This window comes from Papaver somniferum, chromosome 11 (assembly GCF_003573695.1).
Source record: "Papaver somniferum cultivar HN1 chromosome 11, ASM357369v1, whole genome shotgun sequence".
In the NCBI taxonomy this organism is placed as follows: Eukaryota; Viridiplantae; Streptophyta; class Magnoliopsida; order Ranunculales; family Papaveraceae; genus Papaver; species Papaver somniferum.
This window is the reverse complement of record NC_039368.1, coordinates 49,038,630-49,110,718: the sequence shown is the minus strand read 5'-3', so window position 1 is coordinate 49,110,718 and position 72,089 is coordinate 49,038,630. Positions and strand designations below refer to the sequence as shown.

At 37.5% G+C, this 72,089-nt stretch overlaps 3 protein-coding genes and 2 pseudogenes across 4 annotated transcripts; 2 read left to right on the top strand and 3 right to left on the bottom strand.

The window, feature by feature from the left end:
• Nucleotides 1-30,634: 30,634 nt before the first annotated feature.
• On the bottom strand, nucleotides 30,635-35,708 carry LOC113320161 (U5 small nuclear ribonucleoprotein 40 kDa protein-like). Its single transcript, XM_026568097.1, has 7 exons — nucleotides 35,515-35,708; nucleotides 34,230-34,629; nucleotides 33,967-34,123; nucleotides 33,643-33,687; nucleotides 32,514-32,676; nucleotides 31,689-32,059; nucleotides 30,635-31,301 (listed from the first exon to the last, which is right to left on the bottom strand). Exons 1-7 carry the CDS (start codon nucleotides 35,689-35,691, stop codon nucleotides 30,983-30,985), a joined length of 1,632 nt encoding a protein of 543 aa, XP_026423882.1. The 5' UTR covers nucleotides 35,692-35,708; the 3' UTR covers nucleotides 30,635-30,982.
• Nucleotides 35,709-38,247: 2,539 nt separating this feature from the next.
• Nucleotides 38,248-42,320, bottom strand: LOC113321855 (probable serine/threonine-protein kinase DDB_G0276461). 2 transcript variants are annotated; one of them, XM_026569792.1, is made up of 8 exons: nucleotides 42,084-42,320; nucleotides 41,005-41,478; nucleotides 40,701-40,866; nucleotides 40,564-40,614; nucleotides 40,206-40,388; nucleotides 39,975-40,071; nucleotides 39,159-39,862; nucleotides 38,248-39,031 (listed from the first exon to the last, which is right to left on the bottom strand). In XM_026569792.1, exons 2-8 carry the CDS (start codon nucleotides 41,466-41,468, stop codon nucleotides 38,645-38,647), a joined length of 2,052 nt encoding a protein of 683 aa, XP_026425577.1. In that variant the 5' UTR covers nucleotides 41,469-41,478; nucleotides 42,084-42,320; the 3' UTR covers nucleotides 38,248-38,644. The 2 variants fall into 2 exon arrangements, with proteins under 2 accessions (XP_026425577.1, XP_026425576.1); XM_026569791.1 differs by having other exon boundaries at nucleotides 41,005-41,485; nucleotides 42,084-42,319.
• Nucleotides 42,321-43,612: 1,292 nt separating this feature from the next.
• LOC113324399 lies at nucleotides 43,613-47,413 on the top strand (annotated as a pseudogene).
• Nucleotides 47,414-47,612: 199 nt separating this feature from the next.
• On the top strand, nucleotides 47,613-50,502 carry LOC113322170 (annotated as a pseudogene).
• A 49-nt stretch (nucleotides 50,503-50,551) lies between these two features.
• LOC113322171 (ribose-phosphate pyrophosphokinase 1-like) lies at nucleotides 50,552-55,447 on the bottom strand. The gene is made up of 8 exons (XM_026570205.1): nucleotides 55,059-55,447; nucleotides 53,206-53,379; nucleotides 52,742-52,990; nucleotides 52,246-52,389; nucleotides 51,927-52,094; nucleotides 51,382-51,451; nucleotides 51,174-51,255; nucleotides 50,552-51,043 (listed from the first exon to the last, which is right to left on the bottom strand). Exons 1-8 carry the CDS (start codon nucleotides 55,182-55,184, stop codon nucleotides 50,863-50,865), a joined length of 1,194 nt encoding a protein of 397 aa, XP_026425990.1. The 5' UTR covers nucleotides 55,185-55,447; the 3' UTR covers nucleotides 50,552-50,862.
• Between the last annotated feature and the right edge of the window lie 16,642 nt (nucleotides 55,448-72,089).

Below are 72,089 nucleotides of genomic sequence, written 5' to 3'. Positions count from 1 at the left end.
ATCTTATATCAGAAGAGAAGATTCTCAAGCATAAACAAACTAGGTGCAATCAAAGTTCAACAGCCGTTAGTCAATCAAATCAATCGAAAACTAATAATAAAGTGTAATTATCTAGTTTCCCACAAACGGTACTAATAGAGATTCTCAATCCCAAAGAAGTCTTTAAACTGAGCGGCCATAAGAGATTTCGCCTAATTAGGTTACTTTCCTCTCCGAATAGGCGGCTCCACCAGTAACAACACAACTAGGTAGTTTTGTTGGCTCTGAGGATTAGTTTGCTAGAAATGCAAACTTCAATATTTATAGACAAGGAAATTTGGACACCAAGGAATTTCCAAAACCGAATATTCTCAAAGATATACAATAAACACAAAATCGGTTTTCATAATTCCTGGAAATGCACTGTCCAAATATTGACCGAAACCCCAATAGAAAAATCTATAATCAGTAAATGCACATTACTAATTATCATTTTCTAAAGATATGCATTTAATTGTTGGAGATTAAATAGCATATAAAAACTAAGAAACCTTAATTAAAAGATTCTCAATTTATTTCGATACCAGGATTATCCTTTAGATATTAAGGAATATCTTTGAACAATTAATGATAAGAGTTACTGCACATGTTCAAAGTATGTTGACATATTTACTTTGCAAGTCCTTTTTCATACTTACAATCTTGGAAACGATTTGCCACACTTCCAAACAAGTTTAGAATTGGTTCGTATGAATTCCATGAACTATGTGATTGATTATCCTATCAAATCACCAATTATGGGTTTCACGATCCTACCAAAACAAGTTCGGTTCTACATCCATGTGAGTATACCAAAATTCGGTTGACTTGGTACTAGGATCGGTTTCCCACAACTTATAGTAACTACCTGTATTCGGTTGCACATGTCCATAAGATCGGTTCCCCCAAAACTACAAACTTGTTACACATGTTCATAGGATCGGTTCCCCCATCTACTAAAAACGTGTTGCACCTCTTACAAGGATCGATTCCCTCTTGCATATTTGTTGCACCTCTTACTAGGATCGGTTCCCTAATGACTAGATAAAAGTTGCTATATACAAGGCATCCATCATACCATCTTGAGTGATTACTTAAGATCGGTTTCACTAATAAAAGTCATACCAATACATAAGTCAGGCCTTGTGAATAATTTTACCAAGATACATAAACAAGTTTATGAGCGGTGATACTAAACACACATATTGGTAATTCAAAATAGATTTGCAATGAATAACAATGCCAATAAGCCTAGTGATTTCCCTTTCGATTCACAAAACAAGTTTATGAACTTACTTCCTTTAAACGAATGTAAAGCATTGTTTCCTAGGATGAAATCTTCACTCATACCCATACATAATCACAATAGCATTCATATGATCATGTAGATGTCTTATACACAAAGTTTAATGGTTAAGCAATAAACTTCGTACTGTATTCCTTAATACTATGTCTAACTAGAGTTTCATACACAGCTTCACAGTTATGTTTTCAATATGCACGACTTGAAAGATACGAAACGAAACAGTTCAAGTCAAATATTACTAACCTCAAGAGGAAGGATGATGTTGTCGTTGTAGCTCTATACTTCTTCACATTCTTCAAGTCTTCATGTAATACTTGTAAGTCTCATATCCTAACCTATACGGAGTTGACTCTAGTACATAATCAAGCGACTCTTAACATGATTTTTGATTCACTAAAATATGACAACCAAACTTGACATACCAACACTTGGTGGGTTCAATCGAGCTATGCTCTAAAAATCTCCCCTATGTCAATTTTAGTGACAAAACTCTTACATCATATGGATAAACAAATTACAAAAATTCATTATACACATACGCTTGATTCCAAGTTCAACAACACAAAACCTGCATTAAATTCAATCCTTAAATGCCGCTGCTGACATTATAATAACAAATCTAATACTCCCCCTAAAGGTAAGATAGGTAGATTTTCAATCCGCATGTCTTTGTTATTTCCATGTAGTTCCTCATAACTACATATCATATGGTATGTGACCCCCCCTTAGTCTATGCTTTCACTCTTTTAGTTTGAGTAAACGTTTTAGCAGAAATGTCCTTTCCCTTAGTGATACCAACTCACAACAAGTCAATATCACTTGTTTACTCCATATATTTCTCCCCCTTTTTGTCATAGAATGACAAAGAAACGAAAAAAATAAAGGACAAGCCGAAAGGATCTTGCAAATCTCACAAAGAGAATTTGCAAACCTATAAGAGTTGAGCACGAGGGTTTTACACACCATTTTAGATAACCAATATCAAAACCGAAACTACAAGCAATTTGGTTTTAACATGTTATCTAGGAAACAATTTCCCGAAGCAATTTTCCCTAATAGTTTAGCATATCAAAAATCGACTAAGAACCTTAGTTATTTTTCTAAACCGATTGTACACGTACAATCTTCGATAAGACCAAAATAAAGATCAGAATCAACTTTATTTTTCTCATCAGGCTCTAATTATTCTCAAAAATAACTTAGACCTCTTTTGACAAGACAAGACAAGTGAAAGGTATAACTAAGTATTTCTTTTCAAGTCTAACTAAGAAATACTCATCAGGCATTCGATTAGACTTGAATAACCGAATCCTACACATTTGATAAGTCTAACTAAGATCCGAAAAAAAACTTAGTTTCTCTTATCCGGAAATCATTTGTTCTAAACAAATGATCCCGAAACACTTTTGTTAAGCCATAAACAATCCACACAAAATAAATAAATCAACTTGCATAATCATTTATCTTAACCGGAAGCAATTGAAACAAACATAGACATTATAGCACTGCAATTGCACCAAAATTTTGTAAGCCTAAACAATTGATACCAAACAATAACGAAAGATAACAATAGTTTTTGTTAACCACAAACAATTGAATCACACACACATCCGTACACAAATAATGGAATCAACATCAATTGTACCGAAATTTCGTTAAGCAGAAGTAATAAGAATATGAAATAAAAGCATGCTTTTCTTAAACGGGAAAACAATTAACTAACAAGATTGTTACCTCAAATTACGCATCCTCTTCTCCTTTTCTTCATATCTTTCCGGGGAGAACTGATACCGAAATATCATTATGTTGTCATCCTTATGCAAGACAAAAGAATAACAACAACCAACCTTTACCAGAGAAAGATTGAAAACCGGTTTTAACTATGCAATGCAAAAGTTGAAACCTCGATACACATATGCTTTTATGTTAAACCAAAAGATTCAACATATTGTGACTTTTTCACATATTGTTTTTATAGGAACCCCTCATGATCCTTGGATAAAGCCTACCAACATTGGACAGAACTTAATCCCGCTAAATCAAAAAGTCACCCAAACCATAAGGGTTCACAAATTATGAGATCGAATATCAAGATAATAAAATCGAAATCAAACATCCCATAAACATACATAGCAATAAAATAAAGCGTTCAAGCACAGACTATGTAAACATAAACTATCACAAGAAATATTATAAAATAATAATTTTATTCATAATAATAAGATAGTTTTAATCAAAATAGACTTTACAATTATTGAAAGAAATCAAAACTGAAGTCTATTTTAATTGCTTGAAGACAGATCAATCTTCATTTGTCTGCTCATCAGAATCTTCTTCAGAGTCTTCTTATTGTTTTCCTTTTAGAAACTCATTATTGATCGTTAGGATTCCTTCAAGGGTTTCCGGATCATTTCTATAGGCAAACGCTAACTGTTTCTGGATACAGTCCAATTGTCTCCCAAGACGTAGAATATGGAACATGAGATCTCCATTGTTGTAGATTTGATCATATGAGATACTAGATCCCTTTTGAGTTCCACTCATTCGGTTGATAATTCCTCGTGAGACAGTCTTAGTATCTTTCTCATCTCTAAAGTTGTTCCCAATTGCACTTTCACACAGCTTGTGATGAGACAGGGATATCCAAGATTTATATGAAATCCTGTGGTATTGAGAGATTCAATGATTTTAATCATTTGATTGATAATTATTCCACAAATATCAATTTGTTTTTTGCCTTCAAGAAGGTAGTACATCAGTTCAGCAAATTCTCTATTCCATAGAGAAGAATCTCTCGTACAAGCAAAGAGAGTTGCTACGGGAAATTTACCGAAAATCCTTAAGTGTAAGGGTATGTCTTTGGTTAGCATATTTCCCTTTTTCCATTCAATAGTTTTACCAGTGATGAGTTTTGAAATGTTATCGTTCTCGATTTCAGAACCTGTAATCGTATGCCCTTTCACACTGTAATTTATGATTTCAGATATCATCTTTCTGTTGACATGAAGAAAAGTACTTCCAACAAAAGTGATACAAGTAAGCTTTTCATGATTAATATTATGAATAAAAGATTTTTACTATATCAGGTGAATATTTTTCAAATACGAACAAATTTCCCCAGATTCGGTCTTGAACAAACTTCACATAACTGATTTCTGAAACATCGAATCTCTTTTCTTCAGTGAAGCTTACTCCCTTCAAAGCTTGATATCTTTCAAAACATGTATTATCTACAAAATTTGTAAGATCATGCTTTCCTTTGATCAAGTGAGGATACTTGATTTTCTCAATATTTCCGGGAGGAATAAATGGATTCAAGACACACTTGTCTGTTTCAGTGTTTTCTTCTCTTGATTTCCTCTTTCTCATACTTGTGAAAATATGAAAAACCCTAGTTACGATTTTGAGAAATCTTCCCCAATATGTTTGAACACATAGGAAGAGATTATCTTTTATAGAAAGAATTGATATTGAGAATCGGAAATAACTAGTTTTAGGAATCTTATCAAAATCGGAAACCGAGACTTGTGGGTAAACAATTCCGATTTTATATCTAGGTCTTGCTTTTGGAAAATCGATTTTTCATGGACTGGATATTTACTTCGGATTGATTCCATGCTTTTGTCCAAAAGTATGTTTACTCTTTTATTACCATAATTTGATAATATCATTTGAAATTCACTCAAGAATTTTCTACTAGCGTATACAGAGATAACTTTGAACAAAATATGATATTTGTTAAAAATACCATGAGAATCATAAACCCTGTAGTATTTAAAAAGATCACTTACTTCATTAAAATAGTTGTGAGGTTTATGAAGCAATCCGTTGTTAATAGAATCATTAACTAAATACTCATTCCTTGTAGGATTACATATTTTCCAAAAACGCATCCTAGCTGGCGATACATTGACAGTCTTTGCTGTGAAAATGTACATATATATATTTTGGTAGTTTATCCAAAATATATTTAAGATTCCAGATTTTTCAAGAACACAATAGCCATAGTTCATATAATGAAAAATTCTGAGAGGAATCTTATGCTTTTTCAAGATACAACCTGTCTCATAGGCCATTGTATCATTGTTACTTAATATAATGATATACAATCCTACAACAGCCAAAGGATTATGTAAGTCACTCAAGACATACATATGCGTAATTTCTAACAGGTTTAGGAATAAGAGTATTACACACTTCATACGTGTTTTCCACCACGAGTTCTTGAAGTAGTCAAATACTGCCGTTACGTTAACTGAATCGACCATTAGATTCAATTTCCTATAGGTTGGATCGCACCAAACACAGATTGTTATATCTTTTCGTGTTTGCCTACTCTGATACCAATTGAAAAGACGAGGGTACCCAAATATACCTCAATCTAAAAGTTTTCCACCTATAAGTCCTTTCTCCGAAAGTGATTGTCTATAGACTGAGTCGAGACAATACAACTAATCGGTTCACACTTCGTGTGATCGTCTATGGCTACGAGATTGAGAGACAATACGACAACAAGATGACTTGTGTGATTGACTATGGATACACGATCGAGACAATACAACAACGAAGTATGTTTACCTGATAATAGGTTCGGACTTAACCAAACTCTAGGGATTGTCTATCAAGTAAAATAGGAATTAACGTTTGTGTAATTTACTTTAAATTATAATAACAACAATTATAATTGCGGAAAATAAAAATAAATGACACAACAAGATTTTGTTAACGAGGAAACCGCAAATGCAGAAAAACCCCGGGACCTAGTCCATAATTGAATACTCTCAGAATTAAGCCGCTATACAAAATCAAACCAACTTCGTATAGTTGATACCAAGCAACTAAACCTATAATTCACCTAGTTTCCTCAGTATCCCTGCGCCTCCAACTTGTTAATAAGTCACGCACTTGGAACAATTCCTTTGGTTCGTATTCCAAACAGTAAAGGAACAACAAATCTTTTCGGTAAAAACACTTTCAAACAACGTGATATGAGTTTGACAAAGGCACTTCCGTTTAACCAATAAACTTCTTTGTCGGGTCCTTAGATCAATCTCTCAACAACTACCGAAGTAATTGTTAGAATATGCAATCAATACTATTAATCACAAAGGAGTGTATTAATGCCGATCTACTCAACTAATCAATACAATCTATCAAAAAGATGAACCGATTATAGTTGGATCCCTTTCCAGCCGATTAAAGTATTGTGCACACCAAAGATTATGAACCCAAAAAGTATTCTTGTCTTCAATCTTATTTAATATTCAATCAGCACCTGCACACAATCAACTTGAATCTCTTGTGATCAATCACACACATAACGGAGTCTGTTAATGTTGGATTATCACAAGACGTCAACAGTCTAAAGATCCCCGTCGAAACTTCGATCTAGTTTGAGTAAATCTTATATCAGAAGAGAAGATTCTCAAGCATAACAAACTAGGTGCAATCAAAGTTCAACAACCGTTAGTCAATCAAATCAATCGAAAACTAATAATAAAGTGCAATTATCTAGTTTCCCACCAACGGTACTAATAGAGCTTCTCAATCCCAAAGAAGTCTTTAAACTGAGCGGCCGTAAGAGACTTCGCCTAATTAGGTTACTTTCCTCTCCGAATAGGCGGCTCCACCAATAACAACACAACTAGGTAGTTTGGACACCAAGGAATTTCCAAAACCAAATATTCTCAAAGACATCCAATAAACACAAAATCAGTTTTTCATAATTCCTGGAAATGCACTGTCAAAATATTGACCGAAATCCCAATAGAAAAATCTATAATCAGTAAATGCACATTACTAATTATTATTTTCTAAAGATATGAATTTAATTGTTGGAGATTAAATAGCATATAGAAACTAAGAAACCTTAATTAAAATATTCTCAATTTATTTCGATATTGGGATTATTCTTTAGCTATTAAGGAATATCTTTGAACAATTAATGATAAGAGTTACTGCACATGTTCAAAGTATGTCGACATATTTACTTTGCAAGTCCTTTTTCATACTTACGATCTTGGAAACGATTTTCCACACTTCCAAACAAGTTTATAATTGGTTCATCTGAATTCCAAGAACTATGTGATTGATTATCCTATCAAATCAACAATTATGGGTTTCAGGATCCTACAAAAACAAGTTCGGTTCTACCTCTATGTGAGTATACCAAAATTCGGTTGACTAGGTACTAGGATCGGTTCCCCACAACTTATGGTAACTACCTGTATTCGGTTGCACATGTCCATATGATCGGTTCCCCCAAAACTACAAACTTGTTGCACATGTTCATAGGATCGGTCCCCCCATCTACTAAAAACGTGTTGCACCTCTTACAAGGATCGATTCCCTCTTGCAAATTTGTTGCACCTCTTACTAGGATCGGTTCCCAAATGACTAGATAAAATTTGTTATTTACAAGGCATCCATCACACCATCTTGAGTGATTACTTAAGATCGGTTTCACTAATAAAAGTCATGCCAATACATAATTCAGGACTTATGAATAATTTTACCAAGATACATAAACAAGTTTATCACCGGTTATACTAAACATACATATTCGTAATTCGAAATAGATTTGCAATGAATAACAATACCAATAAGCCTAGCGATTTCCCTTTCGATTCACAAAACAAGTTTATGAACTTACTTCCTTTAAACGAATGTAAAGCATTGTTTCCTAGGATGAAATCTTCACTCATACCCATACATAATCACAATAGCATTCATATGATCATGTCGATGTCTTATATACAAAGTTTAATGGTTAAGCAATAAACCTCGTATTGTATTCCTTAATACTATGTCTAACTAGAGTTTCATACACAGCTTCACAGTTATGTTTTCAATATGCACGACTTGAAAGATACATTAGGGAATGAAACAGTTCAAGTCAAATATTACTAACATCAAGAGGAAGGATGATATTGTCGTTGTAGCTCCATACTTCTTCACATTCTTTAAGTATTCATGTAATACTTGTAAGTCTCATATCCTAACACTTTCAAGGTAACCTATACAAAGTTGACTCTAGTATATAATTAAGCGACTCTTTAAATGTGCTTTGATTCACTAAAATATGACAACCAAACTTGACATACCAACGCTTGGTGTGTTCAACCGAGCTATGCTCTAACATAGGGCCAGAAGTACCCCATTTTCTTGGCTCTGGCCGATAGGCTTCGACCCGAACTATGATTTCCTACACCCCCTATAATGTAGTTCGTTTAAGATCGAGTGCCCCTATTCTTTTCTCAAACATCTTAGCAGTGGTCCCAGATATGATATTCTGTACAGAATGCCCTCTCGTAGCTCGTACCCTGCTGCCTTTCTTTTGATCTTATTAGCCTCGGGTCGTCCTTTTGGTAATTCACCCGATTCCAGATATGATGGATGGGTTTTCTCCAGTCTCCTTATTCGTATCTATCGGCTGTAGCTACTACCACTTGGACTTCCCTATCCCCTTCTTGGCATCGACATTATTCCGATTTGTAGGGCTTCAACGCTTGGATCTGTGGTCATGGAGGCGATATAAGCCGCGGCATCCGCATGTCGGTTATATTTTCTGCATATGTGTCGGAACTTGATGTTGGGGATCTGATCAATGTAGAACTTTGCTAGCTCCCAGTATTTTTGAAGTATCGGGTCATGAATGGCATATTCCCCACTAATTTGTCGAACCACCAATTACGAATCGCTAGTTAGTCTTACCTCCCGAAGCCCTAGTTCTACAATTAGTCGCAAGGCGTGTATTACTGCCTCATATTCAGTGACGTTGTTTGTTGCTTTGAACTCGAGCCTAAATGAGTAGACTATCTTCGTTCCTTTCGACGCTGTGAAGAAAAATCCTAGTCTCGAACCGTTCTTTTTTGATGACCCATCAGTAAATACTTCCCACTGCGTCGGGCTGCAGGTCGCAAGAAGGTCGGGTGGATCGTCCCTATCTTCTTCCATGTCCGAGATATCCTCTACTTCTTCCTCCTCACCAAGGGGAAAATCAGCAAGGAAATTCTCTACCGCCCGTGCTTTTACGGTTGTTCTCATTTTATAAAAAATGTTAAACTGTTTAATCTGAGCGCTCCACTTGGATATTCGTCCCGATCTCGCTGCACTGTCAAGTACCGACTTGATAGAGGATTTAGTAAGTACCCTAATCTTTTGGGTTCGGAAGTATGTCCACAATTTCTATGTTACAAATACCAACGCGATAATATTAATTGTTCAATTCTGGTGTAGTTCTTCTCCGCTGGATTCAAGGTTTTACTGATGAAGTATACTTGTTTTTCTTCCGCTCCATCATTCTTGACCAGTACTGCACTAATAGCACAGGTTGTAGCCCCGAGATACAAGGTAAGCACTTCTTCGAGTTCAGGTCTTTGTAACACGGGTAAACTCGCCAGGTGTCGTTTAATCTGTTGGAAATCCCCCTCGTATTATGCGCTTCATTTAAACTTTTCTCCCTTTCTTAACGTTCCAAAGAAGTTCTTACACTTGTCTGACGACCGTGAGATGAATCGTCCTAATGATGCCAAACTCCCGGTTAACTTTTGCATGTCTTTTACTGTTACCGGGGACGACATCTCTAAGATGGCCTTGAATTTATCGGGATCTGCTTCTATTTCCTCATTTGTGATTATGTATCCTAAAAATTTGCCTGATGTTACCCAAAAGGTGCATTTGGCCGGGTTCACTCTCATTTTGTACTTTTTCATAATTTGAAAAATGTCACGAAGGTCGCTTATGTGGTAAGTTGCCACCTTATTTGTTACTAACATGTCATCTACATATACCTTAATGGTGTTGTGGATTTTTTCTTCGAACATGTCCTCCACCAACCTTTGATAGGTGGCACCTGCATTCTTTAGGCCGAACGACATTTTGGTGTAGCAGTACAGTTCCCTAGATTTAAAGAAGGATGTGTTTTCTTGATCCTCGGGATCCAGTGGGATCTGGTTGTATCCCGAATATTCGTCCATTAATGTTATCGCCTTATGTCCTACTATCGACTCTACTAGATAATCGATGTTGGGGAGAGGAAAGTTATCCTTTGGACAAGCCTTATTTAAGTCGCTGAAGTTGATGCATATTCTAACCCCTCCGTTCTTTTTAGACACTATCACCATGTTCGAGATCCACTGTGGATATTGTGATTTTCGAATGATTACCGATACCTGTAGCTTCTTCAGTTCTGTCTCTACTGCCGCTTGTAGCTCATGAGCGATCCTCCGCATTTTCTGTCGGACTGGGTTAAACTTTGGAACTATCCTTAGGTAGCGGCAGCACACTTCTGGATCTATCCCTTCCATGTCATGCATTTTCCAGGCGAATGCATCCATGTACTCTCGTAATAAAAATACTAATTGATTTGACTCCTCCTCTGATAACAACGACTCGATCTTTACTATCTTCGGTTCTTCCTTAGTTCCTAGGTTAATCTCCCGAGTATGCTTTAGAGCCGTGAAGTTCGGCTTTGGATCTTTGATCGGTTCCGCTACCTTTGATTGCTATAAGATCTTGTCCTCTACGGCTTCGTAGGACATGACTACTTGTGAAATTAATTTCTCCAACTCCAGTCCGGACTTGATTTCTTTAGCCTTGTTCTTTTCTCGGCGCAATCGAGATCTCTTGTCTTCATTTTGATGAATATCCACCTGTATACATTGTCTGACAGCTTGTGGGTCTCCCACTACTTCTACCACGCCCCAATAGGTAGGAAACATTAATCTTTGGTGGTAAGTTGAAGCCTTTGATGCCCGCGATCCAAGAGGTATCCCGATGATCGCTTCGTATGGTGATACGACATCGACTACACAGAAGTTGGTGAGTGTATCTAGGTACCCTTCTCCGTCCGAGACCCTGAGTGTAACCTCTCCCTTTGGTAATGTTATTGTCCCGTTAAAACCGTAAATCCTATAGGTCGGGGGGATTAGGATGTCATCAGATAGCTCCATTCTTTTGAATGTGTCGTAGAAGAGGACCTCAACAGAACTCCCGTTATCCACCAGTATCCTCTTCACGCCCCATTATTCGATTAGCAAAGTAATGACTAGTGGGACACCATGCATTTGACCATTCATCGGGACATCTTTGGCTGAGAATGTGATCAGTTGTATCATCCAGGCTTTCATGGGCAAGGTTCTAGCCACACTAAATATCTCCTTCCCGGCTCGATATCTCTTATGGATTCTTGGCGTGATTTCCGCCCCTAAGTCTATCCCTCGAGTCGCGGAATGAGAGATTGTGTTGCACACGAATTGGGTTCATTGATCAATTTTAACCTGGTGTACTGGTACGTCGGGTGCTGGTACTGTCTGCTTGACGAACTGCCTCAAATATCCATCTCGGATCAAATTTTGAACTATGTCTTTTACCTCTCAACAGTCATTGGTGGAGTGTCCTCGGAACTGATGATAATGACAGAACTCGGGATGGATCTTTGTCTCGTCAAATTGTATTCCTCTAGTCTTCGAGTATCTGATATAGTTCCCCTTTTCTACCTCTTTGAAAGTTTCCTCCAGTGGTGCATTTTAGGGCGTGTATGCTCTAGGTTCGTGTCGGGGCTTCTTTCCCTTTTTGACTCACTCCTTCTTCCCTGAAGGTTTGTGTTGTGGACCTGATCTCTTCTCGGGTTGCTTCGAAACCTCTTGGGGAGCTGCTTCTATTGCCGCGCTTGCTTCTTGTACTCCTCTGTGTTGTGCTCCTTCTTATATCTATTCTAAAGCTATGCAGTGTTCTTGCATATTACGCATTTCTTTCAATGTTTGTGGATTTTCAGTAAACATAACTATCCAAATAGGGTCAGATTTCCCGAGGAAATTTTCAAACCCGAATATTTGCCGATCCACTAGTACTTTCCCGATATCAATGCATAATTTCCTCCATATGTCTGTTAGAGACCTCCATGAACCTTCTTGTCAGAGTGAACAACTTGTTTACCCTAGGTCGGACAATGTTGTTGTGCATGTAGGTTTGGAGAAAAGTTTCTACCAAGACTCCATAGTTCCCGATAGATCCTATTGGTAGGGTATAGAACCAGTTCCTTGATTCCCCTTCTAGACTAGCAGGAAAGAACTTACACATGACTACGTCATTGCTCTTCCACTGTAGTAATGACATCATGTACATTTTGACACGTTCCACTGCATCCCCTGTGCCATCAAACCTTGATGGGAACATTGGAAGCGTACACTTCGGAGGAAACAGTGTTTTCTCTAGTTCTCGGGTGAAAGGAGTCTTTTCAGCTTCACTGATTACTTCCTCCAACTTGTCATCCTCGCCATCTCCTGCAAGATTTTTGACCATCTCTTTGAGTTGTTTGAGCTTAACTTCTGTTGCATTATCATACCTCCCACTTTGCTCGGGTACTTCTTCCTCGGTTGATGAATTCTCTGGAGGACCATACCCACCTCTTGTTTGGTTGGGGTTGGGTACGCATCCTCGGTATGGTGGTGGTGTTCGGGTATACCCTGATCGGGTTTGATTGCTTGATGTTCCTCGGCTCGAAGATCCTCGTGACCTGGGCCCTCTGTTTCGGAGCTGATAATTTTCGTGCTCGAGTGCCAAGTTCCTTCTCTGTATCTCCCCCATGAGTTCTTCTTGCCTTATCTGGTTTGCCAGAATTGCCATTAATGTCGGGTCTGTGCTCTCATGACTGAAATAACCATTTAAGTGGTTTCCTGGTACAACCGGTGCTGCGACTAGTGGTGAAGCCGGTGGCGCATCCGGTGGTGCAACAGGTGGCGTTGGTGGTGAAAGATTTCAGGATCCATTCCTCTTCCTTAGCCGGATTTTCCTGAGTCTTTCTTCCTCCCAGTTCAAAGCGTTTTGATATTCAGCATGCTTTCTGGATCTTCTGCGGTCCTCTTGCATCACCAACACTTCCTCGTCGTCCTCAGTATCCGATGTTGTCAGTCCATCTACCATATTCTCGGGTCTTCTCTGACTCGTCTCGACACGTTCTAAAAAGGTGTGGTCATCATTCTGGCCCTGGTTGATCTCCTCATTGACAGTTTCCATTCCTCCCGCAGGTACCAGGTCCTCCTGAATTGACACCGACGATCACTTTCTTATCGCGAGTCTGTCACTCCCTCTTGCATGCTCTACTGTTCGGTTCCTCAGAATCCTACCCGTCTCCGAAGTGCTGACCATCGGATCGGGTCTGTCCTTTCCTTCAAGAATCTTACCTACGTCACCACACATACAACACCTTATTTTTAACTATTTTCGAAAAGGTTTTACAAGCACAACAAAAAGATTTTGTCGTTTTGACAGTATGCAGATACAAGTACGATCCCTCTATTTTCGTCATGCTGAACTCAGCAAACTAATTTATTTGATTACTAGGATATTTTTGTGGAAAAATATTAATGTTAAGTCGCTTTCAGTACTTTCACGATGCATTAATCATTGTTTGTCCTACATTCCCCCTACCAGGTGTCATTACTTAGCCGTACGGGTGGTCGGAAAAGTAATTCTTTGGTCCAATGTTAGTGTGGCGACTTTCTTCACTAAAACTGATGGTATCACCGCTCGAAAATGATGTCTGAGGCATGAACACACATAATTTGCCCTTCTCTATGGTTTTTCCTCAGAATTCCTCAAGGATCGTTCTGCCTTGGGATTCTTTTGGTTTTCCATTTTGACTTTATAATTTTGAGAATTCGATAGAAAAAGAAGAATAAATTTGTACTAGAATGCTTCTGAAATCACTTCGAGAAACTGTTCCAGTGACCCGACTCAATGATTTTGACTCAACTGTTCCAACACAACACTTTTTTTTACAAACTTCAAAACTTTTAAACCGTAATGCAAACTCTTTTAACTGGATCTTTGTTAGCCAGTGAGATGAAGTTTCATATAGCTTCAACCAAACATCAGGGATGTTATTTTGGGATCTTTTGAATCTTTCTAACAACTCAACTAGCAAAAAAAACCTAGAAAAATAACACTTTTGACTAAGTTTTGTTAACCCGAAATCCTAAAAAGAAAAGAAACCATCATTTATCAAAAATAAGAAGACAAACCCTTAAGTTCTACGAATCCATCGTTAGAAACACTCGATTTATCTACCAACTTATACATCTAACCACAATAGTTTTTCTCTTAACTTCGACTAACATCATAGATGGTTTAGGAGCTTTTGAATCTCTCTTTTAGTGGCTTTTTTTCAAGGTATCTAAAGATGTTAATCGTCCCCTTAGTCGGCGCCATAATGTAAGTGTAGAAAACTCTACCACTACATCCAACAATCCACATGAAATCCTAACAAACATAAACAAATAAGAGATTCACAAGAACACAAGATATACATGGTTCGGCATGATTACCTACGTCCACAGGGGCGAAAGGATGATCTTATTACTTCACACAATAATACAAGATATGATTCTTTGCAGAATACTCTATGATTCTCTCTCCAATACTCTATGATTCTCTCTCACTCACTTGCATATTGCTTACCTTTCTCTCTTGACAAGGATCTGTATTTATAGGCTAACACGCTCATACAACGAAGTTACAATGTGAGCCACAGTTCATCTTGCTTGATGCTCCTATCGGTTGAATAATGTTCCTTCCGATATCTGTTACCCGACCTACATATAACCCCAAGAAATGTAGTTCTCGATATGCTTATTCCCGATGTTGGTGTTCTACTATTCTTCGACCCGACGTCGCCTTCTCTCTCGACCCGAACTGGTACCTTTGTTCCCTGGGCCCCACTTTGACCATATTCTTCTGTTCTACCCACGTGCTTTGTCAGTGTACTTATCACCCCGATTCCTGAAGGGTATCTCTCCATCATATCCGAGATCCTTCTTTACACGTGCTTGCCTCACATGTGTTTTGGTAGATATCTCTTTCCTTGTGTCGATGCCATACAAGATGATTTAGTGCTTTGTTATGTACCTTCTCTAGTGAATTGCGGCTTGGGATTACTCAACCTGTATCCATCGTTTATTTAACACTACATGAGCTATACGACATTGGTCGAAATGTTTCTAGAAACCTACATTTATAATAGTATTGTGCGGCCCAGAGTCAGCAAGATATTCACTATGGAAAGGAAGTTTAAAGAACATCTCAGGTCTTTAACTGACTGTTTGTGGGTGAAAACGGTTTCTGCTGCTTTTGATAAATTCGTGTGTGTGGATGAGAAACGAGTCTAGACCCTAAACAATGTACTGCATGGGAGTACTTTTGATTCGAGAGATCAATCTGTACAACCATGGCCTAAACCAAGAAATGGTCGTTTCAGGCTTGCTTCGGTCACAAAGTGAACGAGAAGGGTTGATCTTAGCAAGGGAAGCGAAGAAAGTGTTGAGACCAGAATAGTTGATTCTGAAGGTGTGGTTGTTTACAATTTGTATCAGAAAGTAGAACTGGCTAGCTGAATGAAAAAGCTACCAGGTGATTTATAGATATTGTGTTGCTCTCCTGACCAAAACTTGTTGTTTGGTGGAAATAGGTGAAACCTATTTATATAAGTCATAGTAAAATGTACCCTGGTCTCGTAGGAAGTGGAAACGATTGAGTGGTGGAAGAGTGGAGTAACGTGTAACGTTAGAATTTATGCTTCCATGATGAAGGAAACGTTTACACCATTACTTCTTGCCATTACTAACAGCCCTTCTTCATGATACTTTCTTGTAACTGGCGTATTGCACGCCGCACGCCGTACAACGCCAGACCAATACCCTGATGAGTATCCCCCAGTTTGTGACATGTTTGATGTGTCGAGTGTTTTCGTGGAAAACATGTAGCACTTTGCTACGTGTGTCAAGTTAGGATCAAGAGGCTTGCCGCAGGTAAATAGCATATGATGCTAGTAGACTCGGCTGGTCGCCTAAAAGTTGGCACAAGTCTTTCAGTTTGGTGGAAAAATTGGATGTCTGAGATTGCATCTCATGGGGAAGGGTATCCGTTGATTATGTATACCTTCCATTGGCGCCTGACAATGGCACAGTGGCGCCTTGGTGTATGCCAGTGGAAATGCGGCACGGCTTGGTATGGCTCGTGTACGCCAGTGGCACGGTGGAATGGCTGGCATAATTTGTGCATGCCAGCTGCATGATGGTGTAAGTGGCGCTGTAGCCGTGGCCACTGGTTTTAGGAGGCTGGTCTCCTAAAAGTTTCCACAAGTCTTTCAATTTGGTGGAAAACTTGGATGGATGAGATTGCATCTCATGGGGAAGGGTAGCCGTTGATTATGGCTACCTTCCGTTGGCGCTTGACAGTGGAATAGTGGCGCCTTTAGTGCATGCCAGTGGCATTGTGACATGGCTGGCATAGTTTGTGCATGCCAGTTGAGTTGCGGTATGGCTAGCATAGTTTGTGCATGCCAGTGGCACGATGGTGCAAGTGGCGCCTGACGTAGCCATGGACACCGAAATTTTGGGCACGTTGGTGTTGGACCCAAATGTAGTGTGTCAACATCAGCTTTAACGGCCACATTGATCCCCATGTTCTGTGGAATATTGTTTGGCTCGGTTGGCGCGGAAACTTTGCCTAAATTAGGGTTCGGCGTGTCGAAACCCTAATTAGCATATATGACATGTATCATGCGGTATGTGGCATGTTTGGCATGTGCGATTGACATGCTTTTGGCATGTCATTTGGCATGTGCGCCCGGCATGTGCGCCTGGCATGCGTGTTTGGCATGTGCGCCTGGCATGTTTGTTTTTGGCATGCCGTTTGCATGTTGGCGTGGTTTTGGGAAGCCTACTTGGTACCTCTTGACACAATTTCCACCTTTTTTTTAAAGATGTGGCAGGTTTAGAGCAACCTGATTGGTCAACGAAAGAAGGGAGCCGGCCAAGCATGGGCGTGGCCACCCTTTTGGTGCGCATGGCAGGTTTAGTGTGACCTGATTGCTCGATGGGAAATAGGTCCGGCAAGTATGGGCCCATCCACAACTTATGTGTGTGTGGCAAGTTTAAGGCAACCTGATTGGTCGAGGTAAATAGGTCCGGTTTATGATGGGGCGTGACCAATGGCAAATGGCGTCGATTTTCCTAAGGCATGGCCACACCTCTCTTTTTTGCTGCTCCTATCCCGTGGCTCCTTGTTTTCTGATTCTGGGCAAGATTTTGCATCTGTTAATCCATGGCGAATTAATTACCTAGTTTTCCTAGGCTTAATTTAGACAAGCAAGGTCTGATATACTGCGCAAGGCGCAAAACCCTAATTTTTGCGAATTAGACAGGATAATTGATTAAATTCTATGTGTTGACACAGAGTTCTTTTAAGTTCGTTACCAGAGAGCAGCATGCTTTCTGATTGAATACGTTATGCAAAGACCTTATCCTTGATACTTGGAAATTCGTGTTACTCTGCTGCGAGTGAACACAAATCGTCATGCCATATCAACATTTAAGGGTTCAGCTGGGGAACATAGCACGGAAAGCATTCAAAGAAACTTATTTAATTGAGTGTAGGCAAGGTGCCAAAATTTACAGAATGCCTGGGATTGTTGCTACATGCGCCAGTTTGGATAAATTTCATGTAAATATATTGAACGGCTCAATAAATATGCCAGTGAAGAGGTTGGCACTCATGACTCTGCTTCCTTAGAGAGTGACGTCACATCAGATGCAAGGTTTTACGATTTTAACCCTAAGATAAAAACCACCATCAACACTGACAGATATGGAGGAAGCTTTGCGCGAAAATTAGTCAAGTATCAGTAGAGCAACAAATCTTCGGGTTCAAGAATTAACTCAAGAAGAAGCACCCGATCTGGGTAGCGATGTATACTGAAAAGCCAAAGACTCCACAGGATATCCGGAAGATGCAGGAACATTACATCGCTTTGGAAGAGATGCAAGAAGGCGTTGAGGATTTCAACGTTTAGGAGATAAGTAAGGTTTCAGAGTTAGTCCAACCACCAGTAGCCTCTCGAAGGAAGTACCAGGACGAGCCGAGAAATGAGCAGAGCCACACCATAAAAAAGGATGTGTAGCGAAAGGAAAGAAACCTTTTGTTGGTGGTGGATTTTCGATGAAGGTTATAGTCGTAAAATCACTTTGGAAATTATGCATCTCTGATCAGTATCGGAATCATAAGAAATTTGTGTCTTTACCTTCCACAAGAGAAGTGAGTTGCAGTCTTGCAATCTCATGAAAGTAATAATATATGTCGGTGATATTAGGGTTTTGAAGCTGAATCTTTTAATGTTCCATATATTTCATCATTAAACTGAAAGACTCATCGTCTCTTTTGAATTCAAAATTCATCTATGGTGTCAGGCCCAGATTCAGAATAAATATGATGTTGATCACGTCATATCTGAATCAATTAAATGCTCCTAGAATATTGCATGCTAGTATAGAGCGACTAATTAATTCTAGTTACAGTATTCATCGGTTGAATTTCTATAAAAAAAAAGACTAATTAAACCCTAATGTTCACTTACCCGGGATCCACAGCTTTTCTCAGTTAAATTCCATGGAGCGGTAATGAATATTTACCTTTCGGGCATATGGGGTACCCCTGAGTAAGCCCCGAGTAAAAGGCACGGGTGTATTTAGTAATCATGCTCAAAGGAGCATCCAAAAACATGGAAGAACAAGGATATGGAAGTTTCATCAAAGAAAGAAAATGAAGAGAGAGAAAATATCAATAAAACAATAAAAAAATAGGAAACTATGGAGTGGGACCCACACGGCTAGCGCTGCGCTGGCTTTGGCCGGTCTCTCACTCCTTTTTTCTTAACTTTTTATATCATTATAATATCTCTCAAAATAGTCTTATTCATTTTTATTGGGTTTAAAAATAATTAATTTTTTTTACTATTAAATATTTATTATTACATTTACTAATATGCTAATAAAGTACAATACATGAAACAATTATACAGAGTTTGCTGGTAGTCTAACTACCAGCTGGGAACCAACGTCCTTTTGAATTGAAATACATATTCTATAAAACAAAAAGTTTCCAATGTCACAGGTTGCATTGTTGTTAGCCAGGCAGTTCTTCAATATCTTCAAGAAAGTGACAGTGTCCTCGCCAAGTTCACCTAAAGTAGTGAATGCGAGGATGCCCAAACCATATCCATGAGTCTCGCATGTGGCCAGGTACTTGTTGTGCTTGCGAAGGACAGCTTTAGAAATGGCTTGGCCTGGTGTGAAATAGCGGATATCACTCGTGAAATGCGAGACACCGGTGATATCTAGGCATGTATCCTTACCATTCTCCCAATTATACACTAGCAAGTCAGCAGGAAATAATTTAGTATTATCGTTGGAGTAGAGACCCAAAGGAGCTTCCTTCCTAGCCGCAACTCCTTCCCTGAAAAATATATCTATGTAGACGTCACGTACAAGATCGTGACGAAATTTAATCCCCACTTCGCTAGCGCAATGTAATGCATGGTCTCCGTATATGTCCATCTCCCTCTTACAACTAGTGCACTGACTACCTTCAGCAAATAGGGGGATTCCAAGGCGGTAACTAAGCACACACCTAAACTGTCGAGGGCCGAGTTTAGGGTTTCCTCTTTCAAGGATTTTCTCTTTCTATCAGAACTCCCTACTTCCATATATTCTCAAATATTGCTCCGTGGACTATACGGTTAGCAAAGCAAGTGGTCCCGCAACCATCATGTCTTTTTACCATGAGAAATATTAAAATATTATTATTTTAATATTTTGAATGACTGGTATTTCAACAAAAATTAAGAGTTTCAGTTAAACTCAGGTTCTTCATAAAAGGACCAAATAATGCTCGATGGACCATCAGAAAATACCGAAATTCTCAAGACTAACATAGTAGCACGAGCATGCCACCATGAACGGTCATGCATGGTCGTGCCATTGGCTTGCAGAACCCGGTCCCTACTATTTCAGTGATTAATGACCTAATTAATCATCTATGGTTCATATTTGGTTCAAACTCTCTCCAGCAACTGGGGAGATGGTCCATTTCATTCACCATCAGATGGTCCAACGACCACCAAGGGATGGTTCAACACCCCTTTGTCCATTCCCTCCTCTCTCCATAATTAGGTTTTACTACATATTGCTCAGTCAAGTGCTATTTTAATAATGATTAAACAACATTTAATCATCCTTTCACCAACCGCTCTGCAAAAGACTTCGGTGGATGATCAATAGAGCACCTAAACACTACATGGTCGCATCACCTCATGTAGCTGGTACCTGTCTCATCCATTCGTTGATTCTAGCTAATCATCCATTGATCAAAATTAGGGTTTTGAACCTAATGCTATGCAGAGCATAATTCTAGAGGTTCAAACACCAATAATTTTATGTTGATCGAGCAACCAACATTTTAATTAATAACTTAACATTCGGTCGGCTACCAATATTTTATTAGTATTTATAATTTAACTATTAATTCTTATGCGAAGCAATATTTCTCATGTTGATTCAACTATCAACATTCGAGAATTTCACACTGATCCAACTATCAATATTTAATTGGTTCATCAACCAACATTTGGTTCGTCAGTCGACCATTATTTTAATATTATATTCTCTCCTTGTCATTCGACTGACTTATGACACATGGATCGAGATGAAACTTTTATGATAATCCAACAATGATTATTTTTATACGACTTCCTTACAAGAGCTCAACGTACCAACATAATGGTTTATGATCGATCCAGCAATCTCATTAACATATGTTCATTAATCCAAGTCATTTAACTATCATACTACATCATCTAGCATAATGATATGTCACGGTCGTCATTGAACTAATTCAACGTCCATGGTTCACAGAGCATGTTGTTGTTCCAGCACTTCATGCTTCATCCATCATGACCTTGAACTAAGAACTATCAAGTTCATCGATTAAGACTCATAGCCTTAGGTCAAAGATTTACACGAGACATTAATTCATGTCGCACAGGGGATATCACCAGGGTTTTGGTCCGGGGGCCTACAGTTTGTGCAATATGCAATACATCCACGATGAGAAATGTGGTAAGTCGTGCTGGCAGTTGAAGAAGTAAATGGAATAATGGATGGTCAATCAACCAAGTCTTCCACGCAAGGTGTGAAAAAGCGGGGGTCTAACAACCACACCCAATATTTTGTTTAGAAATCTGAATAGAAAAACTCCAATATACTTTCTAGAGAATCAACTAAACAGTCAGACTCAATCTAGAGAAAAGTATATCAAAGAGTTTTATATCTCTATCTCTCAATTCAATCCGCAATCCGCAATCAGCAAATAAGAATTTGCGAGCCCGATTGAATATAAGAGAAGTGACTTGAACGGTACCAAAGAGCAATGTTCAAGGATCAATCAATTTCAATCAACAACCAAAGGTTGGATTTACCAATTGATCGATTCAACGCACAACCTGTGATATTTCAATTATATAATAAAATATAATGCGGAAAAGAAATAACACAGATACCAGAATTTTGTTAACGAGGAAAACCGCAAATGCAGAAAAACCCCGGGACCTAGTCCAGCTTTGAACACCACACTGTATCAAGCCAGTACATATACTAGCCTGCTACCAATGAACTTTGGACTGGACTGTAGTTGAACCCTAATCAATCTCACACTGATTCAAGGTACAATTGCGCTTCTTACATCTTTGATCCCAGTAGGATACTACGCACTTGATTCCCTTAGCTGATCTCACCCACAACCAGGAGTTTCTACGACCCAAAGTCTAAGACTTGGTAAACAAATCTGTCTCACACAGAAAAGCCTATTGGAATAGATAAATCTGTCTCCCACAGAAATACTTTACGAGTTTTGTTTCATCTTTTGATAAATCAAGGTACACATGAATCAATTGATAATCCGGACTTATATTCCCGAAGAACAGCCTAGTATTATCCATCATCTCACAATAATCTTAATCGTATGGTAGCGAAACAAGATATTGTGGAATTACAAACGATGAGACGAAGATGTTTGTGACTAGTTTTAATCTTATCTATCAGAAATAAATCTCAAGCAAATCTTAGCAAAGATAATACTCAATCACGATAGAAGAAGTAAGATCAGAACATGCAACTACAAAGAAAATAGTTGGGCCTGGCTTCACAATCCCAATGAAGTCTTCAAGTCGTTAACCTACAGGGTTTTGTGAAAAACCTAAGGTTAAAGGAGAATCGACTCTAGATTATACAACTAGTATCACACAGGAGGTGTAGGGATTAAGTTTCTCAGTTGATAGAGTCTCCTTTATATAGTTTTCAAATCAGGGTTTGCAATCTAAGTTACCTTAGTAACAAAGCATTCAATATTCACCGTTAGATGAAAACCTGAATAGATTCAAGCTAATATCTTTCAACCGTTAGATCAAACTTATCTTGTTATACACAAATGAAAGGTACCTTCATTTAGGTTTAAGTAACCGTACCTAAACGTGTGCACCATGTTGGCTAGGTTAGCTATATGAACACTCTCATATCAACCTTATTCATTTTAACCACAACTAGTTCAAATGACTCAAATGAAACTAGTTAAAGAGTTGTTCAATTGCTATATTCTCATAGAAGCGTACAAGAACACAATTGAAGAAAAATCGGTTTGATTCACTCGAATCAATTCATGAATATTATAGACACGGTTTGCAAAGAATGCATTCCTTAACATAAATATATTAGTTCATGTCACAACCGATTCTAGAACTTCAACCACTCAAGTATGCAAACAGTTACGCATACTTAAGTAGCCGGTCTGAGTTTGGGTTCGCCAGTATGCGAATTTGGGTACGCATACTTAGTACACTTCCAAAACCCAGCAGAAATCCCCGGACCTATACCTTACGCAAGTACGCGTACTGGTATGTGTACTCTGTACACGGAATTTCACAACTACAAGTACGCATACGGGTATGCACACTTTAGTTCCGGTCATGGATCACATACATGCAAGAAAGCACACTATGTTCATAATCCAATGATGGTTAAGTATTCTAAACTCTATTTCAATCATTGAAACGTTCTTAGAGGATGGCAATAACCTTTTTCACACAATATTAGCATCAAAGCAATTTCCATGTTATTGAAATAATCATAACGAAACATTTCAAGTCTACAACAAATGATTGTATCACACAAACCATGTAAGATGTTACTCGACGATTTTCACATGATCATCTTTTGACTTTCGTCAAGAATATAAGATGAACTTGGTTGAAGCGAAAGCTTACCAACATATTTTGAGAAATATATAAGAGAGATAAACTCAGCTCGAAATCTCAAATGTGTATAGTAGAAAACTACATCGTAATACGACTTATGTCTCAATATAGGAGATGAGTAGAAATAGACTTTCCAAGTGATAGATGAGTTTCAGTCACCACATACCTTTTGTTGATGAAGTTACACAAGATCTCCTTAGTAGTTCTTCGTCTTCAATTGATGAACATCGTGAAGTCTAATGCTCAACTGCACAATCTATCCTAGTCCGAGACATCACTATAAGTAGACTAGAAATCAAGACTTATAGTTCTAATCACTAACATTAATAAAGAAGCTTGAGATAGCAATGCTTGCGAGTTCGACCGAGCAGTGCTCTAACAAAGTGGAAGTGGTTTCTGCACGTTTTCCCACTTCCTCATTCTTCCACTTCCTTCAGCTTCCACCACTTACAGGAGGTCGATGTGCTGCAATAAATAGGTTTTCCAACCTGTGGTTTGATAACTTAACAACGATATTTGAGTAAGACTCATCACTGTCAATTATCAAACACTTCTAGAAACCCTTGTACTGAATTACAGTCCAAAATTCACCAAAAATCCAGACTAAAAGGAGAATTCAAAAAGAATGAAAGGCTACATATTCAACTATTGTCAGTATTTGAGAATCCTGAATTATTTCAAAATTCAATATTGTCAGGTGAAGCTTATCTTCCTTTTACTCTTTCTGAATTACACCCCAAAATTCACCCAAAAGAAGAAAAAAATGCGTAGAAAATTCAGCTTGATCAGAATTTAAATTTTTGAACCCAAAATCTGTGACAGATCAAGATCTAAACTTAATAACCTTAAGGATTTGATTCTTTCCCTTATTTTAGATTAAGATTTAGGGTTAATCTTAAATTTGATTTTGATTACAATAAACACAAAAGCAACTTAAAAGCACTTAGGCTTACTTCAAAAAGCAGTGTACAAAATTGGTAATCATCACATGCAGAATCCGAAGTTGCATAACCTAAATCTGTGAGAGATTAAAAACCTAAATTAATAACCATGATGATTTCACGGAGATTAAAAACAGTGATGATGGGAGAGTTGCGAAACCTGTTTACGGTGATCGTTTATTTGATTCTTCAAGGAGAACAGTAACAGACATGAAATTACTCATGTTCAAAAAGAAGGGTTGTAAAAAACAAAGCTAGCAGTTCTGAAATTTCGAGGCTGTTGTAGTTTGTCTTTGGTCGGGGTCGTTAGTTACATAAAGTGCAAGTTGGGTTATGGGAAAATGAGTTAAGTGGGAGATGTAAATGAGGTTTAATGAAGTATTAAAATTAATTTTATGAATCCATAATTAATGAGAGAGTTGTATTTTGTGAAAAAAAAATACTCTCTAGTTATATTCAAAAATTCTGTATGGACCGTCAAATTGAACAATGGGAAAACCGTATACTCACATTCACACACTAAAATGGGACCCCCTGATTTCTCTCGAGGGTGGGGCCACTCATTTGTGTGTGTATAAGGTTTTTACCTAGTTTAAGTGGCGGTTCATATAGAACCACTGAGTTATATTATCCATGTCAGATTTTGGTAGGGCCAGAATGAATGAGAATCAAATATTGTATTTCAAGAAAAACAACACCTCTCTCCTATCTCTCCTCTTTATCCTCTCTCTATCTCTCTCACTCCTTCTTCTTCTCCAACAAAACCATCAAAAACAACCCTTCTCTGCTCAGATCTAATCCAAATGGACTAGATCTGAGCATATTTCTTCATTATTCCTTGCTTTCTAGGTTAGTTAATAGATTAATTTAGTTTTTATTATGTTTTATACTTATCTACCGTTTTGGTGGTTTTATCTACTCTTTTGAGGTTTATCTTCGCTTTAATGCGATTTTGGGTTATTGGGTTGGGTTCTAAGATCAATAGTGATGCTCTCCAACGACGAAATCTCCATATTTGTTGTCTCTGGAGACGAATTATTCATCGGAATCTTCATCATCAACTTATCTGGCGACGAAATCTTCATCGGTGGTCTTTTTGACGACGGAAGCTTCATCACTATTTACAAGAGATTTGAGCAAATCACTCCTACTTTGGGAGCATTTCTTTCTAAAGAAGAAAAACAAACTAAATTGTTGGAATTTAATTCCGAGAAAAACCATCCGTCTTTCGATTTAATCGGATCTTATTCATACTTGTATTCGTCTTACTCCGGTAATCCTTCTCTTTCTCTTGTCGGATTTCCCGGTATTGTACTCTTACAGTATGTTCTTTTTTTTTTGAAAAGGAAGGATATATTAAGAGAAAAAAAATCTGTACAAGGTATTTAAAAAGGTCAAAAGACCAACTCAAAGAAAAACTAAGAGTGAATTACAGGTTCACTATATCCTCCCAATGATGGATTATTTGATCCATAGTTTCATTCTTGAAGATATCTGTTGATAAACTCCATAGATGAATGTCTAGCTTGATGGAGTGAATAAATTCATCTTTAACTCTATCCCTACCTCCATGCACCCTCCTATTTCGTTCCATCCATAATTCCCAGCAAATGGCATATGGAAGTAACTTCCATACCACCTGTTTTTTCTTCGAAACACGATTAATCCTCCATCCCATCATAAGGTCTTTGAAGCTTCCTGGCATGACCCATAACACTTGCAGAGACGAAATAAAATAATCCCACAGTTGTTTACCCCAATCACAGTTAAGAAAAAGATAGTCCATCGTCTCCAAATTTGAGTTACAGTATAGACACATAACAGAATTAACCACCACTCCTCTATCTTGAAGCATACTTCTTGTTGGAACTCAGTCATGCATTTCCGCCCAAAAAAGAAAGATATTTTTAGGAGGAGCAAACTTACTCAACGGTATAGAAGTGTAATCCCAATCTGGATCAGATTCCGATAATGCATTGTAGAAAGCTTTAACAGAACAATCACCTAGAATCACATCCTCTTCTTCAGCCACCAATTAAATGTTTCTGATATCAAACATAATCTCCAAGAAATCAATTCGTTCTGTTGGATCAAGCTCCCTAGTAAATATGAAATTCCAACCATCGTCAAACATCTCTGAAACTGAGAAGTTCTTTTGTCTGCTCAATCTGTATAGTCTTGGGTACTTCTCTTTTAGAGATTTCTTCTCAAGCCACCAATCATGCCAAAACTTCAACGAGTTTCCATTCTTCACCTAGACAGATACAACATCAAAGAAGTCTACGTTAGCCTTCAAAATATCAAACCACAAGCTCCTCCCGATGGATTCACTAACTTAAGCAGGCAATAAATCTTCCTCCGTCGCTTTGTTCTTCTCACACATTAAACGTCTCCATCATGCAATCATTACGGTATCGTCCATGCCATTTGGCTCTCAAAGCTCTATTAACTATTCTTAAACTCCTGATTCCCAAGCCACCTTTCTTCTTTGGAGTGCAAATTTTCCAGTTAACCCAGCTCATTTTTCTGTTATCATCATCCTCACCCCACAAGAATTTCCTCATAATTGTATTCATCCTTTTCTCCACTGAAACTGGGAGATAATGTAAGGACATCATATACACTGCCAGACTTTCCAATGTTCTCCTAATTAACACCATCCTCCCATCTTTGTTTAAGTACTTTCTCTTCCATGGCGCAAGCTTTTTCTTCATTTTCTGAATTACAGCTTTCCAAATTACTGCACTTCTTCTATTAGCTCCAATAGGCATGCCCAGATAAGTGATTGGCAAGGACTCTAACTTACATCCCAACTCCAAAGATAACTCATGAACTACATTATCAGCACCAACACTAATTATGGAGCTCTTCTCTAAATTAAGTTTTAGACCTGTTAAAACCTCAAAAACCATTAAAATTAAGAGTAGCTTTCTAACCTCCTCCTTTATAGCTTTAAGAAAGATGATAGTATCATCAACAAACTTCAAGTGACAAACAATATTGCCACCTTCCACCATCTGAAAACCTTCAAGCCTCTCCTGAGCAACAACTTCATTGATTAAGATAGAAAGCACCTCCATTACAAGAAGAAAAAGAAAAGGAGATAAAGGGTCTCCTTGCCCGATTCCTTTAGATGTCCGAATTCTATTAGTAGCTTCTCCATTAACTAAAATAGAAAATTGAGCACCAGTCACACACCATTTTATCCAATGAATCCACTTCTCTCCAAACCCATTCTTACTCATAATGGCAAACAAAGAATTCCAATTGACATTATCAAAGGCTTTCTCCATGTCTATTTTGCACATAATACCTGGCTTATTTTGTCTTAATCTGCTATCAACACATTCATTGGCAATCAAGATACCATCCAAAATCTGATTGTCCTTAATGAAAGATCCTTGAGCATTAGAAATCAAACCAGGAATCACAATCTTCAATCTCTCTGCCAGTAACTTGGAAAGAATCTTGTAGAAACTACTGATTAAACTTAAAGGCCTAAAGTCCTTAGGTGTTGCAGAATCTTCTTTCTTAGGAATTAGCTTCAAGAAAGACATGTTTAATCTCCAATCCAACTTTCCTCTATCACAAAACTCCTTAACTGCATTCATAACTTCAGACTTCACAATAGACCAACAAGCTTTATAAAATTCCAGATTGTATCCATCTGGTCCTGGAGCTTTATTGACACCACATTTATTAATAGCACTTACTACCTCATCCTCATCAAAAGGCCTTTCTAACCACACTTGTTGCACCTCATCCAATCTGTTATGTTAAACTCCAAATTCTCAAAAGAAGAAGTAACTGGAGCATTAGCTGTAAAAAGATTTTGATAATACTGTTGAATTTCCAGTTTTAAAGTGTCTTAATTAAAAACATCAACTCCCCCGATTTCCAATTTAGAAATAAAGTTCCTCTTTTGTTTTTGCATTAGCAATCTGATGAAAATATCTTGTATTTTTATCTCCATCTCTGAAGCCCTTAACTTTATCCCTTTGGAAAGCATCCCTAGCCCTTGTCCCTTTGACACCACTGAGATCAGATAACAACTTAGCCCTCTCCTCCAGTTGTACATCAGATAAAGCAGCGTCCTCCTCTGCCAGATTAAGAATTTTTATCTTCTCATTTAAATCATCCTCCTTCTTCTGCACATTACCAAAAGTTGTTCTGCTCCAACTTTTTATAAAGAACTTAAAATTCATCAGCTTTCTAAAAAGTATATAACTTGGAGTACCTTCAAAAATCATAGAATTCCACCAAACATTCACCAACTTAAGAAAATCAGGGTGTTGTAGCCAATGATTTTCACTCTTGAAACTGGAGTTATGCCTGACATTAGGATTCAAATCCAACAACAAAGCATTATGATCAGAAAAAGTTATTACCGGTGCAATTTGTGTTGCGTTGCTGAACTTGGAATCAAAATTTGAAAAAATAAGAAATTTGTCAAGTCTGCAAAGGAGAGGATCATTTTGCTTGCTACTCCAAGTGTAAGCACCTCCATTTAATGGTAAATCAATGAGTTCTTGTTCAGCAATGAAATCATTAAGGAAATCCATATTTCTCACCTCTCCACCAGCCTTGTTTCTTTCTGAGTCACTTCTTACAACATTCATCCACCAGCCTTGTTCACCAAGCTTACGGTATGTTCTTGTTACTTTGTATTCTCTTATTTTCGATCTTAAACTCATTGTAACCTTGAAATCCCGTTAATAAAAAGGTTCCTTGTTTTATCAAAAAACAAAACAAACAAAAAAAGTATTGGATTTCAATTATGGCTATGGTTTGGGTGTTTTAGCTTTCTCTACTTTTGGGGAACTGGGGATGATACTTTATGTTTTTTCAAGCGTCTGAAGAATTGGTTAGTTAGCAAGGACGCTAGTAGTGGTTTTGGTAGTTTTATTTTTCATAGATTAGGTATTGCTATTCAAAAAGGTGTTGGTGCCCAGCTTGTTTCTAGGTTGCCCACCAAAAGTTTGCAATTTTCTTATTATTTTCATAAATCAACCAAAAAAAAAGGAACATTTAATTAGAAAATTAATTATTTCAATTATCATCTAGTTAGATGTTGAATTTCTGAGGGAGGATACAATTTCATATAAAATAAAACAATTCTAACCGCTAGATCTTTGAATTGTTATCCTCTTTATAATGAAGGCTATTATTGGGGCGTCACATTCCATTAGAGGGGCGACACCTAATAGGACAAAAACGGGTCACCCATAAGTAATATCAAAAACCCCTTATCTAAAATAATTTTGTAATGACTAAACAATCCTTATTTAGTTAATTTTAATTTAATTAGATAAAAAATAAATTAATGAATTTTGTTGTATATTTGGTGAATTCTGGGACAGTTTTTGTGCGAAGAAAAACTGGTCGTAAAATAAACTTCTACGGTTGGAAATAATCCAAACCTGGACGTAAAATCACTTCTATGATTGGAAATAATCCAAACCTGGATGTAAAATCATTTCTACGGTTGGAATTAAAAGAAAACTAGACATAAAATCAGATTCTACGGTTGGAATTAAAAAGAACCTGGACGTAAAATGAGCTTCTACGGTTGGAACTAATTCAAACCTGGACGTAAAACTACATGCAAATAAAATTCTACGGTTGGAATTAATCCAAACCTGGACGTAAAATCACTTCTACGGTTGGAAATAATTCAAACCTGGACGTAAAATCACTTCTACGGAATTAAAAGAAAACTGAACATAAAATCGGATTCTACGATTGGAATTAAAAGAAACCTGGACGTAAAATGAGCTTCTACCGTTGGAACTAATCCAAACCTGGACGTAAAACTACATGCGAATAAAATTCTATGGTTGGAATTAATCCAAACCTGGACGTAAAATCACTTTTACGGTTTTTAAGTTTTTATTTTAGTTAAAGGATAATCTAGACATTTTGTATATGTGTTAGGATATCCCATAACCATTTTTTTGGACATTAAGAATCCAAGTGAAACCCCTCTATTGGAGTGTGACGTCCCAATAATATCCTTCTTCGTAATTCATTTCCAACTGAGGGTGCCCGCTGACTTAATTTTGCATACAAAGAGGTAGTAACATGTCATACTCTTATCTTGTGTGTGTGCCTCAACCCACCGTACACCTATGTTAGCATTGGTGTTTTACAAGTCTTTCCTTCTATAGTCGGAAGGAATGCCGATCAACTAATTGATTTCTACGGGAAAAAATATGAAAAATATGAAAAGAAAGAAAGGAGCCATGGTTCCAATGGCTAAAGTTTGTTGACAAGATTCGTACAACATTTTATGTCCCCAGCCAAAAAGGAGAGTAGAAAACTGATGTGAATACGAAAGAGACATAAATGCATGCACAGGATGCAAAACCCCAAAATCCGACTAAGTTACAACTGCCCAAAAAAAAAAAAGAGGACAAAATCCCACTGTTTCTAAGTTACAGGTTAACTGTTGTATAAATACTGGGTTTGGTTTTTCTCTCTATTTTATGTAACAAACACAGTAGTGTTTCTTCTTCGCCATCCTTTTTTTTTCCCGGGAACAAAATGAGGTGTAAAAAAAGCTACATCTTGCTACTTCTATCCAATCTTATGCAATCCAATATTAAGATCCGAAGATATGGAAATGAGAAGAGGATGAGAATTGTGCCATACTGCTTTAAAGACTCGTTTCTGATGAGCTTTGATAGATTGTGATGGTTTGTTACCTTTAAACCTGATATCAAAGACGTGAATCATTGGATCTGCTGAACCAGAACTTATGTATAAACCGTCAGGAGACCAAGCTTGATTTATCAAAGCTGATTGTGATTCACTGCTTTCTTGTTTCCACCCAAATTCATGAATCTCGGTCTGCCTTAACCTGATATCGTACAGTTGAAGTTGCTTTCCTGGAGCCCTGCAAAGACAGGAAAATCAGTTCAAACTTAAGAAATCAAGTTTACCTCCTATGTTTCTGGCTTACGCGGATTTTAGAAGGCTCACTACTGCTTGGGTAAAGTAGAACCCAACAAAGACTCAAAAGGCTGGAAACAACTCTATGTTTAGTATCATCTAGAGGTAGCACCCACTTTTCTAAAGAACCCGTTCTGTAAAGGGGTGCGGGGTTGTTCAAAACCCAACCTCTGTAAAGAGACACCCTCAGTAATTCTACTAGAGGGTATTTTGGCATCAAAGTTCAATTGAGAGAAATAGCAGGGCACCGAAATACCATTTAAATAGACTTTTTTTTTTTTTTAAATCAATTTTAGTTCAAATGGAAGCTAATTTAGAGTTTGTGACTTACCCAGTTTGTACCATGAAAAGATTGAAATCAGAAGGATTAGGCAAAACGCTCATGCATTTATTTTCTATTTGATGCTTAAAGTAAGTTCTCCCTGTCGCCAGATCGAAACCAATGATTCTCTTGTCGGCTCCAGCAGATAAGATTACTTGCTTGTGCTGCAATCCAGCAACACCCATCACAGCAGAGGAATGCAAGTTCCTGTGCAACGCCTTCGATTTCCATGAGCTTTCACCATCTTTTTCTCTCCAAAGCACCACAGCATGATCAGTCCCACCAGTCGCAAAACATACATCTTCCCATGGCATAAAATTGACACTGTTGATAATGCCCTTGACGTGAGGTTTCTCCTCTAAGAAAGTGACTCTTTTTTTCTGTTAATATAAACACAAATAAATCATGTAAAAATGGAATCCACATGAAGAACTCTAACATCTAGGTACCAATGGCCAAAGATGACTTTGCACCAGCACAACTATGAACTTTGTGTTCACTACTTATTTAAAAGGTGACACAGTTAATATTCATGACTAACAACCTCCAGACTATGCCCATTGGCACAAACTAAGAGAAGGCAAGCAAAAGATCATAATGAAGTGAACTGATTACATGCAACATAATGAACCCACATTTTGTTATCTAGATTTCTAAATCTTCTACGTTTTCGAAGTCAGCTTAACTAACAATCTTTTCTATGTACACATACAAACCCACATATTTTAGCAATCTATAACTTTTAGTTAAGCATCCTGGTAATCCTATAATCACCGAAGAAAAGGTTCAGCCAGCATTTTATATTAACACAATTTGAAATTTTGATCGCACTACCTCTTGAGTTGCATTGAGATTTAAGATTGATATCTGAGAATCCCCGCCATCAGCTGTATAAACAGAAAATAGACTATCTCCTCGTGGATGCCAGGTTATATCTTCAGGCCATCTCCTCTTAGGAGATATACAATCTGTACTACTAAGTAAAGATGCACTGGACCTGCAATTCAAAATTGCCACTAACTCATCACTAGTCAAAAAACTTAGAATCACACTGAAAATAAACATAGAGGTACCAATACCGTATACATAAAGCAAACAAGCAAGCAATTCAAGCGAAGCGGCAAAACTTAAAGCTCTATCCCTCAATTAGCACAAGCGAAGTATTCTTGATTCTCTTACAACTCATCCTTCAACTGATAAAGGCAATAATCGTATACATATCAATATCGACCACAAACGCTGAATCCTTTTAGAGCCTTATCACACCATTAGCATGGGGGCGTGCTGTTGTTCTCTAAAGAATCCTATTCACGTTGAAAATGCTGTTAGTTTCCTTTTACTTACTATCAAAGAGAAAGACAAACAAGGAAGCCAAAAAAGCGAGATGACATTTTTGCGTGGAGCACTCGACATCTCACTCAGCAACATGAGAACTTTCTGAGCTGATTCATTTTGTAAGAAGTCAGTTTGATTGCAAAGCAAGTATCGAACAGATCTGGCAGGGAGAAAAGTTACCGCGTATGTTGTTAACATAATTCCTTATTCCTGTTCTAGAGATTTCTCTGAACTCATATAACAGGTTGAGATAGCTCTAGTTCTTATTTACAACAGATGACGTCTAATTCTCTATTTTACATTCTTGAGGTGTTTATAGGACCTAAACACTACTACAGTTTTCCTTAGTTTTGTCTCATTGAAGGTTTTGGCTCAATGCCAGGATTTTTACCAAAATACTATTAAAAAAAAGACGGAGTTGATAGGAAAATAACAAGTTTTACTATTGTTTGCATATATTTAATAGTTCACCAGGTTGCCATCACACAAGATTTCCGTCTACTAACATTAGCTCAATCATCTATTAATCTTCTGCTAAATACCGCCCTTTTTATTATAATAGCAAATTTGATAATATATTGCAAATAACTAGTGAAGTAGCGAAAAAGAAAAATGCTTGAAATCGTACCCTTTGCCCTGAACTTGCCACAAGTTAACGACCCCATCCAAAGCACTGCAAAAGAAAATTAAGTTCTTTATAAGTGAACACCTAAGAAAAAGGTACTTTTCGATCAAATTATCAAGGGTAACTTAATATAGCATATAAGTTTCAGCATGTAATATATATGACTCATGGGACACATGGGTAAAAAGACAGGAATATGGGTCTATTTTTACAGCATACCCAACTTATAAGTTGAGAAGTTTAGAGTGTCTACAAATACGAAGAAACACAACTTTCTCTAAGAAGCATGCGACACTTTTTAATATTCATTCTTCTTCTTCAGTGTACCTTGTCACAAAGAGCTGATCATTAAACGGATTCAAAACAAGACTTCTCAATTTTCTTTTATGTTGACTAGAGATGTGTAAACCAGATTGACAACGTAGTAGGCATGGAGATTCTGAGCTCTGTATCAAGGGGATCAATTCTGCGTGTTCTTTTTGCTCTGCAATATCATTAACACATCAGATCACCACATATCAAGGGCTGTAAATTTTACATAAAAGAAGAAGCTAAATGCATCAGAGCTAAACAACATGAGCAAACATTACCGAATTTCCTTTTTGTCCCTTTGGATTCAACTACTTCCAGCTCAGAAGATGGCCTACCAATTGTATCTCCTTTTACTTTCCCGTTACTATTAGAATTTGTAGCAACTGATGTACTAGTTCTATTTTCAGAGCGGGCAGAAACTCTTGTGTTGGGTTCTGTGAATTGTACAGGCTGAGCAATTTTGGGACGGACAGCAGGAATGATAAGCTGGGGCTTTGACTGCGTCTGAATGTGTGAATGGCTTTCATCAGTATGGGCTGAGGTCGACGTTTTAGACTCCACCTTCATATTAATATTACCATTTGTCAGTAATTTCCTAGAGCTAACTAAGTTATCCCGGGACCGGAGCTTAGCCAGGGTAGCTTTTGAATCATTTAACTTCTGTTCAGTTTGTTCAAGCTGCAAACCATCAAAAGTTTATAATGAGATAAAGAGTTAACCAACAAAGACAAACAAACTAGAACAGGAATGAATATCAGATAAATACCCCAAATAGCACAAAATTGAGATAGAAACACAACTTATCTGTAGCAGCAAAGAAACTATACCCAAAAGCATAATATAAAGAAGATCCTAGGAGTAATTTGGTATCTAAGAGATAAACCGCTTATGTGATTGATAAAACTACTTGGTACCACTAATTTACAATCTATTAATGTACGAGTGCTAGAAGTTTGGAAGCAAATTCTGTTTATCTCTAACTTACGCTTGAAAACCACGACAATACTCACTAAGGCGTCACTGAGAAATTGAAATTCGGAACCTCGGAAAAGTCCAGAGTTCTTCATGCCAGAATGCACAATTTCTCTGAGGACTAATGAAGGCTGATAATGATGACTGCTAACATGGAAATTACAGCCATTACTGCTTACTATGATAAGATAGACCGCTGTTGGCTTATTTGATGTTTTCTATACTACCACTACTACTACTGCACATGTCAAACCTGTCAATAAGTCCAAATGATACGGTATAGCTAATACCAAAAATGTTATTAGTAATAAATGGTGTCTTTGTTTATCTTCTAATGAAACACAACCCAGTATGTACTAATTCAGTATTCCAGTTTGTGTATGATTCCAAAAAGCACCATTTCTCTTTATCAAATGCAATAACTTCCTATGAAACTTCAAACTTCAAAGAGCATTCTGAAATCCAACTAAAATAGGGTTTTTTTTTTTACCTACAACAAATGATCTAGCAAAGCAATCATTATGAATAAGAATAACACTAAAAGGGAAGAAACTTGAGCAACTTTTTCTCCGAAAGAATCAGAAGCAAAACCTGAGACTTGTAATAAAGTATCTTCTTCTTTAAGTGTTCAACTTCTTTAGTTCTGTGTTCAATAAGGGCAACCAAAGCTTCTTCGTGTTCATCATCTCTTTCATCTTTTGCTCCTCCATTATCTTCCTCAACCAACTCTTCTGTCTCCACTTTGGGTTTCTTAAGAATGGATTTCATTTTTCTTTCCAAACAAAAAATCTCTCTCTTTTATGGGTCCAGATCGTCTGTGCCACTGCTTGGGTATGTCCTATGTGCCACACCAATAGAAACACGGTATTTTTTCTTGGATTTGTAATATCTTCTTTAACTAATTAATTATCTTTCCTAATCGATTAGTGTTGTATAAATAGAAAATCTATTTAGTTAGTCATGGTTAATGAGAGGAATGATGTGGCGTGTTTCTATTGGTATGGCACATAGGGCACACACAAGCAGTGGCAAAGACGATCTCGACCCCTCTTTTATTCTTCAATTCGTTGTTCTCCTTCTAAATATACAAACCCAATTTACAGAAATTTCGTATTTTATTTTCTACCGTATTAAGACTAATGTAAGGAACCCTAGAACTAAAATGGTGCGCAGAAAGTTGCACCGTCTGTAAAACCTAAAAAATCCAAAATCCCGTAAACATAAAAACACTATAAAGAGAAGCCAGAAAGTGAATAAAAGGACCGACGGACAGTTTTTAAGTGTTTAACTACCCACTGGGTGATTTTTGTTTGTTGTCGTCGTCGAGGTTTTAAAAGGAAAGCTGCTATTCTTCGGTTTTTAAGATGATATAGGTAGACGCGCCTAATCTTGCAACTGAAAACAAGGCGTGGCCTAGTGGTGAGGGAAAAAAAAAACAATACAAATTTATCTTTTTATTAACGACAGGACTCCCCCTTGTGAGATTCGCACACACATGATCTTTAAATTGCGAATTGAGCAATCATCAATTTCAAGTGACTTTGCTTCAAACTTTCTAGGAACAACAAGAGACAACAACCTCAACAGCAATGGGAAAAACTCATTCAGAACTACAAAAACCAGCAGCAACAAACTTGGGCAAACAGTGTTATGTGATTAACATTACCAATTGTAATAGTAAATATTTTTCTAGTTAGTTATTTGATTAGGATTAGAGTATATGGTTAGGATTAGTTATTTGAAGTATCTATATATATGGATGTGTTGTAACAGAAGATTGTGTGTGAATTATATTTGTTTTAGAGAAGTTCACTCTTGGGGTTGTTTTCCTTGCAAACAATTATCTTAATCATCTACTTTCGACATTGAACGTTATGATTCTATGGAGAACATAACAAACAGCGTAAGCCACGTAAACGTAGAAACAAAAAGAAGGGTCTGCAGGATACAGTGAGTAAAGATCAGTGCCAAACTCAACCAGAACAACAAGAGTCTAGAACAATAATCGACAGAAAAGATCGCTCTGAGGAATCTCCCATAAATTGGATTAAGGTTGCCAAATTGAGTGTGTATGGTTTTCTAGAGTACCATCTCATTCCAACACGGTCTTGTTGGCTGAAGAGTCTTTCCGACGATTGGGGAACCACTGATGAAGAAATTAAAGTTTGCATTGAAGCTGCCCATCCGGCCGAACAATTCATAATTGAAGTTTGTGGTCGGCATATGGGATACGGGGTTATTTTACGTGACAGAATGAGGAACCCAATAGTTGTTATATCTAAGGTTGCTGATGGTTATGTTTCTTCTTTCTATCACGAGTTGCAAGGCGTGTCTCTAGGTTTGAAGCTTGCCATGAAATATAAAATTTTTGATTTCGATTTTAATTGCGTTTCTGGGTACGTCATGAGGACTTGGAAATGGAAGTATGACTGTGATTGTCCACCAAGAGATAACCCCGGGAATCCCAGAGAGAAAAAGCATTACTGTGTTGAACAGCAAGTATATTAGATGAATTTGGTGAAAGGATGAATGCAGACAAAATCTTACCACTCATTGATGCTTTGTTCGAAGAATTGTTGTCTCCATTGTTATATGATGCTCTGGAGTTTGCTCGTGAAGGTTATCTAGATTTATATCTAAATCCTATTTACTTGTGGAATGCTAAAGCTGTTTGGCATCTAGCAAACTCGGGAATGGACCGAGAACTGAGAATACATGAAATCGAAGAGGATGAAGAAATAGCGGAGATTCTCTACAAAGAAGTTTTCAATCACGGATCTGAGCAGGAGATAATGCCGCTGCAACAACAACGTATGTTGGTGAAAGAACAACTGGGAGCAGCAGAATCTGATTATAAGCAATAGAATCTGGTTGTAGAAGGTGCTTTCCAAGAGCGTTTGTTGGAGACGGTAAAACCTGATCAACAGTTCACTTTGTAATAATTTTATCGGATTCATCATTCTGTGGTAATTTAATCGGTGTTTGGTGCAACTACGTTAAAAGTCTTGTTGCCCATCCTCCCAAGGGAATTTTAGTTGGTTAAATTATGCGGAGCTCAACTTAATCTCAAACATCACTAGTAGTCTGAGACTCTGAATTTCGGTACTAGTGATACGATGCAGTACTTCTTATACTTATATAGAAACAAAAAAAGAAAAACAAAAAAAGAAATAGCCGTCTCTATAATTCATACATACTCTACTCCAATGCAAGAAATAGCCTTCTTAAACTCTAAGCTAACGTAGAAGTTACAACTTACAGCTAATATTAAGTAAAGAAAGCAGAACGAGCAGCAGGAAACAGTGCGAGAGCAACAAAAACAGAGACACCTGAAAACTGAGCAACAATTAAAACAAAAGAAATGCTTATAGCTGCCAGAAAACATTCATAATTACACCCAACAACAACAAAAACAACTCCACCGTAGAAGTGCGATAACACAGTACATTTTGTTGTCTGAGATATATATCAGGGTCCAAACAATACATGCGGACCTCTCTATTTCTTTCCATTTTTCGTTGTCAGGACAAAAACGAAAAACACATAAATGCACCATCCAATCACAAAGAAATTCCTTCAAAAACCAAACAGACTTTCATTCTTTGTGATTGTGTACTCCCTCGGTAATAGTTACTTTTCTCAACCAATTCAAGATCTTATGGTGGTAATAAAAGGGAGTAAATTCACCTTGGCTATATGGTAAAAAAAAGAACGGACTAAATTAGAAACCAGCCCATCCAGCAGGTTGACTAACTTGTTTGTTCTCTGAGGTACTATTCCTTGGATAATCCTCAAAGCGCTGCGAGTTATTCCCTTGACCAGAGGGCGAAGTTCTAGATATATTAGAACTAGTGGGGACTGCAGTGAAATTATCTGTGCCAAAACCCCATGAGTCGGTTGCAGAAGAACTAGCGCCAGGAGAAGATGCTGGTTTGTTTTGATGGCCATTTGTGGTTCGAACTGATTTGCTATTATTTTTACTTAGGAGAGTCTGGGGTTTTGGCTCGTTGGTAAATGGCTTCCATGGCTGCGAATCCAATGTGGGGCTACTCTCAGCAAACATCCCTTCTTGAAGTTCCCATATAGTCCCTTCTTTCTTCTCTCTTTGCTGCGCCATGGAGTTTGAATATATATATATATTAGAGTTTTAACCAACAGAAATACAAGTTGCACCTTCTAGGACGAAAGTGCAGAATAAAAATACTGATAGCCAGATAAATAAGGAAATACAGTACCGGAGGAGTGACTGATTGATTGCTTGCTGGAGAAGTTTGGTACTTTGAAGGATCTCTATTCGGTGACGGAGTCCTAGCAGCAAGGGCTTGTTTCAGTTCTTGGAGCTCCTGTCTCTGAGAACGACAAATAGCAGATAATTTTTCGTATTTGGCAGTTATTTCAGCCTTCTCAAGGTTAGATTGTTGCAACTGTTCCTTCAGCTTATCCACTTCCACCTTCAAAGATTGCTCTTTTGTCGATTCAGAGTTACTACTTCCGGGGTCGAGCTTAGCAGTATCGAAATCAGCAACAAAAGTATCAAAGGTCTCGTTCTGGGAAGTTACTTTATCTGTTTGGGAGACTCCCGTTTTCCCAGAACCACGGTCAGCATCATCAGAGTAAAATTTTATTTCGAAGTCCTTTGAGGGGCTGTCAACTGATTTCCTAATGGAGCTCTCTTGTGAAATCCAGGCAGAACGAGATCGCATATTTAGATCTTTTGGAGGGCTAATCTCAGGGTGGCCACGGTTAGGTTCTTCATCAAATATAGGGCTGCTTTTATCTGTACCAGGTGAAGTTTTCGCGTGTTGAGTAGACCAGAATGCACCCAGCGGAGCCCCACCGCCACCCAAGGTTTGAACTGGTTCTTTGGATGATGGTGGCGGAGGAGGACTCCTTTGAGGCATCGGTGACGGTGAAGACCTCCTTGCAGAATTGGACATGCCTATTTCAAACACGGTTTTTATCAGAATTACTTCACCCAAAAGAAAATGAAATCACATGTAAGTTCCTCACTGAAAAACTGAACCCACGGTGGATCTCAATCTTGTACTCACCGTCAACATCGATGTCTGGCCCCCGCATGTCAACTGGCCTATCCGGTAATGACTTCTTAATCTCTGCGGGTAAAAGCTCATTGACACGAAACCATACCTGCCACCAACAAAAATTTAGGACTTTAGTAAGCAGAAATGAACCTTAGAACAGCTAAGACTACCACTGACACGGACAATCTAGAACTAACCTAGATTCATGGAGATGAATGGCCAATCAAGCAAAGCCCTTGCCTGCGTGATGTCGGGTCTGTCATCTGGAGAAGATTGGAGCATTTCCTTGATTAAATCTGTGACCGAAGAACTGTATTTCGGCATCTCAGGAATACGGTAGTTTCCATTTAATATTTGCAGCTTTGATTCCCCGTCAAACGTGGATTTGAAGTAGCATATTCGGAAGAGAAGACATCCAAGAGCCTGTGCAAAGAGATAATAAGTTACATTACCCATTATATACAAATCAAAAATTCAAATAAAGATATTAAGAACCACCAGAAATTTGCAACTGTCAAATGATGTTAACTGATTTCCTTCAGAGAGAAGGAATAAGCAACATATCTGATCCTAACTAATATTAGGGTATTCAACTTACCCAAATGTCAACTTTCTCGTTTATAAGTTCTTTCCGAAACAGATCCCACATCTGAGATAAAGCAAAAAAGCAATGAGTTACTACACCAATACTTTGATGGTACTGAATTACAAACAGCAAAAGTATTTTCTTTCGACCTCGGGAGCTCTATAGGCAGGAGTAGTGTGCTTCCTGATATTGTCTTCTTCGAGGCCCATCTCTTCAGGTCGTTCAAAGCGTTTGTGATTAGTCGATGTGCTACCAAAGTCACACAACTTCCAAGCTCCATCTTGCCCTAATAGAAGATTCTCAGCTTTCAAGTCTCTGAAAACCAGAACAAATGTGTTACAAAGACCATAGTACATTTGAGGTTCCCAACATAAAAGGAGAGATATTCTATGCACTGTTTTACAGTTCACTTTGTATTAGTACAATCAAATACTAACATAGACGAAAGTTTACCTATGAGCTATAGGTGGTGATTGACAGTGCATTGCAAAAACTGCATTGCACACATCCCTGAAAATTTTAAGAACTGATTTCTCGTCAAAAAAACCAGCACCCCTACTTTCCAGCACACTAACCAGAGATTTCTCGCAGTATTCCATCACAATTAATGCTTCTTTTGTTCTCCCCATATCAAGAATAGTTTGAGCTTGAAGGGATACAACATTAGGGTGCCCTTTGAGTGATTTCATTACCGAGATTTCCTTCACGACCAGATTGACTAGTTCTTGGTCATTGCATATAATGTGTTTCAACGCATACTGCTGCGACGGTTGATTTACGTCACGTGCAAGGTAAACACTAGAGAATCCTCCTTCAGCAATAACATTTCGGATGTTGAGCTTTAGATTGCCAATGTCAACAGTGCGGCCCTCGAGCCCAACTTGTTCCTTCCCCATGAAAGGCTTGAACTTCCACATGACTAAACACCTGCAGGCTGGCAGGACCTTGCTTTGATTAGTTGTTATCTAAGGACTAACAGAGTAATGCTAAAATTCGATTATCTATTGGATATGGTAAATCTTTGACAGGTAGGTCAAGTTTTTTAAATTTAAGAAACTTACAAACAGCAGGACGGCAATGCTGAAATAGTATTACACACAAAGGCATTACATGCAGAATCTAACTAGTCAATCTAATATCCTAGTCAATAGAACATGAATCCTCCCTAGAAATTTGTATGAGATAACAAAGAAACTCATATTCATTCAATCATCAGCATATATATTTATCTATCTAATGAATGCACTACACTTGTCAAACCCCATTTGAAATGCTAAACGCAATAAATAGATTAAAATTCCATTGTACAGATCTGTAATAAAAACAATATCAGCACATTAAAACCTAACTTAAATTCTGGGTTAAGGCTACAAGCTTATTTGAGCATTAAATTCTAAGAACATAACGAGCTACAGCAGATCTAAACAACAACAGTAAAAAGTAACCTAAAATCTATAAAAATTTAACTATCAACCAGAAGCCAATGATAAATTACAAAAAAAACAAGTTTCAATCAGATCAGAATTTGGTACCTGAATGATCCGAGCAAAGGAGAAGAAGAAGTAGAGAGAATAATAATATCTCAAAAACTACAACATACAAGATAGAATGCTTGTTGAAGAGACAAGATCTGAGACGTTTCTCGATCTAAAATGTAGTAATGTTTATTGATTCGTGGCTTTGTGATGAGAAGAATATAAGAGAAATCAGAGAGGACACGCAGGGTATTTCTCTGAGAAAGGGAGAGAGAGATTGGGGAACAATAAGAAATGCGTAATAATAAATTAATAATGATAATAAGGTAATAGAACGAAGAAACCAAGAAATGCATTGAGGTGGAAGTCACATGATTGGTACGTGACATTCTAGCTAAATCGAACTATCTCCACTACTACTACTCCACCTAGGGCTTTCATGGTCGGTTTTGGTTCGGTTTCTAGCCAAATCAAAACCGAAACCAATACTATTGGTTTCTAAAAATCTAAACCAAACCAATCCATTTACCATTGGTTCAGTTTCCAAATGGTTCCAGTTGGTTTCGGTTTGTCCCAGTGGTTTTTGGTTAACCAATAATTATGTAAAATCAAAAAAAAAAAACACAAATTTACAGATATAAAAATCATAGTTGCCGATAGTACTGGTTTACACAAATTTACAGACAAAATAAAAATAAAAAAAATATCAAGAATAGTTAAAGCTTACTCTAATTCTAGAGATCAAAAGAAGATATATAATATATCTTAATTTAGCTATTGACAAATAAAAAAAAAGGAAGACGGGAAGAAAAAAGTCGAGTAGCAGCGGCTGTAGTTGGCGGTGGAGAAGGGAGGCGACTTAGAGAAGGAGAAAGAGAAAGAGGGAGAGTATCATAATGAAATATTAGATTTAGGGTTTCTATTTATCCTCTAAATCAATGGGTAGAATCTAATACTTGTAAATCAACGGTAGAAATTAAGTTTAAAAATTAATCGGTTTTCCAATGGTTTTTGGTTCTGTTTTAGAGATCAAACCAAACCAAAACCAACACTATCGGTTTTTCACTTTCTACATTGTAACCAATCCATTAGAAAATGGTTCGGTTTGGTTTCTTTCTAATTGGTCTGGTTTGGTCCGGTTCCAGTGGAAAACCGAAACCATGTTCATCCCTAACTCCACCTCCCCTTCTGATTTTCTTTTTGGAATTATTGGTGTGAGCCTGTGAGGTGGGGACCGTTTCCCGATTCTGGAACCGAAATTGTGTTTGCGTTGTCTTCTTGTTAACTCAGTCCGTGAATCATTTTTTCCGTAGATTTTGCCCGTATGGCATTCAGAAACCAGTATTGCACCGGAATTTCAAAAGCTTTTCATGTCAGTTCAGCACACTCAAGTTCACAAAAACATGATAATGAAGGGAAACCAGAAAGACTGAAACTTCTTGTTTCCACGCACGTGTAAAAGATAAACTTCGTGAAAAAAGAACCATCTACTTGAACGGGAAGAAAATTGCACCTCTCAGAAGGTAAGAAACATAGAAAAATCTGACTCATGTAATTGGCTATGTCACTTTCCATCTTATTTCTCTTCTTTTCGTTCCACCAATGAGCTTAAATGTTTGTATAGCTCTTCTGAAAACATAAAATCCGGAGTGTCACTGCACATCCAATCCGCATGAATTATAGAGGTTCTAGGTTACATCCCATCAGCTTGACAAACTCTAGATGCATGCATCTACAAAATCAAAGACTGGTTTCAAAAGGGAAGGTTTTCGTCTTTTTTTATCCTAGTGACCATTTCAAAGTCATCATAAATAACAAAATTTTCAATGTAAAAACGAGTTAATGAACAGTGACTTCTTACTGACTCAATTATTCATCCCCATTACCTTTAAAAACTCTCTTGGATTTGAGAGGAATACTTCACATATTAAGATCATGTCTACTTCTGCTACTCGACTTTTTCATTTCCCCTTCCCGTTTTATCTTCTTCTCCTTCTACCAATACTATCAACAGCTCAAAATTACAAAAATGTTACTCTCGGTTCATCTATAACATCTGGTTCTGCCGATCCGTCATGGCCATCACCATCGGGCGACTTTGCATTTGGTTTCCGTCCAATTGAAGACAACAACCGATTCCTACTTGCAATCTGGTTCGACAAAATACCTGATAAAACCGTTGTTTGGTTTGCAGACGGAGAGATACCAATCCCAAAAGGATCAAAAGTTGAGCTAACTACTGACGGCCGGCTCATTCTTAACGATCCTCAAAGCAAATTATTATGGTCTGCTGGACAAGCAAGCGGTGCTACTTATGCAGCCATGCTGGATAGCGGGAACTTCATTCTTGCAAGCAGGGATTCAGCTGATAATTTGTGGGAGAGCTTTAAGAATCCTACAGATACAATCTTACCAACACAAAAATTGGAAGTGGACAGTGTTGTTCATTCGCGTCAGACTAAAACCAATTACTTAAAGGGGAGGTTCAGACTTCGCTTGCTTGGAGATGGAAATCTTGTGCTCAACATTGCTGCCCATCAAAGTTCCAGTGAGGTTCAATATGATGCTTATTATTGGAGTAACACGGTTAATGACAATCGAACAAACGCTGGTTACGAGGCAGTCTTCAACCAAACAGGTTATATTTCTGTTAAGCTAAGGAATGGAAGCGAGGTGCTTCTCCCATCTCAGAACATACCCCCGGCAACTGATGTCTATTACAGGGCGACACTTTCGATGGAGTTTTCACAACGTATTCTCACCCAAAGAGAGAAAACCAAGAGCCACATTGGTCCATTGAGTGGTCGGCTCCTGATGATATTTGCAGAAGTATTGGTGGTGGATTGGGGAGTGGTGCTTGCGGATATAATAGCTATTGTTTACTAACATCTGATCTGAGACCTCGATGTGAATGCCCGCCTAAATTTGTATTTATAGATCCGAATAACAGATATGGAGGTTGTAGACCGGATTTTGTACAAGGATGTCAGTCAGAAGAATGGAAATCAACAACCGATTCATTCGAGTTAGAGACCTTGGAAGACATAAATTGGCCTACTTCTGACTATGAAATGTTGGACTCATTTAGTGAAGAACAATGCAGAACTTCATGCCTGAACGACTGTCTCTGTGATGTAGTAGTTTACTCAGGAGCAAGATGTTGGAAGAAGAAGTTGCCACTCTCAAATGGGAGATTAGAGAGTGGCATGAATGGAAAGGCTCTCATCAAAGTACGGAAAGACGATTCATTACAACTGGGTCCTTACGACCCTCGTTCTTCAGGGAAGAAGAAAGATCGATCTACACTCATCCTGTTTGGATCGTTACTCCTAGGTAGCTCTGTGTTTTTCAATTTCATGTTGTTAGCTGTAATTATTCTGGGACTTCTCTTTTTCAAGGACCGAAAGAATCTGAGAAAAAATAAACAAGATCCAAGTGCCTTGAGATCAAATCTTCGTTCTTTTACATACCAGGAGCTTAAGGAAGCCACAGATGGGTTTAAAGAAGTGCTGGGAAGGGGTGCTTTCGGAATAGTTTATAAAGGAGTGGTGGAAGAAACGGGTTCAAGAAACTATGTTGCTGTGAAGAAATTAGACAAGTTGGTTGAAGAAGGGGAGAAAGAATTCAAAACTGAAGTAAGTGTGATAGGCCAAACCCACCACAAGAATCTTGTACGGCTTCTCGGGTACTGCGAGGAAGGACAGAACCGGATTTTGGTGTATGAGTTCATGAATAACAGCAATTTAGGAGAGCACCTCTTTGGAATTTCAAAGCCTAACTGGAACCAACGAGTCCAGATTGCTTTCGGCATCCCAAGAGGACTAATGTACTTGCATGAAGAGTGCAGCAGCCAGATCATCCATTGTGATGTAAAGCCTCAGAACATACTTCTAGACGATAGTTTTACAGCAAAAATCTCAGACTTTGGATTGGCAAAGCTTCCGATGCATGACCAAACCAGAACTCGGACAGGGGTAAGAGGAACTAGAGGTTATGTTGCACCAGACTGGTTCAGGAACGCGCCAATAACTGTAAAGGTGGATGTTTATAGTTTCGGCATAGTGTTGCTAGAGCTCATTTCTTGCAGGAAGGGCATCGAACTGAAGGTGGGAGGGGAAGAGAGAGCTGTCCTGACAGATTGGGCTTATGATTGTTACACATCAGGTAAATTGAAAGATCTAGTGGAGGATGAGGAGGAGGCAATGAACGACATGAGAAGGCTGGAGAGGATGTTGATGATAGCAATTTGATGTATTCAAGATGAGCCAACATTCAGGCCATCTATGAAGAAGGTGACACTGATGCTTGAAGGAGTGATTGAAGTTTCAGTGCCTCCATCCCCTTATCCCTTCAGCACATCTTCAGGAAATAACACCAAGTTGCTCTAAAGATGCTTGTTCAGGAATCGCTGCTTCTGGATTTCACCAACATTTTCAATAGATTTAAACTGTCTGTTAGCTGTAAGTATTCTTTAGTGACACTACACTGTATATGTCACCAACCTAGAGATTATAATCATAGCATATTTAACTCGAGAAAACCTGAATATTTTTGCCTAGTGAATCAGTGTACCTCTACATATTTGCTCCATTTTCGGTACTTTTTTTACTTCAGATTTGAGTATTTTGCTTTTGAGATAACTGCATCTGAGCTACAAGTTCAGTAGCTGCCCATTCATCCAAAATCTTCAATTGTGGAGGTTGTTGGTTGATGCCATCTCCTTTATTGTCTCTAGCTTGAATCTCAGCTAATATCTATAGTCTTTTTAGTAGTGCGCCCAAAAGTATTAGAATCCCATTCCTTCAAATTAGACTCTAAAGCTTTTAGCTTCAACAAAAGTAATGTACTTGGAGATCCTGCAAAACAAAAACGAATTCCACCAACATTCAAGAAGATCTAGATTAGTAAAATCATGGTCCCCTGTTGTTCTTAATGCTTCTTCTTGACTTTCCACTTGAAGATTCAACACTCTAAATTGGAATTCAAAGTCTAAAGGGGCAAAATCATCTCAGAATGATAGTCTTCTAGAAACATAAAATCGAGCGTGTTGCATATCCAAAGCATGAGTAATAAGGTTTGTAGGTCACACACTCCGTTAATGAAACTACAAATCAAGTCAGGTAGACAAACTTTAGATGCATGCATTAATATACCAGATCAGAGGCATAAAAGATAAAACCTTCTTCGGCTTTTAAATGGGGGAGTATTGAAAGAAAGCTAGACCTTTAGATTTCATAACGAAGGCTGCTCATCGCATCTTACTTATCTGGCCAGAGCCTTTTCATCTAATGTGTTCAACTATTCTCCACTGATGTGTCAGAAATTAAACCACAAGACAAAACAAAAAATTCAATCATGCTGAATTGAAAGATATCTGCCATTGACTAGAATAATTGAGTTTCAACACCGGAAAAGATTTCAAAGTCCTCATCTTTAACGACGTATTCAAAGTCATCGTACATAATGAAGTCGTTAGAATTTTCAACCTAAAAAAAAAACAGTGACTATAAAGACTGACAGTACTCCTCCCATCAACACACACGGCCCTACTGCTTGACTTGTAATTGAGTCCTTGACTGTATTTCATATAGTTTTGAATCTTCTGATATTTAGTATAAAACTGAACTCAATCATTCATCCCGATTAGCTGTAACCTGTAAACGTACCAATTACAAACTCTCATAGATTCAAGAGGAATGAATAACAGATTATGTCTAATTCTGTTAATCACCTTCTTCATTACCCACTCCTGTATTATCTTCTTCTTCTACTCCTACCAGTATTATCCACTGCTCAAAATTACAAAAACATCACTCTGGGTTCATCTATAACATCTGGTTCTGCCGATCCTTCATGGGCATCACCATCTGGCGCCTTTGCTTTTGGTTTCCGTCCAATTGAAGACCACCGATTCCTACTTGCAATCTGGTTTGACAAAGTAGATGATAAAACTGTTGTTTGGTTTGCAAATGGAGACATACAAATCCCAAAAGGATCAAAAGTTGAGCTAACTACTGACGGTCAGCTCATTTTTAATGATCCTCAAGGCAAGATGTTATGGTCAGCTGGGCAACAAGTAAGCGGTGTTACTTATGCAGCGATGCTTGATAGCGGGAATTTCATTCTTGCAAGTAGGAGTTCTGCGGATAATTTGTGGGAGAGCTTCAAGAATCCTACAGATACAATCTTGCCAACACAAAAATTGGAAGTGAACAGCGTAGTGTATTCACGTCTGACTAAAACCAATTACTTAAAGGGAAGGTTCAGACTTCGCTTGCTTGAAGATGGAAATCTTGTACTCAACATTGCTGCCTCTCCAAGTTTGACTGAAGTTCAATATGATGCTTATTATTGGACAAACACTGCTAATAACAATCGAATGAACGCTGGTTACGAGGTAGTCTTCAACCAATCAGGTTATCTTTATGTGAAGGTAAGGAATGGAACCGAGGTGTTTCTCTCATCTCAGAACATCCCCCCCGGAAAGTGATGCCTATTACAGGGCGACACTCGATTTCGATGGAGTTTTCACTCAATATTCTCATCCAAGGAGAAAAAACGTAGAGCAGCGGTGGTCCACTGTGTGGTCGGCTCCTGATGACATCTGCAAAATTGGTGGTGTATTGGGGAGTGGTGCTTGCGGGTATAACAGCTATTGTTTACTAACATCTGATCTGAGACCTCGATGTGAATGCCCGCCTAAATTTGTATTTACAGATCCGAATAACAGATATGGAGGTTGTAGACAAGATTTCGTACAGGGATGTCAGTTAGATGAATGGAAAACAAAAACCGATTCCTTCGAGCTGAAAACCTTGGAAGACATAGATTGGCCTACTTCCGACTACGAAATGTTAGAATCATATAGTGAAGAACAATGCAGAACTTCATGCTTGAATGATTGTCTCTGTGATGTAGCCATTGTCAGAGTAGGAAACTGTTGGAGGAAGAAGTTGCCACTCTCGAATGGGAGATTTAGCAACAGTATGAACGGAAAGGCTCTCATCAAAGTACGGAGAGACAACTCACCAGGACTAGATCCCTACTCTCCTAGTTCTGCAGGCGAGAAAAAAGATCGATCCACGTTCATCCTGGTTGGATCGTTACTCCTAGGTAGCTCTGTGTTTTTCAATTTCATGTTGTTAGCTGTAATATTTCTGGTACTTTTCTTCTTCAAGGACCGCAAGAATATGAGAATAAATAACCAAGATCCAAGTGTCTTAAGATCAAATCTTCGTTCTTTCACCTACCAAGAGCTTAAGGAAGCCACAGATGGGTTTAAGGAAGTGTTAGGGAGGGGTCTTTCGGAATAGTTTATAAAGGAGTGGTGGAAGAAATGGGTTCGAGAAACTATGTTGCTGTGAAGAAATTAGACAAGTTGGTTGAAGAAGGGGAGAAGGAATTCAAAACTGAAGTGAGTGTGATAGGCCAAACCCACCACAAGAATCTTGTACGGCTTCTCGGGTATTCCGAGGAAGGACAGAACCGGATTTTAGTATATGAGTTCATGAATAACAGCAATTTAGGAAAGCACCTCTTTGGAATTTCAAAGCCTAACTGGAACCAACGAGTCCAGATTGCTTTCGGCATCGCAAGAGGACTAATGTACTTGCATGAAGAGTGCAGCAGCCAGATCATCCATTGTGATGTAAAGCCTCAGAACATACTTCTAGATGATAGTTTTACAGCAAAAATTTCAGACTTCGGATTGGCAAAGCTTCTGATGCATGACCAAACCCGAACTTGGACAGGGGTAAGAGGAATTAGAGGTTATGTTGCACCAGACTGGTTCAGGAACACACCAATAACAGTAAAGGTGGATGTTTACAGTTTTGGTGTAGTGTTGCTAGAGCTCATTTCTTGCAGGAAGGGAATCGAACTGGAGCAGGGAGGGGAGGAGAAAGCTCTTCTAACAGATTGGGCTTATGACTGCTATACATCAGGTAAATTGAAAGATTTAGTGGAGGAAGATGAGGAGGCAATGAACGATATGAGAAGGCTTGAGAGGATGGTGATGATAGCAATCTGGTGTATTCAAGATGAACCAACATTCAGGCCATCTATGAAGAAGGTCACACAGATGCTAGAAGGGGTGATTGAAGTTTCAGTGCCTCCATCCCCTTATCCATTTAGCATATCTTCAGGAAATTATACCCAGCTCTAAAGATGCCTGTTCAGGAATTGCTAGTTTTATTTCAGCAAGTATATACAAAAGTTCTAATCCCATCCCGAGTTAGTATTTGAATCAGAATATGAAATCACTCTTAGATCTACACAGGTGAAACCGAGGCCTTCGTCCATGGCTCAGCTTATTGGAACAAAAATTTTAACATCATGTACATGAGCTACAGGTTGTTAGGATGATATGCAATAATATAAGATAAGATGAAGATATGAAATAATACTAGCTTATAAACTTAAGATATGTATGTCAGACTGATATTCATCTATCTATTTTTCCAACAATTATATTTCCCTTTGTCGTGTAACTTCCTCTAAAGAAACAGCATACCTAAACAGTATTATAAGAATCTCATTCCTTTTACTATTTCCTCCTTGAATTGTGAAAGAAAAAGATTCATCTATGAAACAATTAGCACCCTACATAAACAAGACTTGTGTTGTATGTAACTAAACTTTGATTATACCTGATAGGAGATGTTCATAGATGAAAATATTGAGAATCGGCGAATAGCTTGTAAAAGAAAAAAGATGCAAATGCATGGATACTGATAGACATAAATTTGGCATAGCTACGGATGAGAAGACCTGAAACTAAAACCGGCAATCAAGGGGACTGCAACAGAGAATGTTGTGGACGCCAGAAGAAGAGACATCACTTGAACATGCTACTCACAGAGGCATCATCATGAACACGCCATATCGCTTCTCCCAGCAGGTTTGCCACCGAAAGAACCGTCAATTGAGGAAAGTAATTACGCTCTGCTACTGGAATTGTATTTGTTATTATAACCTCTTGGAAGAGTCCACTAGACAACCTCTCAATAGCAGGGGGGCTACAAAGAGAAGATCAAATAGAACGTCAAAATTGGAAAACAGGATGATCCTGATTCAACAAAAATAACAGCACACGATGAGGGAAATCAAAGATTTGGCTGGGGTTAAAATCCGCATAGAGAATAAAACCTGAACACTGCATGTGTACAGCATGCATAAACTGCACTTGCCCCCTCTTGGTGTAATAGAGCAGCGGCATTAGCAATAGTTCCTGAGTTTAGCAAAATGTTAACAATAGTCTGAAGCAAGATATGAGAAAATCAGAAAAATAATCAAATATAGGCATAAGCGTAAGTGACCATTCATGCATCTAAAAGCATTCACAGATCAAGCTAACCTGCTGTGTCAATCATGTCATCCACCATAACCGCAACCTTTCCCTTAACATCACCTATTAAATTCATGACCTGCACAGTCAGAATTGAGTGACTTCAGTCCCACAAGTTCCTTACCATCTGTTTCCCGGTTGACCATTTAACCACCAGGAATAAATTTATTAACAATGTCACTGTAACTGTGCAACATTTACAGGTAAAAAGAAATGAGACTAAATTATGTACAGGTTCCGCGGCTAACGGGTGCTGGCAAAAGATAATTCCAAACAAGAATAGCTGATTTAAATGTGGTACAGCTTTTATGTCTAGACTCTATAGAGCGGCAAGTACAACTAACAAATTCCATGTTAAGTCACATTAATAAACTAAAGTCTCTAACAATGTTGATTTCACTTTTCAGCTGTAAATTCTTTAGTGACAAAACGCTGTATGTCACCAACCTATAATCTACATAACATATTTAACTTGAGAAAACCAGAATTTGTTGAAAGTATTCAAAAACTAACCCTTCTAACAAAAATAAAATAGTCCTGAAAAGTTAACTTACTTCAGAAACATTATGTCCATGACGTCTTTTATCTACAATTGCTAATGGAGCATCAGATAACTTCTTTGCAAAACCACGCGCTCGGGCCACACCGCCAACATCAGGAGAAACAACCACCAAATCATTCGCAGAAATCATCTTACTTGCCAAGTAATCCAGGATCACAGGCTACATCAAGAAGGAAAGAAGTTTGTAACCAAGGGGATCTATTACTAATCTAAAGTTTGTTTTGAACGCATTGACAAACTGAATAAGACTAAGACGAAGTATCTTCTCTCAGAAGAAAAAGAAAAAAAAAAGGACAGGAAAATCAATGTACCTCTCCTAATACATGATCAATTGGAATGTCAAAATACCCCAAAGACTGTCCGGAGTGGATATCACAAGCAAGGACACGGCTGGCACCTGCTTTGGTAATTAGATTTGCAACAAGTTTTGCAGCAATGGATTCTCGCCCTTGGGTCTGAAAAAATCGGATGCAGACTAAGTGTAAAAACAGACAGTTACCAGAAACACAAGACGTCCTGGAACTCCAGGAGAATAAACTCTTCTCGTCAAGAAGAATTGCCATGCTTTCACTGAAATGCTAACAAAGAATTTCTGTATATAAAAGGATCAAGGCCATAAGATAATGGTATAACAATTGATCTAGCTGGATGCTTTATCTAAAAGATAATCCTCCAAAATTTTCTTTACATGGTTGAAGGAAACAGTTCAAAACATGCTTCTGTGTCTTTTCAGTTGTAGAAGATCAAACCAAAACTTAGCTTTCTTTACAAAAGCTTGCAAATACCTAAAAGGAAAAAAAGCCTTACCTTTCTATCTGCTCTAGCATATCCAAAATATGGAATTACAGCTGTAATACTCCTGGCTGATGCCCTTCGACAAGCATCTATCATTATAAGAAGTTCCGCGAGATTCTCATTTACCGGAGGGCATGTGGGCTGAACCAGGAAAACATCACATCCCCTTACGCTCTCTTCCAGCTGAACATAAACTTCACCATCTGCAAATCGCTTTATCTTGATTTTTCCAAGGTCTAGACCCATGTAACATGCAACTTCCTAATAAACAAAAGCATTTTGATTAGTTTGCACATGAAATCAAAATATTTATCAGTCCAAACTCTGAAGGCTTTCTTTTTTAATTATATATAAAGAAAAAGGGTTAAAGGATAGAGAAATATCCATCCCACTGTCCACTTAACTAAACTCAAAGTTCTACTACTGGGTGAAAATCACAAATTCTAGCTGAAGTGAAAAATGGAAGAAAAGTGAACCTGTGAAAGTAAAGGATTTGCTGTGCCGGAGAATATGCGCAACCTCTGAACAGGTTTCTGTATAATCTCTTGCTCCTGGCGTATACCTAAGAAGTCGGCAACATTTTGATTTCGGGGCACTGATGCAGATACATGTCCATTGGACACTTGATATGACTTTGCCAACTTGCACTCCTGTCGAGGGAAAGAAAACCAACATATATGAAGATGCATGCAGCTGTACCTGGCTTTCAGATTTTCATAATATATAACATACCACTGATCAGGTGCTACAGCCATGGAAAAACAGACCAGAGAAGGACTCGAATTAATTATAACTAACACCATTGAAAGCCAAATAACTGATAGGTGACATCATGATGATACCTCGGGGATGTATATGAATGCTGGTACAATCAATCCCACAATGATTAAAAAGTTCCAGTGTCAATCAGAACAAGTAAACACGATAGGCATTTTCCTTCTTCGTTGCAAAAGCACACACTTCAGATTTATTTATTTATTATTATTTTCTCCCTTATGTGTCACACGTGCAGGGTATAGAATCAAAAAGTACCGTCAGTTCAATAAATCTTTATTAAATATCAAGTGTTATAACTATAACCATTTTTGTAGGAGAAACCTAATGCTCCAGCTTGACAACATTAACTCCGTAAAGTAACTGTCCTAACGGGAACCAGCATAATGCTATACTACTAAAAGTTCCTCTCGGGTTGCTCCAGTGTCGTGTTAGGGTGTCATGAACAGGCAGGCAGACAAGTTGACAATAGACACCTCTGGGGTAAAGTGTAAACAGTAAAAAGTAATTACAGGTAAACAGTAAGTAGTAAAAGTGAAAAAAATGAAGGATTACGAGACAATTCCATCTTACCCTTACCTCTTTAATCAATAGACAATAGATCATTGAAAATTAAAACAGTTTAAAACAAGGATCACCGGTGAATTTTTAATCAAGGGATCGGTCAAAAATATCCCGCAAAGGGGGAGACCCTTAAAATTAATTCAATTTGCTTTTTCAGTGTCATCTTAAGAGTCCAAGAAGAGTCTTCTTTAATATTCCATACATCACTCAACCAAGAGAATTCTTTATATTCTTCTAAACTTTAAAGTGATTCAATCCCCGGGATTACTCCAATCTATTAACTTAAGACAATAGGCAGTCATAATCAAAACTTCTACTAAACTTTCAAAACCCAAACCCACCTAAATATCTAGACTTTCCCTAACTGTATTTCATTTGATGCAAAACAAACTTTCAACATCAAAACCCACCTAATCCAATGATTTTAGCCAATTTCTAAAAAAACAAATTACCAGATTCAAAATAGCAGCCTTCTCCAAGACAATGTAAAAATCGAATTGGTTAGCTACTGGCTTAGTTAACATTTTGGCAAGTAAATATAATCTAGCAGGGAATCTACTTGTTTATGATGTCAATATACAGAATTTCGATCAATTAGTCACTTCCCTATTCACTTCAGGGAGGTTAACCTCCCCGACACTAAAAAAACAACTTTACCAGAACTGAAATACACTATACATGGAAATGGATGACCAACAAACTTTCTGTAAATTTTGACAGTTTTCCACCTCACGTGGCAGATGGATTTGTTAGGTTAAAAATCTACCAGGAATGATTATTAATTTAGCCTGTTTAACACGTGGTGGTTTTTACTCCGAAACATCAAATACAAAATTACGGGGAGAATCGTTCGTTCCCCAAATTACTGTGACACGAAAATAACCTAATTAACTCAAATGAAAAGAAAAATAAAAAAAAATTGAAAGAACTTTAAAGAAATTAATCACCGAACAAATCAACCACAAACAAAATAGTAAAATGAAAATCTCACCGTAGATGAGAATTGCTTGCTTCTGCACCCTAATACTCGAAACCTCCTGGGAAGATTCTCCAAACTTCTTTGTAAAAGAGAACTACGAAGCTCAAATGAGGTTGAAGAAAATGTATTTGTCGCCATTATCCAAGAAGAGATAAACAAACTAAAGAAAATAGAGAAATGGATACAAAGATTTAGGGTTTTTGATGAATGAATAAGTTATTAGTATATTAGGGATTACAGCGATGAGAAAAAAAATCCCAAAGATTCAGGAGATGAAGCAAATGACAGTTTGTTTCTCTCTCTATTTCTAGTTTTTTCTTCCTTCTCTCTCCCTCTAGAAATGGTAACTAGCCATTAATCCATACAGAGAAGAAGAGGAAGAAAAGAGAAGACTGACTAAATACTTTGTATACTTTTAGGCGGTTTATTAGCTTTCCTACTTTATATAAAGAGGAATTATGAATTTACTAAAGTGGTCTTCATCATTCTCATTTCGGGACGGTAATCGGTGTTTTATGTACCTGGGCTAATTAGTGTATCGGAGATTTATGGTATAATAAATGGTCATGTGATTAGCCTAATGTTTACTGTCCGAGACATTTTTTTTTTTCCTTTTTTTTTTTTTTGGTCAATCACTATTTCGATTTATTCATATCAAAATTGTGATCACAAATTTGGTTAAAAAGACCAAAATTTACAATTTTTGGATGAAAAAGACATGTGAAATTTGATACTATTTAAATGGACAAGAATGTAAAAATAGTCAGGATATTAACAGTTTAATCCTACCCATTTTGAAATACTTTTTCTTATTTTAAATTTACATCAGGATGCATCCAGTTTCATCCTAACTCTTTTTTAAGTTTAAGCCAGGATGAATCCAGTTTCATTCTTGCTATTTTTTTGGTGTCCATTTCACTCATACTAATTTTTACTCGTCCATTTACCATGTTTTAAAAATATTTGGACAAACGACCCATTTTGCGAATTCTGATTGCATGGTCGTTTACAAGAATAACAAAAACATCAAAATACAAAATAATCAAAACCCTAATATATATAATGAGGAATTATGAATTTACTAAAGTGGTCTACATCATTCTCACTTCGAGATGGTAATATGTGTTTTATGTGCGTATCAGGTTTATTACCTGGGCTAATTAGTGTATCGGAGATTTATGGTATAATAAATGGCCATGTGATTAGCCTAATGTTTATTGTCCGAGACAAAAAAAGAAAAAATTTGGGCAATCAACATTTTTGATTTATTTTATTTTTTACGTAAAAGGGCAATATTATTAAAGAAAAAAGACAAAAAGACCACTAGATGTGGCTTTCTTGTGTAAAAAGTAGAAATACAGTTTTGAAGCTACATCGTAGCTAAAAGAAATCAGAAGTAGAAAAAGACTTACAGGTAAACATGATCAACTTAAACTAAGATATCCCTAAAACTCCTTCCCAGTTAAACAAAAGCATGTTCAGCGAAATATTTTCGAAGGTTTTTGTACCCAAAGACCAGTTGTATAGCAGACACTTAACTTCATTCAAAAGCTGAGAAAACGGTTTGTATTTGCCCTAAAACAGTCTTCTGTTTCTCTCGTTCCAGATAGTCCACCATATTGCGAAAGGAATTAAGCTCCACAGTTTGTGCTTCATGGACTTACCCTTACGTCTATTACATTCCCATAAGGTTTCTTTAACATCCTCTCTGAAAACCCATACTAACTTAAAACTCGTAAAGAAAAAATTCCACAGTTTTCTTGTCTCATCACAATGTAGGAACAGATGTGTATTAGACTCAGCTGTCTTTTTACACATGATACAACCATTGATAACTATAGAGTTTCTTAAGGAATCCAAGGTTGGCGCTGCATTGTAACATAAATTCCAAGTGAAGAAGATTACATTTTGTGGGATTCTAGGGTTCCATAAATTCTTGTGGGGGAATCTTAGAAAACATTCAACATCAATAGCATTATAACAGGATTTCACCGAGAATGTATTTCCATTATTCCATTGGAGGAAATCATCACCATCTTCAGCCAAAATAGGAGCATTAATGATATGTAATAAGTTAGCACACATGCCAACTTCTTCTTCTTTAAGGCTTCTAGAAAAAATGAGATTCCATGCCGGAATATTATTTGTGTAAACTACCATGTCCCTCAAAGTAGAATGCTTATTTCTAGAAAGCCTGTAAAGAGTAGGAGTTAACAAAAACATCAAAATACAAAATAATCAAAACCCTAATACAAATATAGACATCAATTACAAGTAAATCGTGAAGACAAATAGCCATAAACCGCAACGATATCCAATTTATGTATATGTAGTAAGGAAGAATGATGGTATTACCCGGAATTGATTCCGACCATTTAATCTGATTTTCTTCTTCTTCAACAAGAGATGCTCCTAAAAGAAAGGAGTAATTTGCCCATAATCTTGTAGATCCAAACACACCCGGATGCCCTAAATCCCATTGATTTAATATGGATCCAAAGCAATACCGTGTTGAATCGACGATGTTCTTGAATCGATAATAGCAAGACACGAACCAGCGATCAAGGTTTACATAAGTCGCCCTCAATGCGAGGACAAAATCGCCCCAAATGGCGAAGAAAAATCGCTCCAAATAGCGAAGAAATATGTCGAATGACATTTAGGGCACGATGTAAGGATGGTAACGAAGACTAGAGATTTTTATTTTATTTTTTCACCTAGAGAGTGAGACATTTTTTCTGGACGATGTCTTTGTATTTACGATTTAGTTGGTTGTGGAAATTATAATTACTGAAGAATATATATTTTCATGGGTTTAAGAATCATGTAAATGCATAACGCCTTTGAGGATTCGATAAGAATTCCTTGTATCTTAATAAATTTGTGTTTAGAATTTTGTGTATTGTTTAGATGGATTTTATTATTATATTAGTATTGAAGCATTGTTCACCTCAGTTAACATGCACAAGCTTCATTATTTTCACATTCATCTTTGTAATCTATTCATGTGATTGTGGTTTGTCAGGTTTCGAGTATCCTGATCCATCGTACGACTAAGTTATATATGAATTTTAGTACGTTAGTGCAAACTTGTGTACAACAATTGAATTCATACAGGGTAACTCCTCTCATAGCTTAAGTTAATAAGTGGCTAACTATAAATGTTGTTTAGTGTGGTTCCTAGATTCTTCACAGGTAGCTAGGATTTGGAGTACATGTTTTGTGGGGATAACTCGTCCACTAGGATACCTAGGGGTTTGCTAAGTGCAACCGTGTCCTCGACGAAAGAGAGTTGTTGTATTTAGAATTAGTTATTTAGTTTGTTCGAGGACTAGTAAAAGCCGAATGCGGGGGAATTTGATAAGTGCGTAATAGATATGATTTTAATGTTCATTCGATACTTGTTTTAGATATAATTCTTGCATATTACCTTGTTATTACTCTTGTTTTCCTCTATTTGTTCCTATTCGGTGAATGAATCATATCGAGTGAAAATGGACACAAAAGAGCCAAGAAGTGAAGTACTCAAATTATTTAAGTGTCCAAGTCAAAGAGAAGTGGAAGAACTGCGACTAAATGAAGAAAAAAATGCTCAAAACACATGAGAAGAGCCAATAACCAAGTTCAACTCACTCAAATCCATGAATCGTTAGTACTACTTTGAAGATAATGATAATACGAAGTGAACGGGAAATAATGAGATCATTCCGAGTTCTGACGAAAAAGTTATGCGCAAAACAGGTGAGGCGAAAAATGGCGATCTACAACACAAGAATCGACATTGCTATTAGCAATACCGACTGTAACATTATTTTGGATAGAGAAGATATACTTTTGACCCCTAAATTCGGAATTGCTCATAGGAAATCAACAATGAAGATTGGAGCAAGTTTTGGAGCATAAAGTTGAGCTATTTTAATCCTAAGAGTCGGCGTTGCTCATTGGAAATCACTTATGCCGATTGAGACAAACCTATTGGGTCCCTTTTGACGATTTTTGACTTCCAAATTAAGGAAACTCGGTCCCGCAAATATTCTAAGACCTAAATCTCGTGAATAGTATATAATAAGACTTCCGTAACAACAAAAAAATATTATTGACATTATTTTGCAAGCTTTAATAGGATAAACAACATAACGGAGCAAAAGCTAGGGTTTTGGTGCGGTTCCCACCAATCTTAACGATATCTCTTCACTTTTCCCGTATTGCTAGAGCGTTGCTTGGTTGAACGCGCTAAGTGTTGATATGTCAAGGATGGTTGTCATATTTTAGTATCAAAACTCAACGTCGCTTAATTAGATTACTAGAGTCAACTTTTTTAGGTTAGACTTGGAAGTCTATAAATGTTGATACATACAAGTATTACTTTGAAGACATGAAGATTGTGAAGACGAATCTGAAAAGACGAGGGTACCCAAATATACCACAATCTTAAACTTGTCTACATATAAGTCCTGTTACCGAAAGCGATTGTCTATGGACTGAGTCGAGACTATGCAACGAATCGGTATTCACACTTTGTGTGATCGTCTATGGATACGAGATCGAGACAATAAAACAATCAAAGTGTGATTACTTGATAATAGGTTCGGACTTAACCAAACATTATAGGATCACTATCAAGTAATACAGAGTTAACGTTTGTGTAATTTACTTTAAGTTATAATAACAACAATTATAATTGTGGAAAACAAAAGTAAATGACACATCAAGATTTTTTTAACGAGGAAACCGCAAATGCAGAAAAACCTCGGGGCCTAATCCAGAATTGAGTACTCTCATAATTAAGCCGCTATGCAAAATCAAACACAAACTTTGTATAGTTGAGACCAAGCAATTAAACCTATAGTTCACCTAGTTTCTTTAGTAACCATGTGCTTCCGATATTCAATGAATGCACCCACTGGAACAATCCCTTTGGTTCGTATTCCAAACAGTAAAGGAACAACATATCTGTTCGGTAACAACTCTATTCAATCACAGTGATATGAGTTAGACAAAGTCTCTTCTGTTTAATTCAATAAACTCCTGTGTCGGGTTTATATCTATCTATCCAACAACTACCAAAGTATCCGAGTTTAGATTTTGCAATCAAAAATAAGATCTATCCAGATACTATATAATGATATCTATCTACGCAACTAATCAATCAAATCTATCAAGATAAACTGATTATAGTTGGATCCCACCCGATCAAGTTTTGTGCACACCAAAGATTATGAACCCAAATCAGAAATCTTCTTCATCTTCAAATCTTCTTAAATCTTCAATAAAAACCTGCACATAATAACTTGAATCTCTTGTGATCAATCACGCACAGATCGGAGTCTGTTAACAACGGATTATCACAAGACGTCTTTAGATCTATAAACAGTTCTAAATATCCTGTCGACACTTCGATCTAGTTTGAGTGAATATTATATCAGAAGAGAAGATTCTCAAGAATAAACAAACTAGGTGCAATCAAAGTTCAACAACCGCTAGTCAATCAAATCAAATTGAAAACTAATAATACTGCAATTATCTAGTTTCCCACCAACGGTACTCGTAGAGATTCTTGATCCCACCTAAGTCTTTAAACGAGCGGTCGTAAGAGATTTCACCTAATTAGGGTATTTTTCCTCTCTGAATAGACGGCTCTACCAGTAACAACACAACAAGGTAGTTTTGCTGGCTCTTAGGATAGTTTGCTCGAAATGCAAACTTGGGTGTTTATAGACCAAGGAATTCCCAAAACCGAAAATATTCTCATGATATGCAATATATTTCCAAATTCGTTTTTCATATTTCCTAGAAATGCTCTGTCCAACATTAACCGAAATCCTACTAGAAAATCTCAAATTAGTAAATGCACATTACCAATTTTTATTTTTCAGAGATACGTATTTTAATTGCTGATAATTAAAAGCATATAAAATTAACAACCTTGATTAAAATATTCTCAACTTACTTCGGTTCGGGATCTCCTTGAGTTATTAAGGAATATCTTTGAACAATAAAAGATAAGAGTTACTGAACATTTTCAAAGTATGTCGACATCTTATTTTTTTGTAAATCCTTTTTCATATTTACAATCTTGGAACCGATTATACCACACTTCCAAACAAGTTTAGAACTTGTTCATATGATTTCCAAGAACTATGTGATTGATCAAATCAACACACTAATCATGGGTTTACGGTTCTACCAAGCACAAGGATCGGTTCTACTTTAATATGGTTACTGGGATCGGTTACATCAGTTACCAAATTGGTTACATCAATTACCAGGATCGGTTACCATATTCTCATGGTATTACTTGTGATCGGTCACTCCAGTTACCAGAATCGGTTACACCAATTACCAGGACCAGTTACACCAATTACAAGGATCGCTTACACACTCTTTTGTGTTACCATATTCTCATGGTATTAGTTGTGATCGGTCACACCAGTTAACCAGATCGGTTACACCAATTACCAGGACCGGTTACACCAATTACAAGGATCGATTACACACTCTTTTGTGATCGATCACACCAATTACTATGATCGGTTACACCAATTACTAGGATCGGTCATACCAATTACAAATATCGATCATACCATCTTAGGTGATTACTTATGATCGTTTACACTAATAAAAGTCATACCAATACACAAGTCAGGCATTATGACTAGTTTTACCAAGATACATAACTAGTTATGATCATTTATACTAAATCACACATATTGGTAATCCAAAGATATGTAATGAATAAGAATACCAATAAGCCTAGCGATTTCCCTTTCAATTCATAAAACAAGTCCATGAATGCACATCCTTTAAACGAATGTAAAACATTGTTTCCTAGGACGAAATATTCACCCATACCCATACACATAATCACAATAGCATTCATACGATTATGTCGATGTCTTATATACGAAGTTCAAAAGATAAGCGTTATACTTCGTACTGTAATTCCTTAACACTATGTCTACTAGAGTATAATCATTCACAGTTTCGCAGTTACGTTTTCAATATAGCACGACTTCAAAGATAGTTGGGAATGAAACAGTTCAAGTCAAAATATTACTAACCTCAAGAGGAAGGATGACGTCGTCGATGTAGCTTGTTACTTCTTCGCATTCTTTAAGTCTTTGAGTAATACTTGTATGTCTTGTTATCCTAATCTTTCTAGCCTAACATATACGAAGTTGTCTCTAGTATATAATCAAGCGACTCTTAAATTGAGTTTTGATCCACTAAAATATGACAACCAAACTTGACATACCAACGCTTGGTGGGTTCAACCGAGCTATGCTCTAACAATCTCCCCCTTTGTTAATTTTAGTGACAAAACTCTTACAATCATATGGATAAACAAATTACAAAAATTCATTATACATACGCTTGATTCCAAGTTTCAACAGCACAATTGAAAAAGCGGGGGTACAACAACCACGCTTAATATTTCGCTTAGCAATCTGTATGGACAAACTCTAATATACTTTCTAGAGAATCAACTAGATAGTCAGACTCAATCTAGATAAAAAGCATATCAAAGAGTTTATATTTCAATCTCTCGACTTGATCTATACTCAAGCAAATAGAAATCTGCAAGTCTTTATCAAACACTAGAAAGATAACTTGGACGGTACCAAATACCAATATCCAAGTGTCAATCAATTTAAATCAACAACCAAAGGTCGGATATTCTAATTGATTGAACAACGCACAACCTGTGATATTTCAATTATATAACAAAATATAATACGGAACAGAAATAACACAGACGCCAGAATTTTGTTAACGAGGAAACCGCAAATGAAGAAAAACCCCGAGACCTAGTCCAGATTGAACACACACTGTATTAAGCCGCTACAGACACTAGCCTACTACAAACTAACTTCGGTCTGAACTGTAGTTGACCCCAATCAATCTCACACTGATCCAAGGTACATTTATGCTCCTATGTCTCTGATCCCAGCAGGATACTACGCACTTGATTCCCTTAGATGATCTCACCCACAACTAATAGTTGCTACGACCCAAAGTCGAAGACTTGATAAACAAATATGTATCACACAGAAAAGTCTATAGGATTGAATAAATCTGCCTGCCACAGAAATACCCAAGACTTTTTGTTCCGTCTTTTGATAAATCAAGGGAACAGGATCCAATTGATAACCCGAACTTATATTCCCGAAGAGCAGCCTAGTATTATCAATCACCTCACAATAATCTTAATCGATGCGACGAAAGAAGATATCGTGGAATCACAAACGATGAGACGAAGATGTTTGTGACTACTTTTATATCTTGCCTATCAGAGATATCAATCTCAAGCCAATCTTTGCGATTGTACTCGTACGATATAATATGCAATATCATATCACACAACTACAAGAAAGTAGTATCGGTCCGGCTTCACAATCCCAATGAAGTCTTTAAGTCGTTAACCCGGTTTGAGAAAAGAAAACAGAGGTTAAAGGAGAATCGACTCTAGCTTACACAACTAGTATCACACGTAAAGTGTGGGGATTAGGTTTCCCAGTTGCTAGAGTTATCCCTTATATAGTCTTTCAAATTAGGATTTCCAATCAATCTTAGCTTAGTAACAAAGTATTCAATATTCACAATTAGATGAAAACCTGATTAGACAAGCTAATATCTTTCAACCGTTGGATCGAAAACTTAACTTGTTACACGCAAATGAAATGCACGTTTCTAGGTTTGTGTAACCGTACCCAAACATGTACATTTGTTGGTTCAACAATAGTTAACCAAATGGTTAGCCATATGAGCACTTTTATATCAACCATCTTCTTCTTCACCATAACTAGTTCAAATGACTCAAATGAACTAGTTAGAGAGTTGTTCAATTGCAAGGAAATATTATGTACTACACGAGACATAATTGAAGCAAAAACGATTTGATTCACCCGAATCGGTTCATGAACATTATAGCCACGGTTTGCAAATAGCATTCTTTAGTTTATATAAACATGAGTTCACAAACAATCGTTTTTAGATATAACCAACTCAAGTTCGCGGACTTAAGTTCCCGGAAAGAGTTTTCAAACTCTAGCAGATATTCTCGGGTCGAGAACTATCATCAGTTCGCGGTCTGAGTTTGCTGAGTGAGTGCTCAAACTCCAGCAGATATTCTCGGGTCGAGAACTTTCGCCGGTTCGCGGACTGAGTTTGCAAACTATGCAAACTTCCGGTTCGCTTGATGAACAAAGTTCACAAACTTTGGTTCAAGGAATAAGGACTTATACATATATGTGTTTCCACAACAATGTTTATATCCGTCAATGGTTATATAATCTAAACTCTCATTTCAATCATTGAAACATTCTCAGAGGACGTTATATAATTGTTATTCACAAACCATTTTTCTTCAGAGCAATTTTCGAAGTAATTGAAACATAATACGACTTTCGTCACTAGGTAAAGATGAATTCGGCTAAAGTGAAAGCTTACAAACACATATTTTGAGAAATAGATAGGCGAGATAAACTCGGCTCGAAATAGCAAATGTGTATAATCAAAGTCTATATAGCAAAACGAATTTTGTCTCAAGATAGGAGATAAATAGACTTTTGCGTGATAGATAAGTTCAAGTCTCCACACACCTTTTTGTCGATGAAGTTCCACCAGTTCCTTGAGTAGTTCTTCGTCTTGTATGATGATTCGCCATGGAGTTATTGAGCTCAACTATACTTTCTATCCTAGTTCGAGACTTAGTTATAGTAGACTAGAAATCAAGACTTATATTTTTAATCACTAACATTGACAAACATGCTTGAGATAGCAACGCATGCGAGTTCGACCGAGCAATGCTCTAACAATCTCCCCCTTTGTCAGTTTTATTGACAAAACTATTAATACATATATAATACAAAAAAGATAAATACATTTTTGAAGCTCCTATTCCACATGTCTAATCTTCAACATTACTCGAAATCTTCGTCACTTCCAAGTAGTCCAATGATCCCAAAGGTTGTAAGTTTAGCATCATCGTTGTTGAAAATCCGTAGCTATAACAATGAGAAAACAAAATTCTCGATCATTGTTATACAGTGACATGGTATCGTTACACAGTATCAAAGTTCAATGGTATCACAACTTTGACAACAATACTATGGTGATATGTATCACTCCCCCTTAGTCAATACTCCATCTCACATGGAAACCACTCCCCCTTACATAATGATCTGAAAACCATATGTATTTGTAGTGTGAGCTACATATTAATTCTACCCCTTTTTGTCAATAAAATTGGCAAAGGTACAAGAACGGGATCCTAATGAAATTTCCAAAAGAGACATTTCATGACTAAAAGAAAGCATATATCAACTTGTTCTTTAGATGCAATCATAAATCCGAAGCTAAATGCATTCATCAAGGAGTTTAAAGATACAATATAACCCCTATAATATTCCACAACCGCACTCCCCACAAAGATATGGCAATTAAGCGCAAGTTCAAAAGAACTCTCCCCCATAAAATGTCATTCCCGAAAGAACAACAAGAGCGACCTTAATTCCAAAAGAAAAGAAGGATTTCATTTGATACAACACACAAAAAGCAAAACAAAAAAAAAACAATCCTACGGAAACAAACACAAAATTGAGGTAAACACTTACTGGAGTCAAACTCAATTGCCCAAAAGATCGAGATACGCATAGGGGAAAGAGTCATAGAAACAATTAATGAACCAAAACAACACCAATAGACTGCCGTAAGTGTTGAAACGTAGCAGTGTCTAATGGTTTGGTGAGAATATCATCCAATTGTTGTTCGAAAGGCACAAATTCCATGCTTATGATACCATTTTCATAGAGATCTCGAATAAAATGGTACCTTATATCAACGTGCTTAGTTCTTGAGTGCTCAACGGGATTCTCAGTGATTCGAATCGTACTAGAGTTATCACAAAAAATCTTCATTATTCCATTATCAATTCCATAATAAGCTAGAATTTGTTTCATCCATAGAAGTTGAGTGCAACATGAAACATCAACAATATATTTTGCTTCGCACATAGACATGGATTGTGAATTCTGCTTCTTGCTATGCCAAGCCACAAGATTCAGTCCTACATAGTAGAAACCCCTTGATGTACTTTTTTTGTCTTCTACACATCCTGCCCAATCAGCATCTGAATAAGCAGAAAGGTCAGTGTTATTATCAAAAGTGTAAGATAGACCATACCCAACAGTGTGATTGACATATCGTATGATCCTTTTTGCAGCTGCAAGATGAGATTCCTTTGGATTAGCCTGAAATCTAGCACAACAACCAACACTAAAAGAAATATCAGGTCTAGTAGCTGTAAGATATAAAAGGCTACCAATAATAGATCGATACAATTTTGGATCCACTTTTACTCCTATGTAGTTTACCAGTAGTGGGCATAGGTGTCATTTTTGGAGCCGACTTATCCAGACCAAATTTTGACACAAGGTCCCTTGCATACTTTTCCCGAGATAAGTAAATTCCATCCTTATGTTGTTGAATTTGTAATCCTAAGAAGAATTTTAATTCACCAACATTGCTCATTTCAAATTCTTTAGCAAGATAGACTTGAAAGTCCTTTGCGAATTTTTCAGAAGTTGAACCATAAATGATATCATCTACATAGACTTTAGCAATGACAACATCTTTCCCACTCCATTTGGTAAACAAAGTTTTATCAGCTCCGCCTCTTGAAAAACCTTTTCTAATAAGAGAAGTGGTAAGTTTTTCAAACCATGCCCTAGGTGCTTGCTTTAACCCATATAATGCCTTTTTGAGTTTAAAAACATGATCTGTGAAATCAGGGTTTTCAAATCCCTTAGGTTGAGCGACATAAACTTCCTCCTTTAAAATTCCATTTATGAATGCGGATTTTATATCCATTTGAAACAGCTTAACCTTAAGAAAACAAGCATGGGCTAATAAAAGTCAAATGGACTCAAGGCGTGCCACAGGCGCAAAGGTTTCGTCAAAGTCAATACCTTCAATCTGTGAATATCCTTGAGCGACAAGTCTAGCTTTATTTCTGACAATTGTGCCAAATTCATTGGACTTATTCTTGAATATCCATGTTGTACCAACAATATTGATAATTGGAAGCACAAGGTACAAGTTCCTATACGTCTTGTCTCTGGAATTGATTTAACTCTTCATGCATTGCATTCACCCAAAAGGGATCACTCAGAGCTTCATCAATATTTCTAGGTTCTACTTGTGAAAGATAACAACCAAAATTGAAAATATTTTGAAGTTTTCCTCTTGTCTTAGATGTAGAATCTCTTCCTCCAATAATACTGTTAGGATCATGATTCCTTTGAACCCAGAGATGTCGTGGAGGAACACGCTCTTGTTCGTCAGGAGTAGCCTGATCAGTGCTCTTCTCCTCGTCACTAGAAATATCAGGGTCAGTGATAGTTGGGATGACTTCAACTGAATCTGGTACTTATTTGACTTTCTCAATTGTGTCAGTTGGAGGCAATTCAGCAGGAGAATTATCATGACGAAAATTACTAATATAATCTATAATAACATTAGCGGATTCCATCATGACCTGGGTTCTGAGATTAAATACTCTAAAACCACGACTATCAGAAGCATAGCCAAGAAAGATACCTTCATCACTTTTGGTATCAAATTTCCCTCTCTGTTCTCGATCTTTTAGAATGTAGCACTTGCTCCCGAATACTCTGAGATATTGTAAGTTGGGTTTTCTTCAGTACCACAACTCATAAGGAGTGTTTAGGGTTTTATACCGTAAGTAAACACGGTTGATCAAATAGGATGTTTTAAAAACAACTTCTCCCCAAAACCTTAATGGTAGGTTTTTGTTATGGAGCATTACCCTTGCCATTTCCTGAATGTTCCTGTGTTTTTCTTTCTGCAACTCCATTAGCTTGAGGAGTAATGGGTGGTGAGTATTGTTGAATAATCCCCAGTTCGTCACAAAATTCAAACACCTTGGTGTCCTTGAATTCAGTTCCACGGTCGCTTCTAATTTTCTTTAGTTTGCGACCTTGTTCGTTCTGGATTCTTTTAATAATAATCTTGAATTCATCAAGGGTTTCATTCTTATGAGATAAAAATGCAACCCAAGTGAACCTGGTGTAGTCATCTACCATAACTAAATCATACTTCTTACCAGCAATCGTGGGTTGTTGAATTTGTCCGAAGAGATCCATATGAATTAAATCAAGTGGTGCTTTAGTGAGAATATCTCGAGATGACTTATGACGAACTTTCGTTTGTTTACCCTTTTAACAGGCACCACATACACCTTCAATCTTTGCATTGATTTTGGGAACGCCTCTAACAAGTTCTTTGTTAATGATCTTAGTTAGAAGGCGATAGTTGATGTGACCAAAACGCTCATGCCAAAGATGTGTAGATTCCACCTTAGTCAAATTGCAACAGTTACTGAACTGAGTATCGAGAAGATAACAGTTGTTTTTACCACGAGTTCCTTGGAAAAGTACTTTCCAAGTTTTGTCTACAATGTCACATCCATTTGCATTGAAGACAACTCGATGGCCTTTGTCACAAATTTGACTAATAAAAAGAAGATTTGCAGTCATACCTTTTACGTATACTACATCATGGATTTCAGGTTCGCCAGGTAGTTTGATCGTCCCCTTATTGCTTATGTAGCAACATCTCCCATCTCCAAATGTTACTGGTCCACATTCATAGTCCTCAGAAGAAATAAACCATATGAGATCACCAGTCATATGTCTACTACATACACTGTCAAGAAACCATTGAAAGGGTGATGTTGATTTTAAAGCAAAATCTCCCATACTATCAGTACTTTTCTGCTTAGGATTTCTTGATCGTTTTGTACGTCCTTTTAGAGAAGTAATAAGTTGTTTAGTTTTCTAATGAAGATTACTTGCAACTTTCAAACTCTTTTGAAAAGACATACAAACATGTTGAAAGTGATTGTAGGAATCACAAAACAAACATGGGCCAACACCTTTAAGTTTTTCAGAGAAGTTCTGAGTCATATCAGTTTTCACAACATCTGATCGTTGTTTATTATCTGACCTACGACTGTTCTTCAGTGAAGAACAACTGGAGTTACTCAGATCTATCAAAGGAATTTTAAAAGATATCAAATCCTTAAGTTTTGCAATTTCTGCAACAAGATCAGGATTGATCCGGATTTGTTCATCCAACCTTTTTTGGAGAATAACCAGTTTCCTAGAACTTCTTATACGATTTTTAAACCTGGTGAAGCGTTACTTGAGACTTTGTCGTCCACATAGTCAGATCGCTATAAATACATACTTGTAAGGTCTTGAACGCGTTTGCCTGCTCTGATACCAATTGAAAAAGCGGGGGTACAACAACCACACCCAATATTTCGCTTAGCAATCTGTATGGACAAACTCCAATATACTTTCTAGAGAATAAACTAGACAGTCAGACTCAATCTAGATAAAAAGAATATCAAAGAGTTTATGTCTCAATCTCTCGATTTGATTCATACTCAAGCAAATAGAAATCCGCGAGTCTTTATCAAATACTAAAGAGATAACTTGGATGGTACCAAAGACCAATATCCAAGTGCCAGTTAATTTAAATCAACAACCAAAAGGTCGGATATTCTAATTGATTGAACAACGCACAACTTGTGATATTCCAATTATATAACAAAATATAATGCGGAATAGAAATAACACAGTGTTGATGTTGGTTTTTAGCTCAGGGTTAAATTTGTAAAACCTTGCATCTGACGTGACGTCACTCTGCGAGGAAACGAAACCATGAGTGTCAATCTCTCCACTGGCACATTTATTGAGCCGTTCAAAATATTTACATGAAATTTATCCAGACCGGCGCATGTAGCAACCATCCCAGATGTTATGTAAATTTCGGCGCCTTGCCTATATTCGCTTAATATAAGTTTTTTTGAATGCTTTCCATGCTCCCCGGATTAACCCTTAATTTTGATATGGCATGACAATTTGTGTTCACTCGCAGCAGAGTAGCACGAATTTCCAAATATCAAGGATAAGGTCTTTACATAAGGTATTCAATCAAAAAGCATGCTGCTCTCTGGAAATGAACTTAAAGAACTCTGTGTCAACACATATAATTCAATCAATTACTTTTGCGCCTTGCGCAGTATACCAGACCTTGCTTGTCGTAAGTAAGCCTAGGAAAACTAGGAAATTAATCCGCCGTGGATTAGTAGGTACAAAACCTTGCCCATAAACAGAAAACAGGGAGCCGCGGCAGCAAAGGGAGGCGTGGCCACGCCTTAGGCCAGCTGGCTCCACTTGCCATTGGCCACGCCCCATCCTAAACCGGCCCTATTTCCCTCGACGAATCAGGTCGCTTTAAACTCGCCACACGCACATAAGTTGTGGCTGGGCCCATACTTGCCGGCCCCATTTCTCATCGACCAATCAGGTCGCTCTAAAGCCGCCGCACTCACACCAGAAGTGCAGCCACGCCCATGCTTGTCCGGCCCCTTGATAGGTGTCTAAAACACCTTAATATTTATCTATTGTTTATGCTTTCTTTGCTAGTTTTCTTGTAAAACATGTATCTTATGTTTGCTTTTGAGTGTTTAGGTGTTTTGGAGTCATTTGGAACAAAAGAAGAAGAAATTTCGCTTAAAATGGCAAGGCGGATTATTTCTCATTATTTGCTTTTATTTCTTCATCTCATCTGAAAAGCATGTCGGCTTTAGTGATGCAAATTCCGTCTGAAAAACATGGCAGCTTTAGTGATGATGAGACATTGAAGAGAAAAAGTGAATCTGAGAAGTAAGAGACGGATATTGATGGCGGAATGATTCGAAGAAAGAGCAAAAGCGTCAATTCTCATGTGCAGCTGTTATTGGGAACGGAGCCGAAACAAGCCAAGCCAAGCCAAGGATAAGGGGTTGCCAGCTCTATTTGGTGGCCTGTATTATTGTTTTAACGGGTGCAGATATCCCAATCTGTACGGACAAACCTGATTTAGGTCGAGTTGCTTCTCAGACAACTCAATTTTCTTTTATTCCTCGTTAACTCATGTCCTCTGAAAACAAGAATGGAGGCGCTGCTATGAGAGAAAGCAGGGAAGACCAATTGAAGGGATGATAGTATCTGTGGTGGCTGAGAGTACAGAACAAGAAGGTCGTTTAAGCTGCTGTCATCTGGTTGATTCAACCAGAGAAGAAGAATTAGGGTTTGATGCTGAGAGAGACGGAGGAAGTGGTGGATTTCAGATGGGTTTAGTGATTAAGGTCGATTCAGAGAGGAAATTGAAGTCAAATTGTTGCAGTTGGTGGTGAAGATGAAGCTGATGCAGCGTATTTGAGGAATTGGGAATCAACCATTTGGATTCAGTTGAAGATTGAAACTTAGGGTTCTTGGTAGATTGGGGCTGATGTGAAATTGTATCTGGTGCTGTCAAGACTTGAGTTGCTGGTGGTGCTACTGATTCAAGAAGGTGGGTTTAACTCGGATTTGAAATTCCAGTGGAATCAGAGAAGATTAATGAAGATGTAAGGGTGTCTGAAGAAGGGTTTTGCTGACTTCTTGTGCTGGTAATGTGACGAGTCTTGTGTCGGTGACAATGAAGCTCAGGTGGTAATTTTGTGAGAATGAGAGATTCTGGTGTTGGTTGATTGCAGTTCAGATGGAACTGAGAAAAATGGAGCAAGGAATGGCCCTGGTGGTGATGCTAATGCTCAAGACTAGAGTCTGGTGGTGTTCTGTCTGCTATAAGAAGGAAGTGGAAGTGATGCAGAGATGAAGTTGCTGTTGCGGAGCTGCTACTGAGTGGAAATTGCAGGTGATATGACTGAGATGGAGAAGCTGGAATTCTATGGCTGTAACAGATGTCTGAGCTGAACTGGCGCCATGTTGGGTACATTGAAGTCATGGGAGATTGCAGAGCTGAAAGGATGTTTGTTTTGCAGCTAGGCTGGAGTTGATGCTGCTGTAGGTTTTGGAGCTAAACTACAGATGATGCAGTTGAGAATGTGCAGGAACTGAACTGAAATGGAGTGACTGATGCTGCCATGGTATTGAGTTGCTGTAGTAGAAATGGAGGTGCAGTAGC

Excerpts from the sequence above, each read along its gene's own strand:
- LOC113321855 (XM_026569792.1), bottom strand. The coding sequence starts at position 41,468 with ATGTGGAAGTTCAAGCCTTTCATGGGGAAGGAACAAGTTGGGCTCGAG. Across the intron at positions 40,615-40,700 it reads CTGCCTATAGAGCTCCCGAG|ATGTGGGATCTGTTTCGGAA; the intron begins GTCGAAAGAAAA and ends GCTTTATCTCAG. Across the intron at positions 40,072-40,205 it reads ACAGACCCGACATCACGCAG|GTATGGTTTCGTGTCAATGA; the intron begins GCAAGGGCTTTG and ends TGTTGGTGGCAG.
- LOC113320161 (XM_026568097.1), bottom strand. The coding sequence starts at position 35,691 with ATGAAATCCATTCTTAAGAAACCCAAAGTGGAGACAGAAGAGTTGGTT. Across the intron at positions 33,688-33,966 it reads GATCAGCTCTTTGTGACAAG|TGCTTTGGATGGGGTCGTTA; the intron begins GTACACTGAAGA and ends TTTCTTTTGCAG. Across the intron at positions 32,677-33,642 it reads TGGCAAGTTCAGGGCAAAGG|GTCCAGTGCATCTTTACTTA; the intron begins GTACGATTTCAA and ends TTTGAATTGCAG.
- LOC113322171 (XM_026570205.1), bottom strand. The coding sequence starts at position 55,184 with ATGGCGACAAATACATTTTCTTCAACCTCATTTGAGCTTCGTAGTTCT. Across the intron at positions 52,991-53,205 it reads CAAATCCTTTACTTTCACAG|GAAGTTGCATGTTACATGGG; the intron begins GTTCACTTTTCT and ends TTTGTTTATTAG. Across the intron at positions 52,095-52,245 it reads TTGATCATGTATTAGGAGAG|CCTGTGATCCTGGATTACTT; the intron begins GTACATTGATTT and ends TTCTTGATGTAG.